This window comes from Corylus avellana, chromosome 10 (assembly GCF_965113065.1).
Source record: "Corylus avellana chromosome 10, dhCorAvel1.hap1.2, whole genome shotgun sequence".
In the NCBI taxonomy this organism is placed as follows: Eukaryota; Viridiplantae; Streptophyta; class Magnoliopsida; order Fagales; family Betulaceae; genus Corylus; species Corylus avellana.
Window position 1 is genome coordinate 15,988,711 of NC_142499.1, and position 72,089 is coordinate 16,060,799.

At 36.9% G+C, this 72,089-nt stretch overlaps 4 protein-coding genes and 1 pseudogene across 11 annotated transcripts in view; 3 read left to right on the forward strand and 2 right to left on the reverse strand.

The window, feature by feature from the left end:
* The first annotated feature begins 8,178 nt into the window (after window positions 1-8,178).
* LOC148583406 (putative CoA ligase CCL10) lies at window positions 8,179-29,257 on the forward strand. 2 transcript variants are annotated; one of them, XM_088510975.1, is made up of 7 exons: window positions 8,179-9,351; window positions 10,452-10,641; window positions 12,262-12,407; window positions 12,624-12,691; window positions 12,797-12,899; window positions 14,676-14,791; window positions 29,195-29,257. In XM_088510975.1, exons 1-6 carry the CDS (start codon window positions 8,347-8,349, stop codon window positions 14,787-14,789), a joined length of 1,626 nt encoding a protein of 541 aa, XP_088367101.1. In that variant the 5' UTR covers window positions 8,179-8,346; the 3' UTR covers window positions 14,790-14,791; window positions 29,195-29,257. The 2 variants fall into 2 exon arrangements, with proteins under 2 accessions (XP_088367101.1, XP_088367100.1); XM_088510974.1 differs by lacking the exon at window positions 29,195-29,257 and having other exon boundaries at window positions 14,676-15,209.
* Window positions 29,258-30,033: 776 nt separating this feature from the next.
* Window positions 30,034-34,009, forward strand: LOC132191323 (putative CoA ligase CCL10). 2 transcript variants are annotated; one of them, XM_088510972.1, is made up of 6 exons: window positions 30,034-31,190; window positions 31,770-31,959; window positions 32,447-32,592; window positions 32,710-32,777; window positions 32,885-32,987; window positions 33,304-34,009. In XM_088510972.1, the coding sequence occupies exons 1-6, from the start codon at window positions 30,183-30,185 to the stop codon at window positions 33,415-33,417; spliced, it is 1,629 nt and encodes a 542-aa protein (XP_088367098.1). In that variant the 5' UTR covers window positions 30,034-30,182; the 3' UTR covers window positions 33,418-34,009. The 2 variants fall into 2 exon arrangements, with proteins under 2 accessions (XP_088367098.1, XP_088367099.1); XM_088510973.1 differs by lacking the exons at window positions 32,710-32,777; window positions 33,304-34,009 and having other exon boundaries at window positions 32,885-32,981.
* A 103-nt stretch (window positions 34,010-34,112) lies between these two features.
* On the reverse strand, window positions 34,113-39,845 carry LOC132191321 (uncharacterized). 5 transcript variants are annotated; one of them, XM_088511328.1, is made up of 5 exons: window positions 39,669-39,845; window positions 39,044-39,172; window positions 36,085-38,390; window positions 35,199-35,255; window positions 34,113-34,957 (listed from the first exon to the last, which is right to left on the reverse strand). In XM_088511328.1, exon 3 carries the CDS (start codon window positions 38,350-38,352, stop codon window positions 36,394-36,396), a length of 1,959 nt encoding a protein of 652 aa, XP_088367454.1. In that variant the 5' UTR covers window positions 38,353-38,390; window positions 39,044-39,172; window positions 39,669-39,845; the 3' UTR covers window positions 34,113-34,957; window positions 35,199-35,255; window positions 36,085-36,393. The 5 variants fall into 5 exon arrangements, with proteins under 5 accessions (XP_088367454.1, XP_059462258.2, XP_059462257.2 ...); XM_059606275.2 differs by having other exon boundaries at window positions 34,113-35,255; window positions 39,044-39,169; XM_059606274.2 differs by having other exon boundaries at window positions 34,113-35,255.
* Window positions 39,846-58,429: 18,584 nt separating this feature from the next.
* LOC148583407 (putative CoA ligase CCL10) lies at window positions 58,430-63,525 on the forward strand (annotated as a pseudogene). The gene is made up of 7 exons (XR_015909311.1): window positions 58,430-59,455; window positions 59,518-59,695; window positions 59,997-60,142; window positions 60,371-60,392; window positions 60,974-61,019; window positions 61,127-61,229; window positions 63,359-63,525. The product of XR_015909311.1 is annotated as a putative CoA ligase CCL10 (transcript).
* Window positions 63,526-68,213: 4,688 nt separating this feature from the next.
* Window positions 68,214-72,089, reverse strand: part of LOC148583408 (uncharacterized) — a 5,390-nt gene continuing 1,514 nt past the window's right edge. The window contains exons 2-6 of the mRNA XM_088511404.1: window positions 69,894-71,676; window positions 68,971-69,772; window positions 68,597-68,734; window positions 68,455-68,515; window positions 68,214-68,333 (exon numbers count right to left, since the gene is read on the reverse strand). Coding sequence (XP_088367530.1) covers window positions 68,214-68,333; window positions 68,455-68,515; window positions 68,597-68,734; window positions 68,971-69,772; window positions 69,894-71,676 — 2,904 coding nt within the window. The remainder of the gene's footprint in view (window positions 68,334-68,454; window positions 68,516-68,596; window positions 68,735-68,970; window positions 69,773-69,893; window positions 71,677-72,089) is intronic.

Sequence of the window (72,089 nt, forward strand, 5' to 3'; positions counted from 1 at the left end):
GCTGGTAGCTAAGGACTTTGATCAGCAAAGTGGAATAGACTATATAGAGACTTTTAGTCCAGTTATCAAACCCTCAACCATAAGAGTTGTCCTCACCCTAGCAGTCCATTTTGACTGGGTCATTAGGCAACTTGATGTCTCCAATGTCTTTTTGCAGGGTCATCTAAGTGAGGATGTTTATGTGGAACAACCTCTAGGGTTTATAGACAAGTCACATCCTAATAAGGTATGCAAACTACACAAGGCTATCTATGGCCTAAAGCAAGCACCAAGAGCTTGGTATACTAGGCTGTCTACTTTTCTGCTTGAGCTAGTCTTTCGAGTCTCTCTGGTTGATACATCTTTATTTATCTATCTCCAAGGTCAGATTCAGATTTACATGTTGGTTTATGTGGATGATATTATCATCACTGGCACTCATCCTAATGTAATCATTGTTATTATTGTTAAGCTACAATCTGAATTCCACTGAAAGACCTAGGCCCTTTAAGCTACTTTCTTGGTATACAGGTTACTAGAGATGCATTTGGTCTAGACATCTGTCAAACCAAGACCAACATGGGTGGAGCAAAACCCTCAAAATCTCCCTACACCTCTGGATCAAAACTCTCCAGATTAGATGGTGAGACATTATTTGATCCTACACCTTATAGAGAAGTAGTTAGGGGCACTACAGTACTGCACACTTACTAGACCAGAAATAGCCTATTCAGTCAACCAATTGTGTCAGCATATACATGCACCCTCCTCCACTCACTGGACTCCTGCCAACCGAGGACTGAGATATCTCCAAGGCACTCATGATCATGGACTTTACTACACCAAGAGTAATCTCCATCTAAACGCATTTTGTGACTCTGATTGGGCAGGTCTAGAACTGGGTTTGTTATATTCTTGGGAGAGTGTCTAATAGCCTGGAGTGCCAAGAAGCAGGTTGTGGTTTCCAGGTCAAGCACTGAAGCTGAATACCGCTCAATTTCCATCGCCACTGTAGAATTGTTTTGGATTCGTATGTTGTTTAAAGAACTCAGAATTTGTGACATAGTACCTCTAGTCTTGTGGTGTGATAATCTTGGAGCATTAGCCTTGGCATCCAATCCTGTGTTCCATGCAAGAACTAAACACATTGAGGTAGACTATCACTTTGTTAGAGAGAAGGTTCTCAATGGGGATATTTCGATTAAGTTTATCTCCACTCATGATCAAGTTGCTGATGTCTTTACTAAAGGTTTGCCCTCAGCTAGATTTCGTATTCTTAAAAACAACTTGTTGGTGGTTTCTCCCCCCATCAACTTCTGCGGCGGGGGGGGGGGGGGGGTGTTGTTAAAGCATGTCAAGCTCTCATGAGATCGAGTGCAGGACTAGTGTGCTCGAGCACAGTATTGAGGGCACTAACTTAGAAACATGGAGATAAACAAGTCCAAGTGTGCTCGAGCACAGGCTCGAGAGCAGCATCGAGCACAGTTCCAAGCTGAAAGTCGAGAATGAAGTCTGGCTACGCTCGAGCTCAGATAGGCGCACAAACCAATCTCGCAACTGCAGGAAAGCTGAAATTCAATATGGAAAGATTCTCTATATCTCTCAACCTCTTATGACAACATGTAAAGTAACTTTGGGAGTACCAACTGGCTGTGATCAGATCTTTTGTAGAAGGAAAGAAGCTCAACCATTGGAAGACTTGGAGACCAAGCAAGTCAACTAGAAGATCTCATTTTCCTTAGTGTAAATTGATTATAATTATGATTTTGTTTTATTAGGTTTAGCCGTGTCCTATGTCTAGTCGTAGTAATATATATACCACATCTATGTAGTTGTAATTTTATCAACTTTGAATATACCTTTTACAAAGTTTTTCAGAAACCACCATGCTTCCTCTCCAAAGCTACGAATACGTGATCACCGATAGCCCGAACACGTGAAGCATCGGCATGAAACGCAGAAACACATTCTTCGGCTAGCCGTGTCGGTCCTGGTCTGCTGTCACCATCAACGACGTTGCAATGAAGTTCTTATGCGTTAGAATCACTCCCTTGCTCGTCCCGGTCGTGCCTTGTGGAAAGATGTTATGGAGGAAATTGCGAAGAATTTCCCTCAAGTTTCGATTATTCAGGTATTTGGTTGCGTTTTTCAACATGTGATATACTTAATTCACTTTTAAAAAAATTTTTATAATTAAAAGATGAATTCAGCATCCCATGTTAGTATATTCTCTTCAAAACAAAACTTTTCAACTTTTCAATACAAAAAATTTTAATATTATATATATCACATCAGTTACAGTATTGGAGGAAAATGAGTCCAAACTATTTAACAAAAAAGGGGTATATTTCTGGAGTTTCCGAGGCATAAATAATTATGTATATTGGTAGTAGTGTGGAAAATTTCATCTTGATGTGTGATAAGTGCCAAAATATTTATATTTTAGCCATTAATTTACACTTGTTAATTTCTTAGTCTTGTTATGTTGTGCTTTTTTTTCTTTTTTTTTTTTGTGTGTGTGTGTGTGTTTTCTGTGTTTTTGTAGGTCATGGAAGAAAATAAAGCATTTCCGAAAAAGTTTTAAGCATAAAGGGCAAATTGGGAAGACTTAGAAGATATGGTTAAGCTTAACCAATCATAATAGATGACCTATATGATGTGGTTAAGTTTAATCAAATAAAAGAAATGATTAAATCGGAATTTCTCTAATTGGATTCAAAATCAGATTGGATTCAAATTTGGATTCTGCACATTGCTCAGTATTTTGACCATAACTTTCAGCTCAAGTATCCGATTCAGGTGATTCCAGCGGCATTCGAACTTCTGCTATTCCAAAATCATCTCGTAATGAAAGAACGCAAATCTGGATGAATCATATTCCAATTTGTACTAGGAGTACTTCCTAATTGGATTAGGAGGCAGCTGGACTCCAAATTTTCGAGGATTACTAGAGCTTCTAGGACTCTCATAAGCCCTATAAATGACTTCTAAGCCTCACAACTCAAGACACCATTAAATAGACAATTTGAAGGGGAAAAATTGGAGGCTCTTCAATCTTAAGTTTTTGGGTTTATTATTTTCCTTTCTATTTTATTTTATGAAGATGTTTAACATCAAACTCATGTGTAACTAAACTCCTTAGTAGGGCTAGATTGAAGCCCTAATTATGTTTTTTAATATATCAATATTGGTTCCTTTGTGATAATCATATTGTGATGCTTAATTTGATTAATTCCTATTTTATCAAATTCCTCATATGTGTGTGATTTGCCATTATATGCATGTCGTATGGATTACTATTTAAGTCATTTTGAATAATCGAGTTCTGTGCTTAATAGAGTGACAAAAGAATCTCCTCACGGGTTCTTGGGTTAATCAACATGGGGAACTGGGAGTATACATCTATGCCCTAGGTTGCATGTGTTTGTCGATTTCTATAAATTTATGCTTTCTTAAAGAACAACTTAGTATACACCCACGCTAAATCCTTTAAAAAAGAAAAGTGTTAGGTATACACCCATGCCTAATTCGTTGCTTAGGTAAATCCGTACCTTAAGGAGTATACACCCATGCCCTTAGGTTGGCAAACTTTAAGTATTCATAATATGATTGAAACATTGACATATTGTTATATTATTGAGCATGATTAGTAGTAGATATCAAAACCCTACCTTTTCATTTATTTTTATAGTATCAATTTCGTGACAAAGTTGATATTTTAATAAATTCTAAACAAAATCAACAATCCCGTGGGAACGATCTCGTACTTGCATCCTATACTACTGTTTTTATCTTGTGCACTTGCGAATTAAAACGTACCAATTATTATCTATTAATTTAGGTAGTATTTGGCACAACAAGTTTTTGGTGAAGTGTTTTGAGCTTGTTTCGGGAGACAAATCTTCTTGATCCGAATGGAAGAGAGAATGAGATATCCTTTGAGAATGCTTCCAAACACAAGGTTAGAAGCCCACTTAGCAAACTAATGTGCCATAAAATTGGCACAACGAGAAACTTTCCAAGCCTTCCAACTTCGAAAAGAAGAAAAAAATCATCCACAACACTAGAAAAGTTTCAATCTTTAAACACCAAGGGGTTATTCATGGCTGTGATCACCATGAGAGCGCCACCTTCAAGAACCAAGTCTAAGCATCCATAATAACAGGAAGTTGAGAGGCTAACAAGGCAGCATGAGTTTCCCCTAAGATAACATCAACCGAAGATAACGTTTTGTAGTTGCTGCAAAGATACAACCATGAGAATCAGAGAGCACAGTTGCTGCCACAGAAAAATCTTTTTCTAACAGCCACATAAAAATTGGCCTTCATACTTCCAACGGGAGGAGGAGACCAATTAGAGTTTGAGAAAGAGGAATGCCAAGCTGAGCGGTGAGCTCTATACGAAGTGAAAATATGCTTGATTGAATTGTTTATCTCAGGTTATTGAGCTTTATGAATGATTTGATTCCTTGAAAACCAAATGTGGTCCATAACCACGGCTGCCAAAATTTGAAATCTCCATACATCTTCATTTGGAATGGATAGAAAATTATAAGGCTTGATTGAAGCCTTGATCCAGTGAGTGATCGGCAAGATGCTGAAAGAAGAAGTATCAATAGGCCATTGGATGTTCCTCCAAAGAATCCTAGCAAAAGAACAACCAAGGAAAATATGTTGCACAGTCTCGTCAGGACCTTTACAAAAAGGACAAATCCAAGCATCAGGATCCTCAGAGTGGATAAATCTACCTACATTAGCTCATACGGGGAGCATATACCAAGTAATCTTCCATAGAAGATGTTTCAAGCGATGCTGTAATTTCAAGCCCCAAAGGCTAGTCCAATCTTTAGGAGAAAAAGGAGGGGGTCTACTGGAACTTTCCAGAGCTACCACCTCATGAGTTGAGCTAACCGAAAAAACACCATTGGGAGAAGGAACCCAAGTCCATCGATCCTGAGAAGGAACTTGAGATAAATGTAAGTTCTTAATCTACAAAACCGTGTTAGAATCAAAAAGATCATGAAGCACGAGGGAGTTCCGCGTTCTCGGGTTTATTAGGTCAGAAACTGTGTATTTTGGAAGATCAACCAGATTCGGGTTAGGAGAGGGTTTAAAGCTAGGGAGGGCTGGTATCCAAGGAGAGTTCCAAACATGGATATCAACGTCATTAGAGATGATCCAACAAGCCCCTTTCTCTATCACATCTCTATTCTTTAGAATGATTTTCCATAACCAAGAAGAAGAATGATTAGAAGGCAAGGCAAGGAAGGAATGGCCATTTTTGAGATACTTACCCTGCAAAGCTTTAACCCACAACAAAGGTTGATTAGGAACAATCTTCTAAACAAGTTTGGCTAAGAGGGCCTTGTTGTGTAATTCCAAAGAGCTAAGCCACCAGCAAATTTAGGTTGACAAATATTGCCCCAAGCAAGAAAATAAAGGTTATTTGTTTTGGGGGAAACCCCACCAAAATTTTCTAATGGAAGAATTGATGGATTGGCAAAAAGATTTGGGAAGCAGGAAAAGAGACATAATATAAGTGGGGATGACATTGGCAACAGATTTGATAAGTGTGGTCCTAGCAGCTTGGGAAAGAAGCTTGGCTTTCCATCCAGTAATATGAGATAAAATCTTCTCTTTAAGATCATTAAAAGCCACTTTCTTGTTTTTGTGAATGAAAAGGGTAATCCCTAGGTATTTGGCCTTAGAAGGGATCGTAGAGAGGTTGAGGATAACTTTGATGGCAGAAATGATAAAAGCCCATTCCATGGAGTCAAAAGCTTTCTCCATATCCAATTTTAAAGCTAAAAGACCACCATTGCCCTTTTTCTGGATCTACCTTGAAGGAGGGCAGATTGGGTAGGGGAGATGAATTTGTGGAGAAGAGGTTTAAATCTGTTGGCAAGAATTTTGGATATGATCTTGTAGTTAAAATTAGTGAGGCTAATAGGTCTAAAATGATTAACCTGAGAGAGATTATCAATTTTAAGAATGAGGGCTAAATGGGTGCGATTGAATTCCTTAAGCAAAAAACCTCCTCTGAAAAAAGATTGCACAGAGGCAATGACATTATCTTCAACAATAGGCCAATATGTTTTGTAAAAGAGCCCTGTCATTCCATCAGGACCAGGTGATTTGTTAGGGCCCAATTGTGAAATAGCTTGAAAATTTTCAGCTTCATTAGGAGTAGTACACAACAAATCATTATCAGCATCAGAGATAACACTATGCACCAAACCATCAAGCTTAGAATCCAAAAAGGGGTCAATAGAGGAGAAAATATTGCTAAAATGATCAACGATCATATTACCAATACCTTCTCTTCTATTACAAATAGTTCTGTCAGCAGCTTTCAGAAAAGTTATGGAATTATACCTTCTCCGATTGGTGGTAGAAGCATGGAAAAAATTAGTTTTGAAGTCCTTGCATGTGAGCCATTGCTCTCTAGATTTATGTTTCCAAAGTACTTCTTCTCTATGAAGTTGTTCCTGAAGAGCATCTTGAAGGAAGATTTCTTTGGCAAAATTTTCAGGCGAATAGAGAGAGCATTGAATCTTGTCAATATTAGAAAGTAAACCCTTGATTTTGGTTTGAATTTTCCCAAAATGCTCAAAATTCCAATCTTTAGGGGCCACTTTGGTGTTCTTCCATCTTCTACTAAGAGAAAAAGCAGGGGAACCACTAACATCAGACAACCAAGCATTAGGCACAATAGAATGGCTTGTGATATCTCTGGTCCAGAACGCTTCAAATTTAAAGGGCTTGGGGAGATTTTGGTTTGAGCCAATAGTGGAAAGCAGGATGGGGCAATGATCCGATTGAGAAGCAGGCAGGTAATATTGCCATAGCCCTGACAATGATTACCCCATGTAATAGTGCCACAGCCTTGACAATGATTACTCCATGTAATAGTGCCACAGCCTTGACGATGATTACTCGATGTCAATCGATTATTGTTAAAACCTAAATCAACCAACGCATTTGAATGAACGAAATCAGCAAAGTCATTATGGGAAGAGGACCCAATCAATCTGCCCCCACTTTTTTCAGATTGGGAGAGGATGGAGTTAAAATCACGTAACAATAGCCACGGACCTCCAAACGAATTGCCCACCATCGATAAAGAATCCCAAAAAGAGCTACGCCTTTGCAGTGTATGGGGAGCATAAATGCAAGAAATCATCCATGGACAAAAGGGAGGATCAGAATAGATCAAACAAGTAAGATAATGAGGGTCCAAGTGGATTGGTTCAACTTCAACACCCTGTTACAAGGCAATAATCAGTCCCCCTTTTAGACCCACAGCAGGAACCTGAACCAAAAAGGGGAAACCCAAGCAATTAAGAGCAAGTTGAACGCGATCTGGAGGACCTTTAGTTCAGACAAAAAAATTAGGCCATGCTGGTGAAGCCTGCTCAACACTCGAAGAGTACGAATTGTCGGGGCTCGAGCCAAACCCCAGCAATTCCAAGTCAACAGCTTCATGGGAGATTGGGGAAAGGGAAAGATCCACCTCCTTGGTCATAAGCAATAGAGAAGAAATGAAGAGAGGGAGGCTTGAAAAGAGGATAAAAATTGCAGAATCATTGCACGAATAAATCAGCAAATGATCAAGAAACAAGATACAAAAGTGAGATAAGAGAACTCTTACCAGGGACGAAAGAAAGCCCTCACAGAGACGGGGGAATGACCTCACTAAGGAGGGAGAATGACCTCACAGAGGAGGGAGAAAGCCTCACAGAGGAGGTGGGAGGCCTGGTGGAAACCCCGCCTCATGCATTTTTTTTTTTTTTTTTTTTTTTTTTTTTTTTGGATTTGACACCATTAAAACTCAACCAAACATAATCTCAATTATTTTTTTTCTTGATATTTGCAATTTTAAATTTAGTTCAGAAGAATAGAAAAAAATCTCAAAATTTTATATTCATATCTTATCTATCATGCATGCAGGGATATGGTATAATAGAAACGTGTGGAACCATTTCAATAGAAGATCCAATGGAAGAATTTCCGCTCTCTAGATCAACTGGAACACTTTTTTCAGGAGTTGAATCCCAGATAGTCAGCACAGATACATTCAAGCCTCTTCTACCTAATCAATTGGGAGAAATATGGGTTCGAGGACGCAACATGATGCAAGGTAGACTTTTCATTTAGTCATTGTTTCCCTCTTATGATAGAATAGTATTTAGACCCAGACTTCACCTAAAGGGTACAAAGAGTGATCTACCACACGGTGGCCTACTGCCTACGTGTCATAACATAATCCTCTTATGTTGGATGTCATATTATCCTCCTGTACTCACTTTCTTCGTACTGACTCCAATCTCCGACATTTTCCCACTCCCCAAACACAAACACCCCATTCATGGCAAAATCCTTCAATCCCAAGACCCAAACCTACTCATCTCCACGACCACCCATCCACTTCCCTGCCAACCCCAACCTCTCCCTCACCTCCTTCCTCTTCCAAAGCACCTCCTCTTTCCCTCACACCGTCGCTCTGATTGACTCCGACACCGATGAAACGCTCACCTTCCACCAGCTCAAACTCCACGTCTCCAAGCTCGCGCAATCTTTGCTCCAGCTCAGTATCGGCAAACACGACGTCGTACTCATCGTCGCCCCCAACTCAATCCACTTCCCGGTATGCTTCCTTGCTGTAGTCGCCCTCGGCGCCGTCGTTTCAACCTGTAATCCTTCTTACACCATTCCCGAACTCTCTAAGCAAGTCTCAGACTGTAACCCCAAGCTCATCATCACCGTTCCTGAACTCTGGCACAAAATCGAAGAATTTAATTTACCTTCCATAATGTTAAGTTCCTCAAACTCTATGAAGATAGAGTCAAATTTGAAAATTTGGTACTACTCTGAATTGATAAAATCGAACCGGGTTTTTGATTTATCGGCTAAGAATGTCAGACAAAGCGACATAGCCGCCCTTCTGTACTCATCAGGCACGACCGGGACGAGCAAGGGAGTGATTCTAACGCATAAGAACTTCATTGCGACGTCATTGATGGTGACAGCAGACCAGGACAGACACGGCGAGCCGAGGAATGTGTTTCTGTGTTTCGTGCCGATGTTTCACGTGTTCGGGCTCTCGGGGATCACGTATTCGCAGCTTCGGAGAGGGAACATGGTGGTTTCGATGGGGAAGTTTGAGCTCCACAAGGTGTTGAGGGCGGTGGAGATGTACAAGGTGAGTTATCTGTACGTTGTTCCGCCGGTGATGATTTTGCTGGCGAAGCATAGTGCGGTGAAGAAATACGACTTGTCGTCGTTGAAGCAGATTGGTTCTGGTGCGGCGCCTTTGGGGAAAGATGTTATGGAGGAGATTGCCAGGAATTTCCCTCAGGTTTCGATTATTCAGGTAATTGGTTGCGTTCTTTCAACATTTGTTTTTTTCTCAGCTATGTGATATACTCAATTCACTTTTAAATTTTTTTTTATTTTTTATTTTTTATTTTTATTTTATTTTTATTTTTTTTTATAATTAAAAGATGAATTCAGCATCCCATGTCACTATATTCTCTTCAAACTAATGATTAATTTGTAACGTATATATATTCCACTTTTGCTTAAAAAAAAAAAAAAAAAAAAAAAAGCCTTAAAAACTCTTATTTTATAATTGGGTAAAGTCCACTTAACCTCCTCAAACTACCACTCCAATAACAATTTACCTTCCAAAATATCAAAACAATGACAATGTACCCCCTAATGCTAGCAAAATGATGAAATTATCTATATAGAATTTTCAATAAGACAAAAATACCCTTAAAAATTTGAAAAAAAAAATTAAATTTTAGTATTTTTGTTTTTATTTTAGTAAGGGTAATATCGTCATTTTGTTAAAATTGGGGGTACATTGTCATTGTTTTGATAGTTTGGGGGGTAAATTATTGCAATTGATAGTTTTGGAGTAGATTGTCATTGGGGTGGTAGTTTGAGGGGGTTAAGTGGTTTACCCTTTATAATTTTTGGGTTTTACCTATATTGTTTGTTAAAGACTTTCCTCCCACTTCAATACTATTCACTTCATTTTTTTTTTTTTTCAAAAAATTTAACTTCAAAATATTCTCATTTTATTTACTTTTTATATCATATCATTCATTTTTTATTAATGTTTAAATAAAAAATTTACTATAAAACAAAACTTTTCAATACAAACAATTTTAATATTATATATTACATCAGCTACAATATCGGAGGAAAATGAGGAGTCGGAACGTATTTAGCAACATTCTTTCCAATTCTTCACAACTTTTCTCTTTTTTAGTTGATTTGATATTATTAACACTCAACTTAATTCAAAATTTTTCAATTTTATTCAAAATTTTGTATTCTTCAAACAATCCAAACATAAGCTCAATTATTTTTTTTTCCTCATATTTACAATTTGAATTCAGTTCAGTAGAATAAAAAAAAAAAATTTAAAAATTTATATTCATGTCCTATTTGTCATGCATGCAGGGATATGGTATGACAGAAACATGTGGAACCATTTCAATAGAAGATCCAATGGAAGGACCTCCACTCTCTGGATCAACTGGAACACTTGTTTCAGGAGTTGAATCCCAGATAGTCGGCACAGAAACATTGAAGCCTCTTCCACCTAATCAAATTGGAGAAATATGGGTTCGAGGACCCAACATGATGCAAGGTAGACTTTTCGTCTCATGTCTCCGATTTAGTTTCCCACTTTGGTAGAACATGTCTTCATTATGGAAGTCGTATTTAGACCCAGACAACACCTAACTAAAGGGGACAAAGAGTGACCTGCCACACAACAACCAACCAAAATCAAATAAACCAAAAACAAAGAAATCACAAGATTTTGGTTACCAAGCTAAAACCTTGAAAAAATGTTTAAAATTTCCGGTTAATTTCGGTTATTGGTTAAGTTTGGTCGGTTACAGTGATTTTTTTTCAATTGGGGGGAAAACACCAAAGGGGGAAAAATTGTGCCCTTTTTCTTCCTTGCCATCTCCTTCCTCCTTGGAGGTTGAAGAACAACCTTGATCATTGCAGTGTCAAATACAGCTTTGACATTCTAAACAATTAACGAGGCCGTAGTGGGAGACGAGAGAGATCGAGGTAGGTGTGAGAGAGAGAGTGGTTTGAGAGGCTGCCGGCAGGACAGGGAGAGAGAAGCAAGAGGCGGGAGAGGCGTGACGTGGTTTTGTGTTCCAATTAATTTTTTTCAAAAATGAAACGACGTCGTTTTACTCCAACTTTCGGTTTGATTAACCAAAAAAAAAAAAAAAAAATTTGTTATACCAATTAACCGAATCAAACCGACTTTTGTATAAAAAATTCATACCGATTTTCAACTCATAAAAATCGGTAGGCAGTCGATAATTGGTAAGCATTTAATTTGCCCACCCCTAGAAATAATGGCTTTAGTACATAGCAAACCCTTTTGTCACACCCGAATTCCAAAAAGGTGACCACTTAATGCAGAGAATTTTTTCTTTTTGTTTTTGAATGATTTAACTTTTCATTAATATAACAATCAAATAGGGCAAAATGTTTTCTACAATGCCAAAGATACAATTTTGAATCTTCACAATCCAAATATTATCTGTAGGTCATTGGTCTATAATTTGCTCCCAAAAAAAGGGAAAAATCAGTATGTGCATACATAAAGAATAAATTAAGATAATCTTTAAAAATCTCACTAATTTGTGAAATACCTCCTTGATAAAAAGTTCTCTTTGGAAACTGCTAAAATAAGATGTTTCTGAAATTTTTTAATTTAAAAGTTTTCATAATAAAATTTCTTCTTCTTTGATAACTCTTAAATAAAAATGACTCTAATTGTAATGCTTTCATGGTAAAAACTCTCTTTTTTGTCATAAAAAAATAACTCTGAATTATAATGCTTTTATAGAAAAATCTCTTTCTCTGTGAAATTTCGTAAACAAATAAACTATATGTTAAACACATTTTTAGTATACATGGTTTAAAGACTTTATTTTTTACCCACTTCGGTTTTAAATGGTAGCTTTCTTATGATTAAAAAGGGAGATAATACTTTTGTTCAACTTTCATCCACAAATTTAACAAAAATCCATGTGGCCAAAGGATGAGACCACACGTGGCCATACGCTCATTAAAAATTAAAAATTGTATCAACATTTTTTTTTAATTAAAAAAAAAAAAAAAACAAGATAGCTTCCTTAGTCTTGAAAACAATCTTAAATCACTTAGTTTATTATTCCTTGTCTTATAGATTCCATATTGCAAGTATGACTCATGTAGGGTCTAAAAATCCTTTCAGGTTACCATAACAATCCAGAAGCCACAAAGCTAACTATAGATGGACAAGGATGGGTACACACAGGAGATCTTGGATACTTCAATGAAGAGGGACAATTATTTGTTGTAGATCGAATTAAAGAGCTCATCAAGTGTTATGGTTTCCAGGTTTCTTCGCCATGCTAACCATTTATTATGGAGAAGTTTAAGATTCTTGTTTCATCCATATTTCTATGAATAATCCATCATCATTACATACAACTCTTTCTACTATCGTCTAATTTCCAGTGTTCTAGATTCCATTGAAATCATGGCAAAACTTTGTTGATTCTTCAACTTGTGTGGAGGAATCCAGCCTCACAAATGAGCATGAATGTTTGTTAGGTGGCACCGGCAGAGCTTGAAGGGCTGCTGCTTTCTCATAATGTGATATTAGATGCTGTTGTGATACCGTAAGTAGGAGAATCATAGAATCCTTTTTCCCCTGCTGCTATTGCCTTTATCTTTGAAATTAACACTTCATCAAATCAAAGTTATATCTTAATTTCTATTTGTAGATTCCCCGACACTAAAGCTGGTGAGGTCCCAATTGCATATGTAGTTCGCTCCCCAAACAGCTCGCTAACAGAAGAAGATGTCCAGAAATTTATTGCCAAGCAGGTAAGGATGGGGGGCCTGAAAAGCATAAGTTTTTAGACAAGGAAATAGTAGTCTTTATAAGTGAGATGCTGAACACCATTATAGTAGTCTCTTTTGGATTGAGAAATGCTATAGCATTTATCTCAATCTTTTTTTATTTTCTTCATCCTTTTATTTTTATTTTTTAAAAAATAATTATTAGATCTATAGAATCTACCTAAATGAAGGTGTGAGTCCTACAGAACTAATAGTTGATTGTTTTATTTTATTTAAAAAAAAAAAATGTATGGAGAAAGATGGAAGAAGAATGAAAGAATACTATGTAGCAGTTCTCTTTTGGATTATGGATGCGTAATTGTGTGTCCTCTTTTTGCCTATATATATATATGGTTTTTGAATGTGTTAAATAAAGGTATTAAAGAGCTTTATTTAAAGCACATTGAGGAGCTTCTTCTATATGAATAACTTCTTACATAATTGTGAGAGCACTCTTTGCAAGTCTAAGAGCTATTTCGTTCGTTTCTCGTCGAATATGAGAGACTCTACTTTATATAAGAGATTGCAGTACAATTCGAGCATCGTCAATTACTTGGCCATAGCGACACCAATTTTGCCCCTCTTTTCGTAAAGCCTGCATTACTTGTATCGCATCTCCTTCCAGTTCCACCTTATTTCACCTCATCTCTTTAGCAAAAATAATAACCCATAAAGCAGCAACATATTCAGCTATAATTAGGTCAATAATATTACCTTTTGATGATTGCAAGGTAGCCAGCACCTCTCCCACATAATCATGTACAATCACTCCTGTGCCCATATTCTTATTATGTATGACTACTGCGGCATCCCAAATGACCTTAACAATTCCTTCAGAAGGAGTTGTCCAACAATGGCAAACCATTATTTCTTCATCTTCAATTTTATGTTGGATGGCTTGTGCATCTGTATATTCTTGGATGGTCTCAAGGGCCTTCTGAACAAGTTGGTTAGGATGGTCAAACCCCCCCCTCCCCCCCCACCCCCCTGGACCACATAATTTCTTCTTACCCACAAGTTTCAAGCGACCACCGCCATTGACTCCAATTCATCCTTATCCAACTTTTTTTCGCATAATATCTACAAAGAGCATAAACTCTAGATATCTCACCACATTTTTGAATCTTTTGACAACATACACTCCATGAGGTGATATTCCCTAAGACTAGCCTCAACCACTAGGCCAACCCCTTGGGGTTTTTTCAAAATGAGTGTTATCCTCCGCTGAGTGAAGAAGGATTATAACCATACTATTGGAGGGGGGGAGGTGTTATCCTCCGCTGAGTGAGGAATGGTTATAACCATACTTTGGGAGGGGGGGGGGGGGACCCATTGATAAATTATGGTGTGCCTAAATATGAGTATTGGCACACAGGTGCCAATGTGGCCTGATTTTGGAGGAATGTCCTCCTTTCATCAAATCTATGTCACATCTTGGTAATGCGAGTGTGTATTCACTTGTGTATATTTCCTTAAAGTAATGCGAGTGTGTATTCACTTGTGTATATTTCCTTAAAGTAATGCGAGTGTGTATTCACTTGTGTATATTTCCTCTTTTTTTAAAAATTTTTTTATTTATTATTATTATAATTTTTCTTAGATATTTTGTAGTTATTATGTACTATACACAGATGTGTTTGCATGGTGATAAAGCACTTTCATCATAGAGCGAAAACTATGGGTTTTTTAGTGACTTTTTTTATTTTTAAATTATAATTTTGAAGTTTAAAAGTTTTTTATAAGTTTCTTTTGCCTGTACAGGTTGCGCCATACAAAAGATTAAGGGCAGTAACTTTTGTGAAGAGTGTTCCAAAGTCAGCTTCAGGAAAGATTTTGCGAAGAGTGCTCATTGAGAAAGTCCGATCCAACATATAAAGGTACCAAGCTCTCATAAAGCTCCTGTCCCCCTCCAAGCCTTAACCAAGGCAAGCCTATCTTGTCTTTAACAAATGACTAGATCGACAAGGTGAATTATATTAATAAATAATCATGTGTGTATATATATATATATCATTTAGGGGTGTAAATGAGCCGAGCTTGTTTGGGCTCAGCTTATTTAAATTTTACTCGACCTCGAGCTCGAGCCGAGCTTAAGAACGAGCCAAAAAATCGAGCTCGAGCTCATAATAAGTGAAGCCGCGCCGAGCCAGTTCACGAGCTGACTCTTATATTTAATTTATTAATTAATTTTTTTATTATAAGTTTAAACTTCAAGTACTCTTAAACGGCTCAAGAAGTCAATTTGCATATGAGCATTTGCTTAGTCTGGCTAGCGGAGTATGGAGCCCGAGTCAATACAGTAAGGCACTTGGTTTGGAAGAGAGAGGATATGCATCATTTTATAATAAAAGGATGCAATTAGAAAAAAAAAAAAAAAAAAAAAAAAAAAATTATCAATTTTTAATATTAATATGATGAATTATGTGAATAACTACCAATTCGAGCCTTATACGAGCTGCTCACGAACTTAGCCGAGTCGAGTCGAGTTAGCTTCGTTTAATATTCAATCCAGGATTTGTGTTCACGAAACGCTTCATTTAATATTCGAGTCGAGCACGAGCCGAGCCCGAGTTCGCTTGCGAGCGACTTGCTCTCTTAACAGCCCTATATAAACTAGAGAAGAAAATCAAGGATTTGCGTTGTTTTTTAGATGATGTGAAGTAGTTTACGTCGTTTTATTCACTTTTTTTTTTTTAATCAAATTTGGAAAAACAAGTAATCAAAATATCAAAAAGGGGTGGATTCGAAAAATAATAGTGCAAATAAACAAACCAAAGTAGGAAATTGGCCAAATAAATGGCTCGATCCTCTCAAAGGGACTGTGCGCATAAAGCAGTTATAAAAGCAAAAGGAGCACATGAAGATTGACGAACCTCAAGAGATCCAAACCCATCTTCCCCTTAGCACTGAACAACACCTTCCATCCAAAGGAAGTCGATGCAGGAAAGACACTAGAACCGAAGAGAAGGGAGTATTGACTCCGGAAGCACTAGTCAAATAGTAGTGACGGCGGTGAAGAAGGTGGAGGAGCGGCTGGAGGAGCCAATTGAACGAGGTAGGTACTTATACTCTTCCAAGCTTAATCTATATCTAGTGACATGCATTTAATTGGTCTGTTTAAGAAACCATCACTACAAGAAAGTTGACTTTTAGGGGCAACATTTAGTGGACGCTAAAAGTGCAAAAGTGGACTCTGTTGATCAACAACGTCAATGTGTCGATGCTCAACTGATGCTCATCAGTGTCGACTTCCAAAGTTGACACTGATGATAACCCAACAACGTCCACAAATGTTGACGCTAATAATATTTCTGATGGACGCTAAAGATTAGTTAGAATTGAAACTAAAGTGGACGCTATTGGTAAACCAACTTGTGGACGTTGATGTTTTGTGGATGTTGTTGGTCTACCAATAGCATCCACACAAAGGTGGACTCTGATGGTCCACCATCAGCGTCTACACCAAAGTGGACACTAATGGTGGACCATCCACTTTGTCGCCCCTAATCCTTTAACAAGTAAAACAAATAAAACAATTTCTCTAGATGAATATGCAAAAGAAAATGAAATATATTTGAAATTTGTGGAATAATTCCACCTAATGTATTCATTTCAATCTATAAAAAATACAAGTTATATGATAATCACGAAGTTACAAGATAATAAAATTCTAGAAAACATCTGTTGAGATAAAATCTCATTGTTGTAATCTTCATCCTTAGCGGGTGATGTAGCTGTTACTTTAACCAAACTTGATAAACTTTGGAATGCTTAGGGAGATTGGTTGGATTCTTTATGATGCTATTGCGCAGTATCCTAGTGGATGAGGCAACTGCTCATGTTAAACAGGAAGGATACATTAACGGCCCCCTATAAGCCCATGAAAGGAATAAAAAAGATTTGTAAATAAATTTTTCTGACATTATACTCAATTACACTAAATTCAATAATAATATCAAGAAAAAGGTAAAAAATAGTATGTAAAGTGGTAATGATGGAACACCATGATGATACTTACACCACACAGAGGCACAAAAGTAGTACCAGCATGAGGCCCTGCTAAAGTGATAAAATTCTTAACCAATTTCAAAAATTAAAAAATAATTTTCAATTCTTTGTACCCATACATATATGAAGTAAAAATGCTAACAGAAGACTAAAAGTGGTATTATATAGATGATATGCATAAAACAATGAAAGAACCATAGAGGATAACTTCTATAAAGGAGCTGGTATTTGTGCCCACCAATCAGCCATTGACACCTTAGCATATTAGAAAAATCTTAAGTTTAAGAAATAAACATTGCCACACCAGATTATACAAAATATAAAAAGAAAAATAATTAAAAAACCAATTAATTAATTAATTAATTTTTTTTTTTTAAAAAAAAAAAAAAAGAAAAAAAAAAGAGAAAAACAAAGGCGTGGTTGGCTGGCCACCCCACCCCTACTTGGGGTGACCGACAGCCACCTAAAGGGAGGTAGAGGTGGCTTACCGCCGCCCAATAGGCCATGGGTGGTTGTGCCAGCCACCCCCAACCCATCTGGGGTGGTCAGTAAGCCACCACATGGGCGGAGGTGGCCCGTGCGGCCACTTCCAACAGATCTGGGGTGGCCGACGAGCCACCCCATGGGTAAAGAATTGATGCAGTATGACTTAGTGGGCTGCAGCGAAGAACATCAATAAGGAACGTGCTAGATAATTCTAGACCTTGAGTCTATCAATGGTCTGAGAATTCTTCTCAAAATATAGAGTCTATCTACGATTTCAAGAAAAAATATGAAGAAAACTCACTTATGAGTAATTCTTATTCAACAAAACTCAATAAACAACATAATCTGATTTTCTATGGAGGCTATAAGCATATATTTATAGCCAAAAACTCTAAACCTAATAAAATATGATAGAAATACCCCACAAACTATAAACCTAATAAAATAACGAAATAAAGACTCCCAAAACCCTAACCCTAATAAAATAACAACATAAAATCGGCTAGAAAAAAATAAAATGTAGAAAAATAACATAAGCCTCCCGTGTGCGCTTGAGCGAAGTTACAGGTGCGATTGAGCGCAGAGCCCAGTACTAGGGGGTGTGCAAATAGGATCTGATCTACATCATTCTCCCCAAGTTGGAGAGAATTCATACTCAAATTCGGCTGGTTCTTTCTAGGGTCTTTCGAATGCCCAATCAACTCATTCTACTTGCCTTTCCTCAAGATCAAGACGAGGCAACACCCCAAAATAAACGTGATACTTCTCATTATCGAAATACCTTGATGGTTGTCATGAAAGCCCCATACCATTTGGCAATACTTTATATTTGCCGTTCTTCTTTCGTTCCTTCTCCCTTCTACATGCCATGAAGATACTGAAGAATAGATTAGTCGTAGTTGCCCTTGTGAATAAATAATTCTCCTCAACCGCATAGAACTCACCACAATCATTATTAGGAGAATTTAAAATACTTTCAACTCCAAGGAAATCATCATAATCAACCCCTTCATCATTATAATTAGGCATTTCACCTGGAAAGTCTTCATCAATCTCTTCATAATTGGCAATGTTACTCATGAGCTCTTCCTCTTCCAATTGATCATCTTTGGGGTAGAGGCTGCCAAACATGGGAGAAAAACCATCTTCTTTGTACTCTTCCTTTTGGTCATCTTCTTCAGGGTAGAGGCCGCCAAACATGGGAGAAAACCCATCCTCTTCGTACTCATCCTCTAGGTCGGATGCCAAATGTCTTTCAGTCGGCTATTCCTCATTGACATCGTCATCATAGGTTGGTGGGAAATCCCAACTCACAAATTCTTGCGAAGAATCTGTAACATCTTAATGTCTAAACTCTTCATCAATGAATTCGGATTCTTGAAACTCTTCATCCACAGATTATTTTTCCTCCTCCACAGAATATGGATTCCATTTATGGATTTGTGGTTGGCAAGTAGGGGTTCAATTGACCTGTCATGGACTCTTTGCCTGACTCCATGTTTCCTTAAATACCTTTTTTTGGTAGGAATTTTCTATTTTCTTTGTCACAGCAATAGACCCTTGGTATAACTATGGGGCAAGAAAGTGACTCGCATATATTTCAATAGTTTCCCCCAACTATTGATCTTTAATTTGCCTTGCCGCATCCTAGTTTTCTTTAGTTTTTGCCACCACGCACCAACTCTCCCCTGGAATGTGTGTACCACCAAAGAGACTCGTTGTTCATTGGGTACCCCGTTGAATTCAAAAACCTCTTCAACAACCAACACCCAATCTAGAAATTCATCGGGTTCTAGATCTCCGTCGAATTCTGAAATATTAAGTTCGAATCTACTCACACGCTGATTGGCATGAGCTTGCGGAAGGTGCTGATGTTCGTGCATTCGGCGCTCCGCAAACGGGTTTCTAGAACCGTTCCCATGTTAACCACACAAGTTGGATAATTGGGTAGTGAGGTCTTCAATTTGATCCCTCATAACCCTAAATCGATCCTCTGTGTGTTGCCAACGTTCAGCGATAGATTTACCTTGGGCCTCCGCGAATCACGGTCTTGGTTGGCGACGACAACCGTTCGGCCCACCACTCGTGTTCCGCAAGCAAATTGCCGGTTGCTCTTTACGTGCTATCTCCGTGCGCTCGTGCACCTCGTTCATGTTTGTAAAGTGGTTGCTCGCCCCCATTCATGGAAAGTAATTGAGCTCTAATACCAACTGATGCATTGTGACTTAGTGAGCTGCAGCAAAGAACATCAATAAGGAACGAGATAGATAATTCTAGACCTTGAGTCTATCAATGATTTGTGAATTCTTCTCAAAATATAGAGCATATCTATGATTTCAAGGAAAAATATGAAAAAAATTTACCTATGAGTAATATTTATTCTACAAAACTCAATAAACAACATAAACTGATTTTCTATGGAGGCTATAAGCATATATTAATAGCCCAAAACCTTAAACCTAATAAAATATGACATAAATACCCTCAAACCCTAAACCTAATAAAATAACGAAATAAAGACCCCCAAAACCCTAACCCTAATAAAACAACAACATAAAGTTGGCTAGAAAATAATAAATTGCGAAAAAATAACATAAGCCTCTCATGTGCGCTCGAGCACAGTTACAAGTGTGATCGAGCGCAGGTGGGCGCTCGATCGCAAGATCGATTGCAGTACCAGGGGGTGTGCAAATGGGATCTGATCTGCATCAAGAATGCAGGCAATGTACTTTAGTACCCCCTCCAAAATGGTAGATTGATAATAAAAAAAAATCTAAAACAAACAAGACAAGCTGTCATCAGTAGGCATCTCCTGAAACAACAAACTCCGAAACAAGTGCTTAATCCTACAAAGGGGCAGCTCATCTCCCTAAAAAATACCCCATATTCCTATCATACCATGACCACCACAAAAGCCACAAGGGAAAATCATTGCAAAGCTTTCTATCCCCACAATGCGCAAGCTTCCACCTCCAAGAATAAAGTATAAAGTAAACCAATTTCTATATTTATCATCATAACCTATTTAATAAATAAATAAAAAAAACAAAAGTAAATACTAGTGACAACATTCAACATGCAACAGGGAAAGAAGCAAACAATTATGCCATTTAGCCATTCTTCTTATACGTACATACAACACTAATCCATAGTAAATCCTCTTAATTAAACAATCCATTGTAAGAATTTATTTGTATGCCACGGTCCAAATACAAATTTAACTTTATGAGATGTCGTTGATCACCAAATATCCATCCACCTTAACCCAAACAAAATGCAATAACTCAAAAAAGGGCTCCACAAAGAAACCTGGTTGAAACAATAGAGAACACTATAGTTCAACTCTTTTAATTTTTCTATTCCAAGTCTCTATATAATCTTTTTTAATGTAAGACAAACCATTAAAAAGAGGTCAAGAGGGATATTTATGAACAATTTGTTATAACTAATGAGGCATTGTCTATTACTTCAAAAATTAAATCTCTGTGCTCATTATTTAGAAGTAACACAATACTCCAACCGAATGACATTAACTTAGTCCTAGTCAAACAGAGATGGCCTTACACGTTGGATGGGGCATTAGAATGGTAATGTGACGGGAAGTTACTGCCTTCCCTATTAGATGAGCGTCAGAACGGGTAAGTAACAAGACATACAGAGTTGCTCTCGACCTTCTCCGTTTGATGTCCTATTGAATGACCGTCATGACGGGTTTTCAGCTCTACTTTATTTTGCTCTTTGCATCTTAACGATAATTAACTCCCGTTATGACGAGAAGTTTTCAAAATGTTAGATCTACAATATTTTGCTCTTCCAGTCAGGACATGAGTTAGCATCTATGATATATATATATATATATATATATATATATATATATATATATATATTCTCAATTTCCCCTTCTCTTCTTATCAAAAAGGCTTCCTTCTTTTTCATTTGGCTCAGTGAAAGCCCCGAGGGTATCTTTAATGTTAATAAACTCATTAGCCTTATCAATGAACTATTGCAAACTAGCTGAAATCTTTAGAGCCAGTTCAACCATGAAAGTTCTCTAAGCTCTCACTCCACTCATAGGGGGTTGAAAGGACAATGTTCTCCTTTGGATCATCTACGGTCACCTTTTTATTATTGAATCATAATATGTAATCTTTGAAGGACTCTGGCTCACTCTACTTCAATTTCAACAAGTATGTTGATGGTCGTCTAGTTTGCCCTGTTATAAACTGGGTTAAGAACAACCTTCCTAGGTCACCAAAATTGCCTATTGACTTAGGGGGAGGTTTTCAAACCAACTATAGGCACTAAATTTGAAAGTAAGGGAAAAGCTCAGAGTTCACATGGAGGATCAAATGTGCCTAATAAGTCTCGATGTGCTCGGTAGGATCTTTACTCTTGTCGCCCATCTAGATTTGCAAGACCTTCAACTTCTCCTAGGGGAACTTCAATAGTGCATCAATGAATAGAAGATTGGTGTTTTGCAAGATACTTTTCATGGCAAACTATTTTCCTTTCATTTTATGGGCCATCTCATCATACTTGGTTGGTAGCTCCTTGATAGTAGCATTCAAGTTGTTCCTTTCTTCATTGTTCATATGATGTGAACTTTGCTTTGGATTTCGGTCATCACGGTGCAATATTCTACTGTTTTGATCATTCTTGTTAAATATATTGTGAATATATTGGAGCATAAGCATGAGAGAGAGAAGAGAGAAAGCTGAAGGAAACAATGGACAACATTGTACCGATAATGATTGATATAGATATATTATATGATATGCTTACATAACTCTCTATATATAGAGAGAGAAGAAGTAGTGGGCAAGAAAGCCTAAACTAAACCCTAAAACATATAATGCAACATAATAAACTAGAATAATGTAAAATATTCTAACATCCCCCCACAAACTCAAGGTGTAAGCTTGAGTTTGGGAAAAGGAAAGGGAAACAAAAATGATTTTTTTTTTTTTTGGTTCCACCGAAAAAGTCACCGGAGTGATGGCCAGAGTTGGGTGGCCGGTGGCGGTCGACGGAGGGCGGCGACAGCAGCTGGCTGCTGGTGGCTGATGGAGGCAGCTAGGCCCAAAATGTTGGGCTTGAACTTGGATGAGAGCCTTATAGGCTATATTAAATTGGGCCGGTTTCATTGGGCCAAAATAGGCCAAAACCCATGGACCATTGAAGATGGTTTGACCCGAAAATGAATTGAACCGAGTCTAACCCAATGAACCACATTGACTATTTGGACCTGGTTGTAAGAATTGACCTGGTTGGACCGGTTTAGAACCCGATGACCCGGTTAGAAACCGGTTTTGGATCGGGTCAGAGATGCCTTGGATGGATCTGATTCGGGTTGAAAAACCTAATGGACCGAACCGGATTTGCGAACTACTGGGTTGGGTTGAGGCCAATGACGAGCTGGCCGGTTTAATTGGGCTAAAATGGCCGAAACCTGTGGAACGTTGAATGGGTCCGTCTAGCTCGAATGAGATGATCCAGTTCTAACCCGTTGAAATCGGGTCGAAAAAAACTTGGATCTGGATTTTTTTTTTTTTTTTGGATCTGACACGTGGCAAAGGGCTAGGCTGATGTGGTGGGCTCTCTAGAGGACATATGGCAACTGAGGAGAGGAGAAAGCTTTTGGCGCGTGTGGTGCATGCATGATAGGGGCCAACGGCGCCTTGGCATGTGAAGCCCACATGCAGTCACTTTGATTGGCGCGTGGCAGCGCGTCGGAGCTCCGATGGTGACAACCAAGGCTGTTCTGGAATCGCTAGAAGAAGCTCCGTCGAGTGGAGGTCCTACCGTTGGAATTGGACGACAGTGGTGGAAGGGATGTCAACCCGGTCCGGTTTCCTTTTTTTTGCCAAAACCGGGGACCAGAACTGGGATACCCAGTTCTTGGTTTTGGGAAACTAGAACTATTAACCAGGGTCCCGGCTACCAGCCGGTCCGATTTGTATCCGGTCCGGTAATCGGTTTTTTATATATATACTTAATTACCTAAAGTGCATATATATATTTAATTTTTCGAAACCGAAACCAGAACCGGGTCCCCAGTTTCCCAGTTCCAGTTCTGGTTTCGGCTCCCCGGTAATTTTTGACACCCCTAGGTGGTGGCCTATGGCGAAAGCGGCAGAGGCAGGTCTTTGGAACAGTCCAGCGACCTTACTGATTGAGCCAACATGGCGGCGTGTGGACAAAAAGGCAGCAGCTTAGGGCGGCGCTTGTGGGAGCGTGACAGGGAATTTGGCGGAGATCTCGACGAAACTAGACTCGTCTGGCCCTGATCTGTCGATTGGCACTGTCACTGATGTGATTGGTGCTTTGTGGAGGCACCTAACAAAATGGACAGATTCTCAGGCGTTTCTTCTTGACTCGTGGACTGCTGCAGCGGCGCATGGACAGAGTGACAGAACCTTCTGGACACTCGTGACAGTGCGTGGAAGCTTGAACGGCGTCAATCTTAGCGGATCTGGACTTTTCGGCATCTAATCTGTCCTCTAGCACTGGAACCGAGGCCAAGGGTCGATTGCGGTGGCGCGTAGACAACAGGAATTGAGGTCGTCGGATGGAGCGCCGGAAACGTCAATGACATTTATTGGAGGTCACAAAAAAGTGGCTCTCATACCATGTTAAATAGCTCTGATACCAAGTTGAATATATTAGATTTCATACCATGTTAAATATATTGTGAATATATTGGAGCGGAAGCATGAAAGAGAGAAGTGAGATAGCGGAAGGAAACAATGGTCTACATTGTATTGATAATGATTGGTATAGATATATTATATGATATGCTTACATAGATCTCTATATATAGTGAGAGAAGAAGTAGTGGGCAAGAAACCATAGACTAAACCCTAGAACATATAAGGCAACATAATAAACTAGAATAATATAAAATATTCTAACAATTCCCATGTTCTTCTCCTCCTCCTTGGTTTTAGTTTGTTGGCTCTTCATGTTGGGAGAGTTCTTTATCTCTCGGGTTATGTTGGCATGCCACATGATTTCTTGGCTTTCCCTCACCAAGGCCTCCATAGTTTGAGCCATCTGCAACATTTTCTCCTCAAGTTAGGTGATGCGCTTGTTCAGATCATTTGAGCTTCCAACTCCTACACTGGGGATCCTCCCTCTAGGAGGCACTCTACCAGAAGCTCCTCATCCGAGGGCCTCTCTACTTGGGGCTTCTCCTCTTGTAGCTCCTCCATCGGGAGCTCCTCCTCCTTGGTGGGTGGTTTCTACTTCATTATGTCTAACATTTATTTATGTCGGATTTTGTCTTTAGAGAAGAATAGTCATTCTCCATAGGTGATGCGATATTGTTGGAATAGTTTTTTGGTGTCGGATACACTTGCAAAATCGAAAAGATGTAAGCACAAGAGATTGCCAGTAGATGACGTTGGTTGGAGGGAAATAGCTCCGATACTTAAGCTAATGAAGAATTTCTTAAAGGAATGCGAATGCATTACGTTAGAGTTTTAAGCTTAGGGCCAAACATCCTATTTAATTTGTTCGAGCTCCCCATTTCAATTTGTTCATTGAACAAATATCTCGGCCAAATCCTGGGTTGATTCCCACTCTTTCCTAGGTTTCGGGATATGATATTGTGGGATCACATATGGCGCACTATTTGGTAGTCATGGCCATTAGGATGGATACTCTGCTGCATGTTGCATGTGGAACCAGGTCTTATTAATGGGCTGTGGATATTTTATGTTGCTCGTGGGCCACTTGACTCATGTGAGCCCAAATCAAAATAATTATTGTTGGAGCATCTTCAAGTCTAAGAATTTGCTACCCAGCGACGTTCTTGATGGCTACACCATGAAGGACCTCCTGTACAACGATGAAGTTCTTGCAAAACAAAAACAAGATCAAAGGGTCTTCAGTTGAGGCTGAAGACTATCTGATACTTAAATTAGCATCCTTATTTTTTGTTAAAAAAGATAATGAAAATTCACCTCTAATTATCCGTGAACCCATGTGTGTTGCAGTGGCGGATGCCCCCCTAAAAATTTTTTTAAAAAAAAATTTTAAGGTAATATATATATATATTTTTTTTTTAAGTTTTGTTATTCTAGCCCATACTCCTCCTTCTCTCGCCCCACCTAATACGAATTTCTATATCTGCCACTACTTTTGAGTGAGGCATGCGAGAAATGAGAATGAGAGAGGGTCTTCAAAGGGAGAGATATGGGAGAGAGAGGCGTGCATGTGAGAGGAAGAGAGATTATGAGAGAGAGAGAGGTGTGCGAGAAAGACAATGAGGGTCTCTTGGTGTTTCCCCGGTGGGAGAGGCATGTGTGAGGAGGAAGAAGAAAAAAGAGACCCATTTTCTTTCCTGTTTCCTCCTTTTATCCAAAGATGCAAAAACAGTGGACATGTCATTAGGTGAGTGGGTAAGGGCATATGGTAAGAGAGATTTTCTCCCAAACAATTATGTTTAGAGTTTCAAATTATACCTATCTAAATGCATGCTTTGGGCTTCAAAATCATCATTAGTATTTTGTTTTAATCAAATTACTGGAAAAGAGTTTATCTTTTTCCTCATAAATTCAAGATTATGAGTGGTTTAACTGCATGTTGAGCCCTTTATCCTTACAGCTTTCAACTGTGTCAATTAGTATCACAGTAAAAATCTAATCAACTTGCTTCTCTTGTTATCGAGAATTAGAAACCTATTCATGGGAAGATGATTTTTTCGTATTTTTATTATTATTATTTTTTAATTCAAAAAGGAGAATGAATTTGCCGATGAAAAGAAGGAGACTAGCATGAATAAGCCATAAGATATCCGTTAAATAGAACATTGGAAAAGACTCAGAAGCATATAAAGACGAAATAATGACTCAGGAAAAAATATATAAAGATGAAATAATGGTGAATGTGACTTAATTATAACAAGTAATTGGTGGCTAGAAATAAAGGAAGCATCTAGAGATTTATGGGAAATTTGAAATCTATTGAAAATTTAAGAATAATGAATCATTATTGGGTGAAAATTTTTAAATAAGATTAATTATCATGTAAGGAGAAATTATTGATCAACGTATGAATGGTTGAAGCTAACCATCCTCTTGATGAGATGACTCTTTCCTGTGGAAATTCAAAGATCAACGTACGTAGTATATCCTCTTGTTGGATATACCACGTAGGTACGTACGTACATACCTAATTTGCAAGAGAGTATGTAGAAAAAAATTGAGAATAAAAAAAGCTAATTAAAAAATAAAAGAATAAGAAAGGCATGAACTTCTTCTACTTTTACCCGAAGAAAATGATAACATGCACCATCCAAATAAATTAAAAATCTCATGACCATGATCGTATCCAGCATCATCCTAGCTAGCCAAACGTGATTATAGATAGCCATTAATAACATTACCCTAGCAAACATGATTATCTATAGCAAGTCAACAGGCCATAAGTTATACAGACATTATTATTCGTCTTTGACGTAAATTGCTTTTCGTCTGAAAATATTTTCAGCAAATAATATATTTTATTGTTTGTTGTTTGGCAAGTACGAAAAAAAAAAATTATAAATAAAAAGAGTGTCAAATATTGCAGATTTGAGCCCTTTATTTTGTATTTGTTAATCCTTTAGCCATATTACAATCTAACGTTTTGTTTTAGTTCTATGATTTTAGTGTTTTACAGTTACTAAAGGAAAAACTGCGAATTTAAGGTGAAAAATGCAAAGTTAGGAAGAAAGCCACTAAGGAAGAGGGATCGAGTGCACAACCATACGCTCGAGCGCAGCCCAGCAGGGTTGCGCTTGAGTGCACCTGCGCCCATGGACAAGCCACCAACGCTCAAGAGCTGGCACCGCATGAGGGAAAACGCATGCACGAGTGCGCTCAAGCGCACCAGCCATGCGATCGAGCGCACTTACCAGCTTCAGCTTAGCGTCGTTTTTTAGGGCAAAACCCCTAGAAAAACCCTAGAAAACCCTATAGAAAGCAAGAGAAATCATAGAAAATGTGGCTGGAGGCAGAAGACGAAAATTTCGCACCAAAACTCCCTTTAGCTTAGTTTTTCCTTTATGTTTAGGATTTATTTTCCATAGTTAATTATGTGTAGCTAATTTCTCAACTAAAGTTGATGATGAAGCCTCACTGATGAAGAGCAATTATATTTTCTTATAAGTTGATATTTTTCGAATATATGGGTTTTGATATTTTAATTGTTATACTTTAATTCAATTAGTGAGATGATTCTTGGATATGAATTCAATCATGTTTTTCTCATGATTTAAGATAGTTTCTATTAATTGATTTGCTTGGGTTTTCATTTATCAAAATATTGGATATCCATTGTGTTTAGTTCTACGGATACATTTGATGATTTGGTTTAAATTGGATATCCTTTGTGATTTGTTTCACGGATACATTCGATGATTTAATTTAAATTAGATATCTTTTGTAATTTGTGCCAAGAACAGATTCATTGGATGATTTAATTAATTCTTTGAAGCAAAAGAGAATATACATAAGGTTTTTATGTTGAGAATTTTGGATATATTGACAATCATCAGAATATGTTGCTATGATTTGGTGGATGTGGATTCTACAACCTTGAAAACGATTCGTGCACTTGCGAATACAATAAAATTTCACAACAATATATATTCTTTTTTTTTCATTCAATTATATTAAACTTTAAATTACGAAAATGTCCCGATTAGGTCCCGGCCGTGTCCTAACTGAGTCTTGACAGTATCTCGACTGAGTCCTAGTGGTGCCCTAATCGGGTCCTAGTCAGTCTTGGCAATGTCCCGATCAAGTCCCAACGAGTCTCAGCAGGGTCCTAGTCCAGTCCCGACAGGGTGCTAGTCGAGTCCCAGCGGGGTGCCAGTCAGATCTTAGTGAGGTTCCGGTCAGGTCCCAGTGCAGTCTAGGTCCAATCCCGATGGGGTTCCGATCAGGTCTTAGTGGGGTATTGGTCGGGTCCCGGCGCAGTCTCGGTCGTGTCCCAGACGAAGTCCGGTCAAGTCCTGGTTGGGTCTCGATCATGTCTCAAGGGAGTCTCGGCCAGGTCTCAGCAATGTCCCAGTCGGGTCTTGACGACGTTCTAACTGGATGAGTCAATTTGAGAATGAGATGATCAAACTCAGAAAATGGTTTACGGTTTTCAAAAATAGAAACCATTTCCTAAAAATTAAAGAGGCTTTTTCAGTCAAACCAAAAATATTTTCCGTTGATAATTATTTTTCGTTGTCACACTACACCCGAAAATACGAAAAACATTTTTTGAAAATCATTTTACGCCAAAACAAACAGAACTTAAGTATAGCAATTAGAGAGTCCCTTCTATCAAGATGTGGTGCAAAACCTTATTTTACAACCTTCAATAGAAATTTGATATATCAGGTAAAACACCAAATAAATACCATAAAGAATAGATATGAAAATACCCTATTTTTAATTCAAATAAATACCGTAAACTTTTTTATTCATTCTAACCCAACACCCACCACCTACGACCGAACCCCCACCCACCTTCAAGTCCCTGACACCAGAGTTATTAGGTATTTTATCTATGAAGTATTTTGTTAAGAGAAGAAAAATCATTTGGTGTGAAGGGTTATGTTATTTTTTTATGTTTCAAATTTAAATGTCTGCTTCCTATTAATTTGATGGTGCAAAACACCTAATTTATATCATGACCAGAAATAATTTTGGAGTTTCCGAATGGTAAAGAATTATTATGCATTATTGGTAGTAGCGTGTAGCAAGAAAGCTCCATCTTGATGTGAAGTGCTTCATGTCTTATTCTGGCAGGGTTATGGTATGACAGAAGCTTTTGGAATCATTGCAACAGAAGATCCAATGGAGGAATCGCCACTCTCTGGATCAACTGGAATACTTGATTCTGGAGTTGAATCCCAGATAGTCAGCACAGAACAGATACATTAAAGCCTCTTCCACCCAATCAACTGGGAGAAATATGGGTTGGAGGACTTACTATGATGCAAGGTAGAGTTTTGATTCCATGTCTCCCATTTATTTTCCCACTTTTGATGGGAAATATCTTCCTTTCTCAATCCATAAATGACAATTCTTTTAGGCTCTGCATGGTAAAAATTTCTTCTTCTTTGATAACTCTAAATTGTAATGCTTCCATAGTAAAAACTCTCTTTTTTTTTTGTGTGATATAAAATAACTCTGAATTATAATGCTTTCATAGAAAAATCTCTTTCAATTTTCGGTGGAATTTCATAAATAAATAAATTATAGGGTTAAACACATTTTTAGTACATGTGGTTTAAAGACTTTATTTTTTACCCACCTCGGTTTCATATTGTATATATCAATCATAGATGATACCTTTCTTACCATGTGGGCAAAGATGCATGAGATGACTCATGGCCATATGCTCATTAAAAATTAAAAATATTAAAAAATTTAAAGACAAGATAACTTCCTTAATCTTGAAAACAATCTTATACCACTTAATTAGTTTATTATTCCTTGTCTTATAGCTTCCATATTGCTAGTATGACTCATGTAGGGTCTAAAAATCTTTTCAGGTTATCATAACAATCCAGAAGCCACAAAGCTAATTATTGATGTACATGGATCCATGGGTACGCACAGGAGATCTTGGATATTTCAATGAAAAGGGACAATTATTTTAACGACGGTTTAACGCCAAATTCTAATCGAGCGGTAGATTCCCCGACACTAATTATTCTCCTGCACACACTTTCTTTGTTATTGACTCCAATCTCCCACATTTTCCCACTCCCCAAACACAAACACCCCATTCATGGCAAAATCCTTCAATCCCAAGACCCAAACCTACTCATCTCCACGACCGCCCATCCACCTCCCTACCAACCCCAACCTCTCCCTCACCTCCTTCCTCTTCCAAAGCACCTCCTCTTTCCCTTACACCGTCGCTCTCATTGACTCCGACACCGATGAAACACTAACCTTCCACCAGCTCAAACTCCACGTCTCCAAGCTCGCGCAATCTTTGCTCCAGCTCAGCATCGACAAACACGACGTCGTACTCATCGTCGCCCCCAACTCAATCCACTTCCCAGTATGCTTCCTCGCCGTCGTCGCCCTCGGCGCCGTCGTTTCAACCTGTAATCCTTCTTACACCATTCCCGAACTCTCTAAGCAAGTCTCTGACTGTAACCCAAAGCTCATCATCACCGTTCCTGAGCTCTGGCACAAAATCAAAGAATTTAATTTACCTTCCATAATGTTAAGTTCCTCAAACTCTATGAAGCTAAAGTCAAATTCGAAGATTTGGTACTACTCTGAATTGATAAAATCGAACCGGCTTTTTGATTTATCGGCTAAGAATGTCAGACAGAGCGACATAGCCGCCCTTCTGTACTCATCAGGCACCACCGGGACGAGCAAGGGAGTGATTCTAACGCATAAGAACTTCATTGCGACGTCGTTGATGGTGACAGCAGACCAGGACCGACACGGCGAGCCGAGGAATGTGTTTCTGTGTTTCGTGCCGATGTTTCACGCGTTCGGGCTCTCGGTGATCACGTATTCGCAGCTTCGGAGAGGGAACATGGTGGTTTCGATGGGGAAGTTTGAGCTCCACAAGGTGTTGGGGGCGGTGGAGAAGTACAAGGTGACTTATTTGTACGTTGTTCCGCCGGTGATGATTTTGCTGGCGAAGCATATAACTGCGGTGAAGAAATACGACTTGTCGTCGTTAATGCGGATTGCTTCGGGTTCTGCACCTTTGGGGAAAGATGTTATGGAGGAGATTGCGAGGAATTTCCCTGGGGTTTGGATTACTCAGGTAATTTATTTTTTTAAAACGGAAATACAAAGTTATAGGTACAAACAAAAATTTTTATCGTCAGGTGTTATCTATGACTTCAATCTTTCAGTAACTCAGCTATAAATATAGTTAAATAGCAAATCTACTTCAAGAAGACTAAATCTAAAACATGGGTAGTCAAAGTTCCTAAAAAAATTTATTTGAACCAGTCGTGAGAGATATGCCGAAATTTCTGATCTAGTCTAAAAAAAACTCAAAAAAAAAAAAATGAAAGGTAGAGAGGATAGGAGCGGGGAGTAGAAGGAGAAGGGGAGATCCCACTCTCAAAACTGTTTTATGAGGAGTTAACCTTGTGTGTTACTTGAGTAATGATGTTCTTCGATTACACAGTAAAACTTTTATAAATTGATGTGGCACAACATGATTGGATATAAGATAAATTTAAATTTTGAGAAATTCAATCATTTTGTATCACATCAGTTTATAAAAACGTGTTTATAAGCTTAGCATTTTCTGTGCATTATTGGTAGTATTGTTTTGCAAGAAAGCTTCATCTTGATGTGACGTGCTTCATGTCTTATTCTGGCATGTATGCAGGGATATGGTATGACAGAAACATGTGGAACCATTTCAACAGAAGATCCAATGGAACAATCTCCACTCTCTGGATCAACTGGAACACTTGCTTCAGGAATTGAAGGCCAGATAGTCTGCACAGAAACATTGAAGCCTCTTCCCCCTAATCAATTGGGAGAAATATGGGTTCGAGGACCTAACATGATGCAAGGTAGAAACTTTTAAATTTTCATAATAATTTTTTTTTGATAACTCTTAAATAAAAATATCACTAAATTGCAATGCTTTCATATATAGTAGAAACTCTCTTTCTTGTGATATAAAATAACTGAATTATAATGCTTTCATTGCTAAATCTCTTTCTATGTGGAATTTCGCAAATAAATAAACTTTAGGGTTAAACGCATTTTTAGTACATGTAATTTAAAGACTTTATTTTAAACCACTTCGGTTTCATATCGTATCCTAAATGGTAAAGATGGTACTTCTGTTCAACTTCCATCCATAGAATTAACAAAAATCCATGTGGCCAAAAGATGAGATGACACATGGCCATTTGCTCATTAAAAAAAAAAAAAAAACAAGATAACGTAATCTTGAAAATAATCTTATATCACTTAGTTTATTATTATATATTCCTTGTCTTATAGCTTCCATATTGCTAGTATGGCTCATGTAGGGTCTAAAAATCCTTTCAGGGTATCTTAACAATCCAGAAGCCACAAAGCTAACTATAGATGGACAAGGATGGGTACACACAGGAGATCTTGGATATTTCAATGAAGAGGGACAATTATTTGTTGTCGACCGAATAAAAGATCTCATCAAGTGTTATGCTTTCCAGGTTACTTGTTTCTTCTATATTTCTATGAAATCATGGCAAAACTCTGTTGATTTCTTCTACTTATGTGGAGGAATATTCATTATTCCAGCCTCACAAATGAGCATGAATGTTTTTTAGGTGGCACCGGCAGAGCTTGAAGGGCTGCTGCTTTCTCATGATGAAATATTAGATGCTGTTGTGATACCGTAAGTAGGAGAATCATAGAGAATCCTTTTTCCCCTGCTGCTATTGCCTTTATCTTTGAAATTAACACTGCATCAAATCAAAGTTATATCTTAATTTCTATTTGTAGATTCCCCGACACTAAAGCTGGTGAGGTCCCAATTGCATATGTTGTTCGCTCACCAAACAGCTCGCTAACAGAAGATGATGTCCAGAAATTTATTGCCAAGCAGGTAAGGATGGGGTGGGGGGCCTGAAAAATGCTACAGCTAGCATTTATCTCAATCTTTTTTTCATATATCTTCACCATTTTATTTTTTTTATTTTTTTAAAAAAATTAATAATTGGATATGTAGAATCCACTAAATGAAGGTGTGGGCCCTACTTTTTATTTCCTATTTTTTTATTATTTTTCTTAGAGGTGTGTTTGCATGGTGATAAAGCACTTCCATCATATAGAGTGAATACTATGGGTCATTTTGTGACTTTTTTTTGGCAATTATAATTTCAAAGTAAAAAAGTTTTGATGAGTTTATTTTCCCTCTACAGGTTGCGCCGTACAAAAGATTAAGGGCAGTAACTTTTGTGAAGAGTATTCCAAAGTCAGTTTCAGGAAAGATTTTGCGAAGAGTGCTCATGGAGAAAGTCCAATCCAATATATAAAGGTACCAAGCTTCTCATAAAGCTCCTGCCCCCCTTCAAGCCTTAACCAAGGCAGTTGGTACTCACAGACTCACAGTACTCTTCCAATTAAGCTTAATGTTTATGCAATGACATGTAAAGGTACCAAGCTTCTCATAAAGCTCCTGCCCCCCTTCAAGCCTTAACCAAGGCAGTTGGTACTCACAGACTCACAGTACTCTTCCAATTAAGCTTAATGTTTATGCAATGACATGTATTTAGTTGGTATGTTTAAGCAATCATGGAGAGGTTCAGAATGTACCGTCAACCGTGGGCTCTTATTGTTTTATTGTATATAATTGGAACAAAAAAAGATTAAATTCACTTTACCCGATTTTTCAATTCGAACTCCAATGCTTAAAAATTGACAATGTACCCCTAATGTTTCAAAAATTTTCAATTCAGACCCTTCGTTACAAATTAACATCTAATTGGACGGAAATCATCTTACATGCATCTTGCGTGGAATTTTAATGCCCTCTATTTTAATTTTGCCCTCATTAAAACCTATGAAATTACGTAATTATCCTTAATTTCAAAGATTTTAATGAAGGTAATTACGATTATAATTTAAAATCTCAAATCACCCAATAATATTATCAAATTATAATTTCTCATAAAATCAAGGCTTATGATATAATAATCTCAAACCAATTTTCATACCTATAATATTCATGTGATCTCATAAATTCCTCATGAATAAATATCATTACCTAATATGAATATTACAATAATCTTTATCATCAAAGTAATCTCTTTAAATGAGGGTTTTAAAATATGGAGCGATACAAAGGCTAGGCTGTTGTTCCATGTCCATAGCATGTTTCTGCACTGTAACATCTTTTGTAAAGATAACAAACCTCCTTTCCAGAACCAACTTGCCGCCAACTTGCCAACTCTGCAGAGTGAATTGAGATTTCCGACTGCCTCAAGCGTTAGACATCTAACCTTTTTCTTTCTTTTTTCTTTTTTTTTTTAATTTGTTTTTTAAATTGAAGAAGGGAGATATTAAAGAGAAATTCAAATTTGAGGTGTTAACACTAAATTTAGGATGATAAAATTCATTTTAGGTGATACCATCCCTAAATGGTTAACCTTCCACCCCTAGATTTTAATTTTAAATCCAAAAATAAATTGAGGCATTAGAAACTAAATATTAACTCATAAAAATTTTACAAAAACAAAAATAACAAAATCTAGCAGGACTAGGAAGAGAGATTTTTCTACAAATTTTTTTTTTTTTTAATAAAACCACGTTTGACTTTGACAAACACTTGTCTGACTCTTGGCAGCCTGATAGCAAGACTCCTGCAGATTTGCACTTTCTTCTCCTTGATTCATATAACCGCCGCTTCTCCTTTTTTGTTGCATCCTGCTTATGTGACCTCTGAGTTCCAAGGGCAATGCGCCACTGTCGAGGTAATAAGGATGGATCTCTATGTGGGACAACAAATCACCACACAGACATCCACTCTAATTCATCACCAGTTACAATGTTCGAACATCCGATTACCGTCAATTTCTTTCGACCAGTCAATGTTATGAAATGTTAGATCGAATAGTCAAGAATGCTTATGAGAATTGCTTGGGAATCCATTGATAGTTACTTTGCCATCCAATCAATTTAATTAGAGATGCAGCCACAACTTAAGGGTATATTTGTTATCTAAAAAATAAATCTGCCTAAGATGACTATCAATTCGAATGAGAAGAGAAGAAATCAAGATAATTTATCATTGTTGTGCTCAAGATTGTTGAGATACCTTAATGGGATTTTCTGGCGCTTTAGATGAGCGGCGATTCTTTTGCCTAACAAAAATCTGCAATAAAAGAAGAACATGTAAATTAAAGTGGCCCACTACTGCTCAATCATGACATTTATGTTGATGAACTACAACACATCTCATGTCTACATGACATTTTCTTTCAGAACTTGTAAGAAGTAACAAAAAGAACAACTCCTCTACTCATAAGGCGCATGAAACTTTAAAACTGATTGCAATCATTATTCAAAAAAAAAAAAAAAAAATTATCATATTCACATCCATTACCAAATGAAAAAACTCTTAAAAAGTAGCTCTACAAAATATCAAATACACACACTCAGCCAAAAAAAAAAAAAAAACCCACCTCTATCAGCAATGGTTAACCAAACAGCTAGTTATGGGAATAGGATGTATTCAATGGATAACTTGTGCCACCACCAATTGTTCCAATGTGGAGACAAACGAAGAGGGGATTGGTCAGGACTGTGGATTCTTAGTTTAATAAACAGCAGGTTACAGGCAATGAGGGCTTTAAGGCGGAACCAGCCCAAACGTTAATGAGCTTAAAAAGTGCTTTTAATACTTAAAAAATTCTTTCAAGCAAAAAAAATGTTAGTTTGGTAAAAAGCTTTTTTTTTTTTTTTTTTTCTCAAAACTGCGTTGTAGGGGAAGCTTGAAACTGAGGTTTTTTCTACAAAGCTCTTTTAGGCTTTTTCTATAGACAAAAGCTTTATTTCCCAACACAATCCCAAATAGGTTCTAAGTAGCGTTTCTAATCCTAAAAATTATATGGATTAAGAAACTTATACACATGAAAGTACTTTAATGAAATACATTACCAAAGCTATCAAGGAGACAATACCGGAGTTCAGAAATACATTACCATATTCCAGATTAGCAGCTTAAGTCTCTCATGAATCTTTGCCTTCCATAACTTATCCCGAGCTTTGGAGTCAAGAGGAACATTAGGTGAGGGACTCTCTTGGAGGACATTGTACACCGATTTAACCGTAAAATTACTGACCGGAATCCAGAAGATCATTATCATCAGTGGAACTTCGAGAAACATGAGTATTGAAAATATTTCCCACCCAGCTTTGGCCAAAGAGATGAGTAATCTTCTTTTCATCCCAAGAACTGAGGTTGGGAAGCAGTAGAGCTGAGGATTAATCTTCCTCTCTCTCTCTCAAGTCTACGGATGGTCTTCGAGAAGAAGTGGTCTAACAATGGCATTATATGTTTGTCTATCAGGGATTACTCCCTCAAGCATCATCTCATCATGCAATTCAATCACCTCCTCTGGACCGCGATACTTACTGAAATGGGTGACAAGAGTTGTGTACGTTATGATATCAGGAACAATTCCACGCAGAACCATCATCTTCATAAGGTCTTTTGCTTGTTCAAAACACCCAAACTTGCACAAGAAGTTGATTAATGTATTGTAAGTAACTCTGTTTTCAAAAATCCCCACCTTTCTCATTTCCGAAAACAATGTAAAAGCCTCATCAGTCTTCCCACAGAGGCAATAGCCATTTATCAAAGTATTATAGGTTATGACATCAAGTACACCCATCCTCTGTAAAATATCTATCAAAAGTTTCGCAACATCCATTGATGCCTTTTTGCATAATCCATTTATAACAGAATTGTATATTACCAAGTTTGATTTTTCTTCCACCTTTATCATTCCATCATAAACCTGAACTGCACCGTCTACATTCCCTTCCTTGCAGTACCCATCAATCAAGCTACCATAGGTAACAAGGTCAGGCATTAAACCGTGAACAAACATACTGCCCAACAGTTGCTTGGCTCCTGCTAAATTATTGTTTCTGAACATATAATTGATGAGAATGTTGTGAATAAAAGCATCTGCAATGAGGTTCTTTTCAATAATCTGGTTATTAAGTTTAAGAGCTTCAGTCACATATCCATTTCTGCAAAGCCCCTTCGCAAGGATTGAGTAGGTAAATTGATCAGGGCATATACGCTTATCAATCATGTCAGACAATAGAAAAGAAGCTCCCTCCATATCTCCTTCCTTATAGAGCCAATGGATGACTGTATTGTAAACAACAGTATTAGGAATCAAGCCCCTCTCCACCATTTCATTACACAACTTAAAAGCCTCATCCAAACTCCCTCCTCTTGCATACCCATCTATCAAAGTTGCGTAGGTCCTCTCATTGGACTCAATACCCATCTTAGTCATTACATTAAGCACTTCTTCCGCCAATGCTACACTCCCAACCTTGCAAAACCCATTTATGACACAATTGTAAGTTACTGAATTGGGTTGTACACACCCCCCTGACATCACTCCCATCTTCCTCACAAGCTTCAAGGAAAGTTCCAAGTCACCCATCTTACAAGCTCCATCTATGATCATGTTAAAAGTAACAATATTGGGCCAAATTTTGTTCTTCAACATCCGGTAGAATGCTGAGATTGCCTCAAGTAATCTACATTCCTTACAAAGAGCATGAACAACCAAATTGAAAGTATTCACATTTTCAATATACCCATATGAAATAATTTCCTTATACAACTTCCAAAATCTATCAATCTCATTCAACTTCAAAAGGTGACCCAAAAAGTTATTCCAAGCATGAATTGTAACCCAAACACCCTCCATTCTCAGCTTCTTGATGACTTCATAAGCACCATCAGTGGCCCCAAACTGAGTGCAAGCCCTTACCAATGCATCAAACACTGCCGGACTTGGATCACATCCTTCATAACTATTAATCAACCCTTCCAAAATCTCCAACGGAGGGACACCACTTTCACACATTAAGTTCCGCATAATAGCCAAGGCATCATCAAATCTCCTTGAGTTGACCAACAATTGAATTACAGTGCAACAAGATTCCAATGAGTGTGAAAATCTCTTCTTCTCTCCAACCCAATTGTAAAAATCTAAAGCTAAATGTGACGAGTTCCGAAATTTGTGAATGACACGGCATACTAATGAATTAGTAAGGCTCGGAGACATTTGTTCCAAGAGTTTCCATCTCCTCTGCTTTAAATTAACACAAATTGCTCTAAAGAAAATCTCCTCGGTACTTGGATTTGAGAAGTGCTTACCAACGTGAAAAGCTCTGCTTATGAGAGTACCTCTTTTGGGTAAACAGAAACTTAGAAACATAGAATGCCTAAAACCCGGTTCATCCAATGGCCTAATACCTGCAATAATGATCAACGCAATGGAAAATCAAATTACTGTAGCGTATAATTCAATATCCTTTCTACTTATCAAAAAAAAAAAAATCGATATCCTTTCTCCTCCTTTGGAATTATGAGCAACACTCCCCACCCCCCCCCCCCCCAAAAAAAAAAAAAAAGTTTGCACAAAAACATAGAACGTTTAAAACCCAGGTCCCAAATGGCCTAGTCTTCTTATCTTATCTTATATCTTTATTGAAGTTTTATCTTTTAAATCAATTCATTTTTGTGCTGACTTATGTTTATATATAGTGTTTTATCTACCTTCAGAGTGGTTTAACGAATTGAATGAATGACCAAATCTATCTTATGTACGAATTGAATGAATGACCAAATCTTTCTTAATCTTTCTTATGTTTCTGTATAGTGTTCTTAAGTCTACTTTAATAATGAACGAACGTATTCAACAAACCCGCAGATATAAGACCATTCAGAGAAAAGAACACTAACTGAGAAAAGAGAAGTTCATGATAAAGATATGACCTTCCCATAAATAGTTTCAAACCAAAAGCCATATAATTTACACGTGTGACAGTGTAATATACAGATATAAGACCATTCAGAGAAAAGAACACTAACTGAGAAAAGAGAAAAGTTCATGATAAAGATATGACCTTCCCATAAATAATAAGCCAACAATCTTTGGTGCTGTTGTGTTTTGCCACTTCTTCAAGAACGTGAACCTTCGGATCTGAGGCCATTTTTCAGTCAAGTTTTACTTTAGCTAGGCCCATGTTTGGCTGCTGAGTACCACATTTTGTGCAATAAAAATGTTAATACAAGTAATTTTTTCCAAAATTATGTTTTTCCTGAATAACATAAAACCAAATACACATATAACTACGCAATCAGTTTTAAGTGAACAAACCCATCCCAGAGTCGACTCCAATTCCGGCTTGCAACTACAAAAGATTCCATTTTCCGCCGGGCAAGTGCCGGAAACAGCATGAAACCATAAACAACAAAACACCCGACAGACTAAAAGGCAGTTTGCTGCATACCCACCAACCACAAAAGACACCATTTTCCACCGGCCAAGTGCCGGAAACAGCATGAAACCATAAACAACAAAACACCCGACAGACTAAAAGGCAGTTTGCTGCATACCCACCACAGGAACTTGCACAAAAATAAGTACTTTACTCTTCTTCTAGACAATTGAACACAAGAAATTTGGTTTTGAAAAGAAAAACGAGAGGAAATTTTGGACAAATTAACAAATACCCATGAACGATTTACCTGAATAGAGTCAAGTCTAAGAAGCAAATCCATGACTTTGTGACAAAGCGCGTCAAAATCGCTCTCTCTCTCACTCCGTGTTCTTTGTGAAATACTAAGGAAAGAAGAAAGAAAGAAGAGAGAAGGATATGTTGCGAGTGACGGCAAAGAGAGAAGAAAGTGAAAGAAAAAGAAAAAACCCTACCACCGTCTCGCGGAATAGGTATTCAGTAGGAAAATGAAGAGATATTACTAGAAATTGAAGAAATTAGAATGAAATAATTATTCTAATTCTTACCCGGGGTGGCTGCAGATAGAGTTGACAATTTTGACACGACCTGTGAGTCTGACACGAATTTAACATATATTGAGTTTGGGCTTATCGGGTTCGGTTCTTAATCAGGTCACTCGATTAAGACCCGATTAACAATCATGTCTGGCAGGTCAACTCAGCGGGTCAACGGGATGACCCACCAGACCCGTTTAAAAAAAAAAAAAAAAATCTAAAAAATCCTAAAAACTAAAGCCCCTAAGTTCCTAACCCACCCCTTCCCCACCCCCCCCCCCCCCCCCCCCCAAACCCGCATTTTGGACTGGAGAGGCCTCCAGTTAATGGCCAGGAGAACCTAGGGCCATCCTCATGCCATGGGCCACCCCCAAAGGCCATATAAAAAAACTGAAAAAAAAAAATATATATATATATATATATATATATATATATATATATAGTTTTTATTTATTTTTAAAATAAAAAATAATATTTTAATAGGTGGGACACGTAGCATGAGGATGGCCCTAGGAGAATCCTGCCATTAACTAGAAAAGGACTAGAGAGGATCTGGATCCCCCAAACCCATGCCGCACCTCTCTCTCTCTCTCTCTTTCTCTCTAAAATTCTCTTCTCGTCTTCCGCGCCTCTCTCTCTCTCTGTACTCTCTGTCTTCGAGTCTCCGTCTCCAGTATCACGATTAACACCTTCACGGTATGTCTCTCTCTCTTCCTCTGATTTTGTTTTTCATTTTCTGTAGTATTTTACTTTTCATTCTCTCACAGTCTTCTGTTCCGCTCATTTGTCTCACGATTCACAGATAGATCCAAAGTGGAAAAGAATAATTTATTTTGCTACCTTTAGTTTTGTCTATTTGAATCAATTACTCCGAGTTAATTTTGGAGTTCTTCTGTGCTATTTGTGAAGTATTGGTTGGTTGGGAAACAGTTGCTTTGTCTTGCCATAATTTTTTGTATCAATTAGGTTTCTCAAATCTAATTGACATTTTTATGTGAAGGCAGCATTCATCTGGGTCGTTATTTTTTCAATCTTATGATTTCCACTTTGCTTGTATGATTGAATGCTAGAATAATCTTAATAGCTTTCATAAATCTATTTTGAAATTTTTTTCTTCAACATTTCGTTTTCTTTATAACCAAATGGAGAATGTTTGGCTGCAGTGCCTAGGAGTTTTGGTTTGTGATAGAATTTTCTATGTGGTTCCCTATTTTGGCACTTAACATGGATCTTGGTAACCCAGTCATTAATCTGAAGATGAAATTCTCAAACCTTAAAATGTTTAGGGAAGTTGTTAGGGTGTATAACCTTAAGAGGGGGAAGGACATTAGATTTTTAAAAAAAAATGAAAGCAACAGTTGCATAGCGGTATGTAGAGATGCCAAATGTAAGTACCGTGTATATGCAAGAAAGATGCTTGATGAAGACTCATTTAAAGTTATATCTTTACAGGCTAAACACATTTGTGTTCATAAATACAGAAATACAACAGTCAACTCAAGTTGGATAGCCAACAAGCTAATTGAGAAGTTTAGGGTTCAGCCCGACATGCCTTTGGGTGTAATCCCATATGAAGTGAAGGATAAATTGAGTGTGGATGTAAATCCAAGCATGATGTATAGAGCTAGGAAGGCCAAAAATAAGATATATGGTAAGCTTGAGGATCAATATGGGAGTCTATGAGACTATTGTGAAACCTCGAGGCATACTAACAGTGGAAGTTGTGTGTTGATGAAAGTGGACAGACCAAACCCAAATCTGGCTCCAAAATTTTGAAGAATGTATGTTTCTCTGGCAGCCATGAAGGCTTTTTAGAGGGTTGTAGGCCTGTCATGGGGGTAGATGGGTACTTTCTAAAATGACCATTCAAGGGCCAACTCCTTTCTGTAGTTAGGAACAATAATATGTACCAAATTGCTTTTGCGGTTGTTGAAGCTGAGACCAAAGACAGTTGGATGTGGTTCCTTGAAACCCTAGTGTCTGATCTTGGTACCCATGATAGGCATGCTAGGCCTACATTCATTTCAAATCGTTAGAAGGTAAATTTTTTGTCACACTTAAAGGATTAATTCAATTTGTTTGATTATTATACGTACTTAAGGTATTATTATTATTTTGCAGGGTCTTATGCCAGCTTTTGCAGCTGTTATGCCAGTGGCTGATCACAGGATATGTGTTAGGTATTTATATACCAACTTTATAGACATTGGGGGGCATCAAGGATTGGCACTAAAGGATCAATTATGGGCTGCAGCATCTTCATACAAGGAGTATGATTTCAATGGTCATATGGATGAGTTGAAGAAAATGAATAAAGATGCCAACAAATATTTGAACAAAATTGACCCAACTACTTGGTCTAGGGCACGGTTTAGTGACTACCTAAAGTGTGACCTGCTAGTGAACAACATCTGTGATTGTTTCAACTCATACATTCTGAAGGCTCATGACAATCCCATTTTGACTATGTTGGAGATGATAAGGAAGAAGTTGATGAGGCCATATCAAAATAAGAGGGAAGGGATAGAGAAATTGAACGGGAAGTTATGCCCTTAGATTGCTGCAAAATTGGAAGCAATTGGGTTAGATGCAATGGGTTGCATTGCTCAGTATGCTAGTGATTTGATGTTTGAAATTACTTGTCTGGAAAACAAACAGTTTGTGGTAGACCTTAGTAGAAGGAGGTGTGATCGCAGGCAGTGGGAACTTACTAAAATCCCATGTCCCCATGCAATGGCTGCTATACTTTCCGATTGTGGGGAACCTGAGGATTATGTTGATGAATGTTTTACTATAGAGACTTAGAAGAATGCATATGCTCTAGTTATATACCCAATGCCTAGTGAGGAACTGTAACGACCCCGATGGGCAAGTCAATTAACTAGTAATTGATTTCATGGTTCGTCTCGTAACCCTATTCCTTATGGGACAAGACTCAGGGATTTTAACCTCTCATAGACGAGAGACCTTGCTCTGATACCAATTGAAAAACGCTTAATGACTCCAAAACCTCAATTTATGCAGAATTAACAGATATCAATCAATATGCAAACAATTCAAGCACCAAAAATGTGTAAAGCAATAAAGTAATCAGATACAAATATTTTGGTGACGAAGAGGAAACCTTTTAAAAAACAATCTAAAAGTAAAACCTCTTTGGAGCAGCCAAACCCAGGAAATCACTATCAAAAGATTATCCAGGCATTACAGACACTAGGAACAGTTACAACCCTTTGCAAGACCTTGACTCTGTAAGATCGATAAGCCTACAACTCGTCTCCTTGCTCACAAAATTCTTCAAAGTGATTCTCCTTTACCGGACCCTTTCGATAGACTTCTCAATCAAGCACCACGAAACTAACAATAATCCTTTAAGAGGAGTAATCAGGCTCACACAGATTTTCTCTCTAAGCACAGCCTCTCACGAAACCTAGGGTAGAATTCCGTACATCTCTCTCTCTCTATAAAGATGTATATAAACCCCCGACAATACCCTAGACATGACACACTAAAAATCATGTTTTGGGGTGTAAAACTTACGGGGTGTCCGGACAGGTTAATGGGATGTTCGGTCAAGGCCTTGCGGAGTAGAAACTGAGTTTCTGGAACTGCTGTCCAAACATGGGAAAGGCCTGTCCGGACAAGGCATGCAATGGGTGAAACCTGCATTCTGGAAATGCTATCCAGCCTTGATCAACAGCTCCGATCGATGGGCGTTTGTGGTCCGATTGAGCTGAAACTTTGTAGGGATGTTCATGACACGTGAATCCTCATTGTGAACGGTGGAGATTGGATTCTAAGTATTCTATACTAGTATTTGAGCTCCGTGGACAGCAGCCTCTGTATTTTGGAACCGAATTAAGCCAACAAGATACTAAAAGACTTATTTTTGGGGAAAAAAGATTTCACATGTTTTGAGAAAAAAATTTATGAGCACATTAGCATGTTTTTTGTGAGGCATGATGTTTAAACATAAGCATGTTCCTTTTGAGATTGGTGGATGATCTATTGATGAATAACTTTGGCTTGTAAGATATATATATATATATATAATAAAAATAAAAAAACAAAAGAGAAGGAAAAAGAAAAGAAAGATCATGTTGAGTTTTTCGCTGAGTAACCGGAACTCTTGTCTCATTAAGCATTGATTATTCGCGTCAAAAGGTATGAAGTTCAGTGTTGATTTAAGAAATGGCTAGTCTGGCTTCATAGCCTTTTTGACTTAAGTTAATAAGCTCTTAGGGATGTTCTACATCTAGTGCCTTAAAGCCACTTGGCTTGGGAGTTATTGGGCTAACACTTGTTACATTGGTCAATTAGAAAGCTTAAGGGAGTTAGACATTGCAGAGCCTGTAAAAAAAATAAATACATATCTTGCCTTGGTTGTTTCATATGTTAGGGATTCTTACAAATTTTATGGAACTTGTCTTGAGTTTAAGTTGAAAGCTTCATGTTTATATGCTAAATTTCACTTTGCACTTTTCAAAATATATGATGTCTAATTTGTCCATTTATGAGTAATTGATTATGGATTTCATTTTGATTGTGATGATAGTGTTTGTCTGTTTAAGCTTGCTCATAAATAAGAACCATGGTTTGTGTGAAAATTCTTTTTTAATGACAACATAGTGCTTCAATGTTTGTGGGTATCATTCTTGTTAAACCCTCACGAGACTTCACTTGTCCTCTAGGGATGCCTAGGGGTTTAAAATGCTTGTTGTATATGCTAAATGCAACCATCTCTCCCGCGAAAGAGGATTTTTTTTTTTTTTCATTTTTTTTTTCTGTTTTGTTTTGCTAAAGGACTAGCAAAAGTTAATTTTGGGGGTGTTTGATATGTGCCAAATATTCCATATTTGGACCCTTTAATTTACTTTTGTTATTCCTTTAGTTGTGGTATTATATGATATTCTGGGTTAGTTTTGTGTCTTTAGTGTTTGTAGGTTGCTATGGGAAAACTGCGGGATTTATATGAAAATTTGCACACTTTGGAGAAACAGCTAACGGACCTGCGATCGAGCGCATACGTGCCCAGTCCAAAGCTCATCGCACCACGCATGTGTGCACCGCATAGGAGAAGTGATGCTCAAGTGCGCTCGAGCACACTAAGTGTGCAATCGGGCGCACCTGTCCGATCTGGCGCCCGATCTGGCAGTAGTTTTAAGTCTGAATTCAACTTGTAAAACCCTAGTTTTAAGTCTATAAATAGATAATTATTAGATGAGTTTAGGGAGGCTGCGAATTTCGAGATTTCAGAGGAGAAAGAAGAGAGTTTTAGGGTTTTATAGCTTTTAGATCTCAACTTTGTGATTCCATATTTGTAAGTACTCAATTTTCCATTATGAATTCAATTAATCTTGTTTTGTCTTTCAATAACATGAGAGGTTAAACCTTCAACTAAGGTTGAAGATGAATCCTCACTTATGATTAGTACATCATTCCTTGTATGTAATGTTTCCTAATTTAATGATTTAATTGCCCTATTGTTTTACTTTAACGCAATGTAATAGAATAATTATTGGATATCTTTTGTGATTCAACTCATTCAAGGATACACTTGATGATTTAAGATTATTCAATACAATTGATTGGTCGATTTTCTTTGTTAAAAATTGGATTTCGCTTATGATTTATTCTCTGGATATAATTGATATTTTGAAAAAAATGGGATATTTTCTTGTGATTTACGGATACAGTTAATGATTTAATGATTTATTGGATTTCTTTTGTGATTTGAGTTATGTATGGACACATGAGATGTTTGGATTAATTCTTTGATGCATGAGTAAAACAAATCTAAGATTCACATGTGAGAACTTTGGAAAATATTATAGATCATGGAATTATGTTGCTATGAATTTGTGAGTGCAGATTCTGAAACCCTAGTGTTTCGTCATTAGATTACATTCAAATTAAATTGCTTATGCTTTTGATTTTTCATTCAAATAATAATCTTTCAAAATTTGAAACTAGGTTAGGGTTCAATTAATTTAGATTTAAAATTACTTTCAAAAATACAATTCTCTGTGGGATCGACCTCGCACTTGCAATCCATTAACTAAAATTGATTCATACACTTGCGAGTTAATATAAATTGACACAACAAGCACCCTAATGAATATGATGCTCATTGGCTAACACCCCCCTCCCCCACCCAAAAAGAAAAAAAGAAAAAAAAAAAAAAAAAGAAGGAAACACACCACTGTGTACCTCTACACCGTGAACCTGAGCCGTGGAAGAAGGAGCAATGGGTGGTGGCTGATTCTTTGGCCACCAGTGAGCTCTAGGGAAGGCACTTGGCACCAGTTCACTCTACCGTCAGCGGCGGTTTGCCGCATACAGTGACGAGCGGTCCGTCACCGACCATCCATAAGGATTAACAGCGGCAGCTGACCAGCTGATATGGGAGGATCTGCGGCGGTGGCCAAACGTTTTGGGCCTAGCGTTTGTAAGGATGCCGCTCCAGGCAAAGAACGCTCAATCTCCACTATTGCTCGCATAAGGCTCTGCCGGAACTCTATCTCCACTATTTGCTCGCGGTGGCTCTTAGCCGGGGTCACCCATAAAGGACGACGGCAACAGCCCTACACAACCGCCTGTCGTCTGGCCGGAGCACCGGTTTCAAGTAGCCCAACCGATTTTAATAAAAATTTGGGCATAAGTGGGTTTAGAACTTGGGTCCTCAAGGTATAAAGGGTCTAAGGCTACTTTCAAGACCATTAAGCTATGCAATTTAATATTTTTTCATATTACAATTGTATTTGTCATGTTCAGTATTAAAATTATTATTTCTTTAATGCATGGACTTAAGATTAAATCTATTATTTTTATTTATATTATTTAAATATAAATTGCTCGACGCCTAAACCTGAGAATAATTAACTAAGCCACATATGTTGGTGAATTTTTATGGCACACTCCAAAATTGCAATGTCTAGGAAAGTTCTAGCTAGGAAAGTCTTAGGATTTAAGTGTGCCATTGTGCGCCCCCTCACTTACTGGGGAACTTTTTCGATTATAATTTGGAAAATATTGTTTACTCACTTCCATGTTGGTTTGGTCTTTATTCTTGGGAACTTTATTTAGGCATCTATACAGTTATTAGATGTTAGTGAAGTCGTGATTATCATAATAATTTTTGGAGAGCCACAATATCCTGATTTTATAATGATAATTGCATCAAGATTATATATGTGAACTTCATTAAAGAAAATTAACATCATGTTGTAATTAATTCATAAATTTAATTATTAATCCCTACAGGGACGTTTTTATTTTTATGACTTAATTAGAATAAGATAGTAAATTTAACATTGAAAATAAAATTTCTCTTAGGCCCACAGGTATGGAAAATTTTATTTATTAATATTAAATTTATTAGTCCTATTAATAAAGAGTAAATTTTATGCGTGATGTAACTTTTACCCACAGGGAGGTTGAAATTTACTATTAAAATTAGCATTAGTTAATTTAAATAAAGTTATTTCATAGAATTTAAGTATATTATTTTCCTTGGTCATTTTATGTATTTTTATTGCTTTAATTATTAGTATTTTATGTTTCAATAATTCCTAGTGGTAATTTTTCCTAACTGAAACGAAAATGTGCTTTTTACTTTGGGGTGTTTGGAGACTGAATTGACGCTTCTTATGGACAAATCACCTTCTCCCACGTAATCAAGTGCGCCCATGATATTATTAAATATGAACGGTGGGAGCGATTTAATCGCCTAAGGTTGATGTTCATGAAATCTCATGTCAGCAAAAGTTAGGGTTTAAATCCTAAATGTTTTGGGCCAAAGATTTTATAAAGGTCATTGAGGAACATTTAGTGAGTTCCAATAAGGTTTTAGCCAGCACTCTAATATAAAATTTTTAAAGCGAAACCTTTTAAAGTTTCAGAAGTGTGCCTAAGCACATTATGAAAATGAAGGATATAAAAGCTCAAATTAAGTCCCTAAAGTTGAGTTTTTGAGTCATTTTGGTCAATTTTATTTTGAATTCTCTCATCTAAATATGATATTTTTCAAATATCTTGTGGCACACATAAGGATAACTGATCAATAAAGGAACCTCTAATCATGTGTGTTCAAGAAGATGAGAAACTAAAACATGAGAATCCAGAAGTTACTTATGTTAAAGGAAAGACCTTGATAGGCAATCATGTTCAATAGTTAATGAATGAGAACAAGGTGCCAACAAAATGTTATGGCAATTAAGATACTTGTTTTTCTTACAATAAGGAAAATTATGGGCATATAAAGAATGATTGCATAAAGTATCAAAAATGACTTGAAATAAAGGTAATCTCACATATCTACTGTGTCATGAATCTATTTTATTGACTCTCTAAAAATACGGTGTGGATTGAATTTGGTTTAGCGATCCATGTTGTCAACACAATGCAGTGATTTCTAAATTGATAATACATGTTTACAATCGGAGGTTGTTGGGATCTATAGATTAATTAATTTTAAAATTCAGTTATGTTTTTTAACCTTAATTATGTTTTATATATTCCACAATTTTTAGAAATTTAGTTTCTATTTTAGTTTATTAAATTAAGTTTGAACCTTTTTTTTTTTTTTGGTGGAATATTAAATTGATGGTCTATTTAAAATTGATCTAGATCCCAATTTTTTGAAAATTAATCCTTGCATATAAATGTTGACATAAAGTAGAGTCTTGTGAATGAGAAAATCCTCTATGTTATGCCATTGGAGATTGGAATACATCTCTATGAAGAGTAAAAGGTTGATAAATGATAGAGTTTTTAAAACTCTTGAATTTTACTATCTTTGGTATTTATGTGGACCGCATTAAGGAAAAACAGACCAATTATACTACTAAAGGTGCCAACAAAAGTTTTTTTTTTTCGAGATTTTTGAGATCATGTATACTGACAAGTGTAAACCTTTTCCATACTTCTTGCCTAAATGGTCAGAGATATCATATCTCTTCTAGTAATGACCACATAAGGTTTATATATCTCTATCTTCTAAATCATAAGGTTGGACCATTAAACGCTTTCAGTACCTATAAGGTAGAAGTAGAGAAACAAAACAAAAGGAAGTCAAGATTGTAAGATTTGATAGAGGCAGAGAGTATTATGATAGGTACACGAAAAAGGGGACATGAAAGATAATATTAATATTCTATTCTCCTAATAGAGTGAAGCCTTGAAAACCGCTGTGTATACATTTAACTCGATTTCATTCAAGGTTGTCCCTAAGACACCTAAATTAAGGAATGAATGGAACCAAGTTCAAATTGTTTACACATATGGGGTTGTCCTGCTAAAGTGAGGATTTATAATCCACTCCTAAGGAAATTAGATTCAAGGACAACTAGCAGAATTTAATAGGCTATGCAGTAAACTCCAAGGAGTTTAGTTTTTACTGTCCTTCATTCAATCCTAGAATTGTTGAGTCTAGAAATGCAAAATTTCTAGAGGATGCTAAACTTAGTGGGAGTGCTTATCCTCAAATGATTGAATTAGAGGAAGCACGAGAGTTGACTAAAGCTCCTTCATATGAAGGTGTTTGATTGTGCTTAGGGAAAATCAAATTGATTATCTTGAACCACAACCACTATCAGAACAGCCAACTCATGAGGAACAAGTTCAGAATGAACCTACTCAGACTTTGCCAAATGTAAAGGAAGTAGGATTAAGAAGATCCTCTAGAATAAGGTGACCAACAATCCCTAATGATTATGTTGTATACTTCCAGGAGTCTAATTTTATGTCGGGCCTAAGGACGATCTAAAAATTGTTTTCACAAAGCCATGAGTGGAGATATCTTCACATTATATTTCAATGCCATGAAGGAGGAGATGAAATCCTTGGCTAATTCAAGTCTGCGATCTTGTTGACTTACCAAAGACAGTTATAGCCATAGGCTGCAAATAGGTTTACAAAACCTAAATGGATGCTTCCGGGTAATGTTGAACGATATAAAGTTGGACTTGTAGCCAATGATCTTACTCAAAAGAAAGACATTGATTATCATGATATGAGTGGCTCATTTTGATTTAGAGCTATATCAAAATGATGTGAAAAACAATTTTCCTGAATGAATATCTTAAGGAGGAGGTTTACATAAGACAACCTAAGGGTTGTATTGATAACAGTCAGAAAGCTTGCAAATTAATCCCAATTTTTTGATTTGTGGTGGATATCAAAACCCTAACCTCTTTATTACCTTTTTAGCTTTTCAAACATTGCAACCCTGTGACAATTTTGCAATATTAATTGGAAAAATATATTTTAGAAAAAATCAACAATCCTCGTGGGATGATCTCATATTTGCCCAACTATACTACTAGTTAATTTTGTGCATTTGTGAGTTAAAACATGCTAAGTATGTGCATATTAATTTAGGTAGGTATTTGGTATAACAACAGGCATTATAGTTGAGACTTTTTTTTGTTAAAGGTCTCAAGATTGTCGATTTTATAGTTAGACCCATAAAGATCTTGTAAGTTAATTATACTACAATTCTGTTTTCTAAGAATAAACTGAGTAGAAGCAGAAATATGTATATCGACATAAAGTATCACTATGAAAGAGAACATTAAGTGACATGAAGTGTCCATTGAGCATATCAGTACTGAATTGATGATTGCGGATCCTATGACTAAAGGTTTACCGGTAAAGCTATTTAAAAGTCATGTGGAGCATATGAGGCTCATTGATTTAGTTCTTTCTTTTAGTCTATAGACATCAAATTATTGTTATAAAGTTTTTGTGCACATTTATTGTTGGAAATAATTTTAATGGTGCACAAATTCTCATTGATATAAAATAATTACAATTTGAAATTAACAATAAAATAAAAGAGATGAAAAATAGAGTATAGAAAGATCTCACAATATGCTATAGAATCATGCATGAGCGTTGTCTTTAAAGGTTGATTCGTGCCTCCCGGAGTATATAACTCGGTGCGATCAGATCCTTTTATACGTAACTTCCCAGGATTAGACTATAGCGTCTACCTTCGTTAATAACACACTTACAAATAACGAAGAGTAATAGAACAACCCTTTGATAATTTCGCCAAATAAAACGGGAAAGTAATAAGTAAAAATCCAAACAACAATAGTTTTTCTTCTTTCTCAAAAAGAATAGAAAACCAACTTTATACAAAAGGTGGCTTTTGATTGTTAAGAAGAATATGCTTTTGTATCCACGTACTAGTGAGATTTTGTTATATATATATATAAAAGTGAATGCTGGTGTTTTTTTTTCCTATAAAACATTGAAGAAAATCTAATGACCAAACGGTCAAAACGTCAAAACCATAAAACATTTGTTAATGACGGTCAAAACAATTTGTTAAAGGCTAACGGTCAAAAAGGGTCAAAATCAATATATTAAATTCATTTGATTTTTTCTCGTAAAACTCTTGTATTTGACTTAACAACAAATGGTAATAATCATTTAAAGAAGACTGAAAAGGAAATCATGTTTGTAACACACACATATTATAACATTTATTACCTTATTCATGGGATAAAAATAAAGTTGGATCTGAATAGCTTATGAGAAGTTTGTTCATAAAGTTGGCCATATTATAGAACCGAACCGTATAAAGAATTTATATGTCATAAGGGCCACGTAGGAGAATGTAAGAAAATCCTATGAAGTATGACATTTATGCCACATTTATTTACGATTATATTTATTATAATTTTGGTTACGATATTCACGTAATTTATTCTAGCAAAAGATATTATGGAATTCAAAAGGATGTTATGAAATTTATTTTATTGAGTGATTTTGCTCATTGATAATAATTAATAACAAAGGTCCTTGACCTACCTATAGAAAGCCATGTGTATTTCATCATTTTACAAGGTACTCACTTCCAGACATAGATCAGAAGAACCTCTTTCTCTATATTTTTCTGTTGTCAGGCTCTTTAATTGTTCAAGAAATGTGTTCTTCATTACGCTTGAGCAAAGCAATAGCCGAAGGTATTTATATAATTAAATTATTTTACTGCTAATTTATATTGTTAATTAGCATTTTAATTTATTTATTGTTTATAGAGATCTCCAAGAGATTTGCCTTTGATGCTTGATAATGCCATGCTATGAACAATTTCCCTCTTCACCAATCAGGGTCCCTGGAAGGAAACCTCAAATTTCCACCAGTCATTCTTCTTCTGCAGAAGAATCGACAGCTGCAAGCTCTACATCTTAGAAAAAAAAAAATAATAATAAAAAAAGAAAAATTAACTAAATAGGTTTATTCTCTCCTTATTTAATCTAAGGTTTCTTGTTCATTACTCTAAGCATCTCTATAAATGTAGTGCCCCAGAATTTTCAAAGCTATTTAAATAGATTATTTCGATAATGATGTTATTTTAATATCCATTGTAGCTAAGGATTTTAATTCTTGGAAAATTTATGAGAGTGGTAATTAGAGAATGGTAATTGGTGAAATAATAGGATAGTAAATGGTAGGTATAAGGATGGTAGAATAAGAAGGTAGAATAGTATAGGTAGAATAGTATAGGGTTGGTAGAATAGTATAGGGTTGGTGAAATAGTATAGGGTTGGTGGAATAGTATAGGGTTGGTGAAATAGTATTTGATTTTCTCCTATAAATAGAGCTCTTCTCCTTCACAATTTTCACCACTCATCTCCTCTCCCATCTCTTGCATATATTCTTCCTTCTTCCGCTTTTTACTCGGTCTTTCTCCTTTCTAAGAGTGTTTACTCAGAACAGAGAGAGAAAGGGCGAGACCAAGCGCTACAAGAAAGAAAGAACACAAGAGATAGCGGACTTTAGAAAGTAGTTTCAAAAGATATACTAGTGGTGTTAATCATATTGGAGCAACTGGATTCCTTCATACCACTTTTAGCTTCAGTCTAGAGGTAAGTAAATTCACTACCCCTTCTAAAATTACTTCATGTCATGCTATTTATTCATTCTTTAGTAAATTGTAAATGATTATTTTATTTATGTATTATGAAGTTATGTTGCATGCATGAAGGATTTCTAAAAGAATTATCTAGAAAGTTTCTATTTATTTAAACGCTTTCTAAATACAACAAGTTTATATTTGAAAAGGTTTTCAATTTGAGAAAAGAAAGTTGAGAAATGATGATGATTATAAGAAAGAAAAATGATGACAAACCCTCCTACATGTTGCCCTAAGATGCATCAAAAGAAGTACAAAGAAAAGTACAAGAGATGAGATAAATGTTTATGAAATGAGGGCACATGTATGGAGGAGAGTATTTTGGCCCCAAGATAAGTAAATATGAGAGTTCGGTACCGATACTCGGATGGAGGCGAAACCACTGAAGGAGGCTATGCCAGAAGGTGGTATTCCATCAACATGACCGTTGAGTGCACCAAGAAAAGAGTTAATTAACGGTCGGGCATGGCTGAGGCCACAGTTCAGTGCCATGGTCACAAGGACCCGCAACCCTCGTGCACAGGGGTAATAGTGTACATGGGCCCTATTATGAGAAAATGATACTATATTTTCAACGATGATATGCTATGATGATTTACAAAGATTATTTATAATGATGCATTATGATGATGATTTATAAAGATGATTTACAACGATGATCTATTACTAGATGTAATAGTATGTATATGTTACGGGAGATGCAACCGTACATACAGATATTATTATGGCTAGAATTATATTTATTTGCGAAAACGATTTTCAAAACTGAGAACAAGGAGTAAAACTATTTATGGTTGTGGATTTTACTTGCTGGGCCCCCTTTGGGCTCATTCAGTTTTATTTCTTGTTTTCAGGTAGAAATGATGCTGGAATAGGAGGCCGGAATGGGGTGGGAATAATTATTAATTTTCAAAGTCTTTTCATATAAGTTATTGTAATGATATGATATTCCGCAACTAAAATCTAATGTTTTCTAATTCCGCTTGTAATAAAATCTTTTGAAAAAAATGTTTTACGCATTTATTGTATCTTTTAAAATCAAGTACTCTGATAGACCTTATAGATCTTTGCAAGAATTTTGTTGAAAAAGAAGAAAAGTAGCAAACTCGGCCTTAACAAGCTGGGGATGTTACAATAAATAGCGACAATTGTATTGTTTTTTTTTTTTTGAAACATATCATACTCATTCATTGATAAAAGTTGTGAACCTAAAGCTCTTACAAACAGAGCGAAAAGCTCTGAAGTAAATCATAACCGAAGCTAAAGATACAGTCATCAACAACAGACCAAATCAACCAAAACACAGCATCCGCTAACCTATGACTAAATATCAGGTTTAAAAGTCAGATCTGCATCAAACAGACTCCATCTAATGCCTAGGTAGCACTTATTCCTCGGCCTTGAGAGCAAAACCCCCAAGCCGATACTTATTCCTCGGCCTTGAGAGCAAAACCCCCAAGCCGATACTCATCCTCCTCGACTCGAAAGCCAGGATAAAGTTCACATCCACAACCCAAGGGTTTGGACTAGTAATAACGGGCAGCAACCGGGCGCAACAAAGCAAGAGGAGAGAGCCTTATTACAAGCATAAATAAAACCATACAGGGAAATAAAGGGAACAATAAAACTAATGCAGGAAAAGAAATTACAGCAAAGAAAACCAAATACAGGGAAACTCAAAAGAAATACAAAACAGAAAAACAACAATACAGGGAAATAAACGCGAAAAACACTCAAAGCGGGTCATGGCAGCCGGAGGAGGCCGATCGCGAGCTGGCCGGAAACCGCCGCGGAATGTGGCACAAAAAGCTTGGCGTGGGAGGGGCGCGTGAAAAGACCCGACAGCGGTGAGCAGCGAAGCAGACGCGGAGGAGATCGGCGGCACACACAAACAAACAGGGAGGGGGAGAGTTTGAGTGAAAACCCCCAAAAACAGTACCCACCGAGAGAGAACACAAGCACGATAGAACAGAAAACACCAAAGACAGAAACAAGCCTAAAACAAAAACCGGGAAGCAAAGAAGGGAGGAGGGATGCAGGCAACGGGCATCCCCCTCTCCTGAGGCGGCGGCACTCTGAAGGGGGGCTTAGGGTTTCACAAGGCTTAGGGTTTCTCTCTTACGAATGCTCTTGATTACATTCAAACATACGCGACAATTGTATTGTAACATAGTTAATATGTTATAATCTTTTGGTAGAACTCATCATTAAAAATTCGCTTGCAAGAAGTGAAGGGTGTGCAAAAATTTATATACATATGATTAAGATTAAACCTAACTCATATAGGACACAAAAATTGTAACATAATAAACACTTCATTATATTTAAGATATAATCCTAATGGTCAATGTCAATCTCTTTCTCTCTAAGCGTTCGCTTTTTTTTTTTTTTTTTTTTTTTTAATTTTTTTTTAAAATATAATACAATTAATGAACCATGAAAAAGTGAATTATGCAGGGCATGTGAAACAATGTAGTGGGCAAACAAAAGGCTAGGACCAAAGGGAGAGTGAAATGAATGGACCCTCTGAACAAGTTAGTTTTTTTTTTTTTTTTCTAATACAAGTTAGTTAAAATGTCTAATTGAAAATTGTAGGACCAAGGATATTAAAAATCTGAAAAGATTGGACAAAGTTTTCAAACACCTCACTCTATCAGAAGAAAAAAAAAGGTTGCCGGGTAGTACTGGTCCATGTGCTCAGCTGAATTATTGAGTTACATATATAGGGTGGCATGTCAAAATCTTTGGAGGAGATGGAAAGTCTCCAAACAAATTTAAAAGCACTTGGACCCCATTCTAAAGGTTTTTGTGATGAATTTATTTACCAGTCTCTTTGGCAAATCATTCTATTTTTTGTTTTTCTCAAATAGTAAGAAGATTTGATTGATCCGATATAAACGTGAAATGTGTTTCGAATTTGGGTTAAATGCTCTTTTGCCCCTTAGGGTTTCAACAACTTTTTTTTAATAATGCAATATTCATTAATGCAGTAAATGTGAGTTTGAGATTGCGATTTCGTAAGAATAATTCGAATTTTTAAAAGATATCGTAAAACGTAAGGTGTTTGGCATTGTGATTTAAAAAGCACTTAATTTAAAATAGGAAAAAAAAAATCTGCTATTTCAATAAGTAGGCTAGAGAGTGCTTATTTGAAAAAGTACAAATTTAAACCAAAGTCACGATTTCGCATAACAAATATTTGATAAAAAATAATTTTTAACATGTTTTACCAAACATCTTTACGATTTTAAAAAACAGTCACTTTAAAAACGTAATTTTTAAAATCATAATTATTAAAATCACAATCTCAAACCTAAGTATAGTTGGAGATAATTCATAATAGAGAGTAGTTTAGCTTTTGGGGCTGAGCATCAGTTGGGTTGGCTGCCAACACTTCTGTTGCGCATTGGGCTGCCGATAGTGACCTCTCTGTACCATATAGGCCTGCGCTAAAAAGACCAATAGATAACAATTTCTGAGTCCGTAAGCCATGCCAGAAAACGTCGATACATACTAAACTTTTATTATACTCTCATCCCACTGAGTATAATCGGCACAGTCATATCAATCAGTGAAATGAGAGTTGAGTATTTATAATTAATTCTTGAAACTCTCAAAATTCTTTCGTGTCAATTGAATCCCAAACAACCTCATTATAAAAATTGAAAGTTTCTATCTATGATTGTAATTAAGTTGAGTTGAATTGAGTATTAAATGTTTAAGTTTGATTTTTTTTTTTTTTAAATGAGTTGTGCTTGAACTCATCATGGAACTAATTCATAAGCATATTAGAGAGCCGTGTCTTAATGTGAGTTTAGATGAGTTACTGAGGGCTTGTTTGAGATTGCGTTTCAGGGGCCTAAAAGTGTGTTTAACACTCAAAAAGTCCGTTTGAAAAAAAAAAGTATTCATTTGGTAAAAAAATTAAAAGCGCTTTTAAGGATCTAAAAAACCTAAAAATAACCAAATCGCACTTTTGGCAAAAATTTAAAAATGAAGCTTTTGCCAAAAAACATTTTTCGACTTAAAAACTATATTTGTCAAATGCAATCCCAAATAGGCTATGAGAACTCCGTCATCAAGAAATTGATGGTTTAAAAGATTTACAAAATGTGCCGTCAATGAGACGTCATGACGTAAGGACTTGCAGAGCTCCGTCAACATTTCTTGATGCCTTAAAATATACTATTGAGAGACAATAAACTTGAGAGGCGTTCTAATGGGTCAATAATGCATCCTGATGCCTCTACCTGATTTGCATGAGTTTGAAGGTTTCAACATGCAATTTTTAAGGTTTTTCAACCTTAATCTTTATAAGAATAATCAAGCACTATTTTTGGGAGCTGAAGCCATTAGAGCCATCCTAATATTGAGTGCTTCACCTCATTGTTCCATTGTATGCCAAGAGATATCTTTGTTGTGAACTTCCGTTGATTAATCTCTTGTAATAGATTTGTTCAAAACCACATGTTTCGCCATTATCAAACTGATATCTAATCAGAGTTCCAATTAAGGAGATAAGATAGACTAATTGTCCAAGGATTTTGGGAGAACTATTGTAGTAATGTGCAAGTGAGTCGCTTGTTCAGTACAATAAAGAGTTATCTATAAAGGTTTTGTGAGTATGATCTTAGAGTAGTGATAGAAGTTACGCCTGGCGTGCATCAACAGTGATGCACGCCAGGCATAATTTTTTTTTTTTTTTTTTTTTTTTTTTTAAAAAAAAAAATTAAAATAATAAAATAATAATAAAAACAAATTTTATGCCTGGCGTGCATCACTGTTGATGCACGCCAAGCATAACTTCTATCACTACTCATGATCTTATTATAAACTTCTCATTCTTCTATAGTAAAACTAGTTTCCTTGATTTAGCTGCCCTGAAATATTTTACTTTGCAAGAGTTCTTAAAATAGTTTCATTTTGTCAACAAAAATTGTTGTGTTGACGTGTGATTGCATATTATCATTGTGGTGGTTTGATATTTGATGTTGCAGAAATTTTAATTTAATATTTATTGTTGTACATTGCCTATTCACCCCATCTAGGTGAGTCACGTGAGTGCTTGGGGTCTAAACTTGGTTTCCAAGTACATCTACATACTATAAATGAGATATGCTAGAATCTAATAAAACTTTTATATTTTGTTCATTAAAATTTTAAGTAGCAAAGTGTCATTTGTCATCAACTTGGACCATATGTCATTTTACATCAACTTGACAAATGACACCTTGCCACCTAGAATTTTGATGGGCAAAATGTAAAAATTTTATTAGATTCTAGCATTTCTCTATACACATTTAGGGTTGTCAAAGCTGAGGCTAGGCTGGTTTCTGTAGGTTAAATATCCTTGTAGAAATGAAAAATGCTATGTGTTTTTTTATTGTTCTTCTAGTCTTAAGTAGGTATTATTTTCTAAAAATCGGGTGAGATAAATAAATGTCAAAATTTTTTTTTTTTCTACAAAATAATATCCGTCTAAAGTGAAGAAAATAACTGCTTTCCTCGATAGTAATAAAGACGTCCCCCACGGCCACTTCAATTTCGGACGTTTCCCACTCTTTCTCACTCCCCAAACACCCATCCATGGCAAAATCCTTCCATCCCAAGACACAAACCTACTCATCTCCACGACCGCCCATCCACCTCCCCGCCAACCCCAACCTCTCCCTCACCTCCTTCCTCTTCCAAAGCACCTCCTCTTTTCCTCACACCGTCGCTCTCATTGACTCCGACACCGGTGAAACGCTGACCTTCCACCAGCTCAAAATCCACGTCTCCAAGCTCGCGCAATCTTTGCACCAGCTCAGCATCGACAAACACGACGTCGTACTCATCGTCGCCCCCAACTCAATCCACTTCCCGGTATGCTTCCTCGCTGTAGTTGGCCTCGGCGCCGTCGTTTCAACCTGTAATCCTTCTTACACCATTTCCGAACTCTCCAAGCAAGTCTCGGACTGTAACCCAAAGCTCGTCATCACCGTTCCTGAGCTCTGGCACAAAATCGTAGAATTTAATTTACCTTCCATAATGCTAAGTTCCTCAAACTCTATGAAGATAAAGTCAAATTCCAAAATTTGGTACTTCTCTGAATTGATAAAATCGAACCGGGTTTTTGATTTATAGGCTAAGAATGTCAGACAGAGCGATGTAGCCGCCCTTCTGTACTCATCCGGCACGACTGGGACAAGCAAGGGGGTGATTCTAACGCATAAGAACTTCATCGCTACGTCGCTTATGATGACAGCCGATCAGGACCGACACGGCGAGCCGAGGAACATGTTTTTGTGTTTCATGCCGATGTTTCACACGTACGGGCTGTCAGTGATCACGTATTCGCAGCTTTGGAGGGGGAACACGGTGGTTTCGATGGGGAAGTTTGAACTTGAGGAGGTGTTGGGGGCGGTGGAGAAATACAGGATGACCCATCTATTCATTGTTCCGCCGGTGATGCTTTTGCTGGCGAATCAACACAGTGTGGTGAAGAAGCATGATTTGTCGTCGTTGAAGTAGATTGTGTATGGTGGAGCACCTCTGGGGAAAGAGGTGACGGAGGAGTGTGCAAAGAATATCCCTCATGCTGAGATTTGTCAGGTAATTGCTCTGTTTTGCTCTGTTTTGACTTGGAAGTGCTTGATGTCGTCGTATTCTGGCAGGGATATGGTATGACAGAAACTTGTGGTTTCGTTTCATTGGAACAATCTCCCCTCTCTGGATCAACTGGAACACTTGTTTCAGGAGTTGAATCCCAGATAGTTTGCACAGATACATTAAAATCTCTTCCACCTAATCAATTGGTAGAAATTTGGGTTCGAGGACCTAATATCATGCAAGGTAAGAGTTTTTGTTTGATGTCTCTGATTTAGTCTCAGTTTGTTTCCACGTATTGAAAACATTTTCAACGAAATTATTTTATGTATTTTCGGCAAAAAATGGTTGGCAACTTCAGACAACCTCCAACGGAAGTCCGGCGAACTCTATCAGACTAGCAGTGGTCTAGCGATTTGAGTAGGAGAAACTTAAACTCAAAAGGAGGCTTAGTTTCGCTCTTTTCTGATATAATTTTATATCATTCAGTTTATTCTTCCTTATCTTATAGCTTTCATATTTGCAAGTATGAAAATCCTTTCATCAGGTTATCTCAACAATCCAGAAGCCACAAAGCTAACTATAGATGGAAAAGGATGGGTACACACAGAAGATCTTGGATACTTCAATGAAGAGGGACAATTATTTGTTGTAGATCGAATTAAAGAGCTCATCAAGTGTTATGCTTTCCAGGTTACTCGGCATTTTTGTTAATTAGTTGTAATATTACGCAGATGAATATAGCCTTGCTATTTGCTAACCATTTATTGTGGAGAATATTTATATTCTTGTTTCTTCTATATTTCTACTATCATCTAATTTCCAGTGTTGGGATTCCATTGAAATGATGGCAAAACTTTGTTGATTCTTCTACTCCTGTGGAGGAATCCAGTCTCAAACATGAGTATGAATGTTTTTTAGGTGGCACCTGCAGAGCTCAGTGGCGGACCCACGTATGGGCCAGTGGTGGCCACGGCCCCCCAAGAGAAATTACAAAAAAAATTTTTGAGCACAAGTTTAGGCTGTTATACGCCCCCACAATTCAACAAAGAATTTTGTTTTTTAAAAAACTTTGAACACTTGTTTGGAGCACCGAGCACACGATCAGCTACAAAGGGGCCCCTCCAAGTATTAAAAAAAAAAAATTTATTGCTGGTCTGCAGTAGCCCCAAAAGTTATTAAAAAAAAAAAAATTTCTTTTCCCTCTTTCTCAAGACTCACGCACTCGCCTCTCGGCCTCTGTCCTCTGAGTTCTCTCCCTTTCTCCTCTGAGTTCTAGACACTTTTTTGTATTTTTATCTTTTTGATATAGTGCCGACATGTTATATTTATAATATATCAATTTGAGCATATATTTATGAACTTTTATAGGATTTTTTTTGTGATGCATATACTGTGTGAATTACCAAATTTTCAGTGTGAACAAAATTTTTAGGACAAAAAAAAAAAATTTAGGATGCGAAATTTTTTTTTACGGCCCCAACATTCTTAAATATCTGGCTCCGCCACTGGCAGAGCTTGAAGGGCTGCTGCTTTCTCATAGTGAAATATTAGATGCTGCTGTGTTACCGTAAGTTTGAATACCATACTTTTTTCCATGCTTTATGAGCAGTCATACAAGGCTCCTTCTATTGCCTAATTTCGATTATGTTAATCTTTGGTAATTTCGATTTGTAGATTCCCCGACAGTAAAGCTGGTGAGGTCCCAATTGCTTATGTTGTTCGCTCGCCAAACAGCTTGCTAACAGAAGAAGATGTTCTGCAATTTATTGCCAAGCAGGTAAGGGGATCTGCAGACTGCAATGCATCATTCTTTAGACAAGAAAGAAAAACACCCCAAAGAAGGCATCTTTCTATGGTTATTTTGATCTTAGAGAACTCAAGGTTGCAGTATCTTTTTGGGTTATATTCCTGTCCAGGGAAATGCAATCATCTCTAGTCAATGGCTTACCAAACGAATGTTCCTGCATGTTTGATCATTTAGTGAGATGCTCAACACCATACCAAATGATTTTATACAGATACAATACTCTGTTGATATTTGGATTGAATGCTAGCTGCATGCTTCTTTAAGGCCATTATTGAAACATCTTGGATTTACAGAACCATAATTGAGTGTTCCCACAGGTGTGTGTTTGCATGGTGATAAAGCATTGCCATCATAGAGTCAATGCTCTGGTTCAAATTATACCATGTGCCAAAGAAACAAAATGGAGTCACTTGTTGATAGGTACCCAAGATTGATTGCATTGTTACGTGAGATGGGATTTGAGTAGCTCCTTTTGAGGAGGAGAGACCACAATTTTAAACTTTTAGAGCACTCCCACTAGACTCCCTATAAAGGAATATGTCCAAAAAATCGCAAAAAATGTCCTACAGCAGACTCCTTAAATGAGCCTCAACCATAAGGATCGCTAAAGTGGAACTCAAAGTATAGGGTTCCACTATTGCAATCCTTATAATTATTAAAATAAAAAAAAACGTTTCTCTCTCTTCTCTACTCTCTCCTCTCTCCTCTCATATATATAATATAATTAAAAAAATAAATATTTTAATGACAAAGGGAATGATTAATGAAAGCTATTGGAGTGTATTTTGACATAGGAAAGCAAAAAGTAATTTGGGTCTTTAAATGTAGGAAAAATGACGAGGAAGCTGCTGAGAATGCTCTGGAGCATTCCCATCAGACTCCCTATAAGGAGGTCTGTTCCCTATATTTGGAAAATATGTCCAAAAAATCGCAAAAAAGGTCCCACAGCAGATTTCCTATATGGTTCCTTAAACCATCAGCTGCTACAGTTGAACCCAATGTTTTGGGTTCAACTGTAGCGATCCATATGATTATTATATTGATAAAACTGATGCTCTCTCTCTCCTCTCTCCTCTCTTCGTCTTCCCCTTTTTTCCCCCAGCATTTTCTTTTCTTCTTTTCCGTTCAAGCAAACGCAGAAGGAGAAGAGAGGCCTTCCCTGACCCACTTTGCAAGCTTAATCTCAAGAGACCTTTGATTTTGTCAAGTCATTTCCAATGGCCAGCAACAACATCAAAGAAGGTGGAGGATTTCTTGAGGTTTCAGAGGAGAAAAGAAGGAATGAACATGGTGAATCAAAGGAGAAATTGCAAATCGCAAATCAGAGACTGAAACCATCAAATCTTACTGCTTCAACTTCGGTCTGAGAGATGATCTGAACCCCATCCTTGTTCACGATCAGATTTCCATCCATAAACGTACCGCTCCGAGTCCTCAAACTTGATGCTAATCGGAGAAGAAATCATAGACGCAAATCGGAGAAGAAATAGAAGCCACAAACTTGAACCATTTGAGAAGAGAAGGGCAAAATCACAGGGAAGAAGAAATGGCTACTGCCGGAAGAAAGAAGAAGAAAATATGAGGGAGAGAGAGAAAGTATAAATTATAGGAATAAAATATAAAAAAAGTAAAATAAAAAAAAAAAAATTAATGGTATAGGGAAGCATTTAAGGAATCTATTGGGGTGTAAATTGACATAGGAAAGCAAAAAGTAGTTTGGATCCTTAAACTTAGGGAATATGATCGGGTAGCTGCTGGGAATACCACAATTTGACTAATTCTTTTTCTGGCTTTCTTCGGTAATAAAATGGCCTTTAAATAGGCTACAATTGATAACCCGATCACACCTAAAAGATAACATTCAAATAAACCTAATCTTAATTAATTGAAAGTCTATTCTAATTCAACTACTAATCTAATATAATGCAATCCTAATCATATAATTTTTTTTTTTTTTTTCTAATGCTGTTTCTGCTTCTACTTATGATGCGTAATTGCAATGCATAATAGTTGCCTGAATGAATGCATGCATGGTATTCACTTGCTGAATAGGCTCGGACATTTCCAGAAATTTTGATCAGTTACTTTTACCTCTACAGGTGGCGCCATACAAAAGATTACGAGCAGTAACTTTTGTAAAAAGTGTTCCAAAGACAGCTTCAGGAAAGATTTCAAGAAGAGAGCTCATAGAGAAACTCCGATCCAAAATATAAGATACCAAGCTTCTATTATTCCTACTAAGCTCAGAAAGGTCATCCCCCGTCCCCTTCATTTATTTATTTGTTCTTTTGAGCAAATAAGGCAGACCGGAGAAACCAATTGAATCTATTATATGTGAGCATTACAATAGTAGCATCTGTCCGTTGGAAGCTGATAAAATATATAAATATATTAAATATAATATAAAGAGAGAGAAGAGAAAGAGCGGAAATATGTAATAGACTACATTGTATTGAGACTAATTAATTGAAGAGTATTATAGATTCCTCTATTTATAAAGAGGCTAAGCTTCTATTATTCCTACTAAGCTCAGAAAGGTCATCCCCCGTCCCCTTCATTTATTTATTTGTTCTTTTGAGCAAATAAGGCAGACCGGAGAAACCAATTGAATCTATTATATGTGAGCATTACAATAGTAGCATCTGTCCGTTGGAAGCTGATAAAATATATAAATATATTAAATATAATATAAAGAGAGAGAAGAGAAAGAGCGGAAATATGTAATAGACTACATTGTATTGAGACTAATTAATTGAAGAGTATTATAGATTCCTCTATTTATAAAGAGGCTAAGCTTCTATTATTCCTACTAAGCTCAGAAAGGTCATCCCCCGTCCCCTTCATTTATTTATTTGTTCTTTTGAGCAAATAAGGCAGACCGGAGAAACCAATTGAATCTATTATATGTGAGCATTACAATAGTAGCATTTGTCCGTTGGAAGCTGATAAAATATATAAATATATTAAATATAATATAAAGAGAGAGAAGAGAGAGAGCAGAAGTATGTAATAGACTACATTGTATTGAGACTAATTAATTGAAGAGTATTATAGATTCCTCTATTTATAAAGAGGCAATGAGTGATACGCAAGTAACCTAGTAGACTAAGGAAATGTAAACCTAGTAGGCTAAGGAAACCTTAGAATCAATAAGGAAGTAAATAACCCTAGAATAATAAATAACCCTAACATAATATTCTTAATATTAGTATACAATCCCATGAAACATTGAGGAGGAAATCATGGGATTGTTGCCTTGTTTGGATATGCTTGATCTGATTAGATTTTGTCCTCTAACACTCTCCTGCAAACTGATGGTAGGAACTTCCTTCAGTTTGATAAACAAAAAGTAATTGTGCAATTTGTCAATTGAATCTTGCCATAAACCATCGAGGGTGGACGGATCTCGCCGTAAAAACACCAAGGGGCGGTCGGGTCTCACCGTAAAACACCATTGGGCAGACAGATCTCGTTGCAAATTACCAAAGGACGGTCGGATCATGCCGCAAATACCAAGGACCGGTCAAATCACGCCGCAGAACCACTAATGGATGTCAGATTTTCACCACAAACTACCAAAAACCTGAAACTAGGATGAGTAGTGACCAAGAAGAGAAGAGCCAACATGGCTTGAATGAGCCCAGGTTTTGGTTGTTACCTAGGCTAAAGACATGAAAAAGGTCTGGATTTTAGGTATTACCACAAGGCCAAGACATTGGGCCAACAATGGGCCATATTGAAACGGACAAACTATGGGTTGAAGGGACCCTTGGGTTTTAGATATTACCTCAAGGTCAATTTTTTTTTTTTTTTTTTTTGCATAATTTGCAATAAATTCTCTCGATAGAGGAAAGGATGCCGGCACAAAGTAGTCTAGGAATGTCCGATGGAGGAAAGGACGCTGGCACAAGGTAGTCTGGGAACGTCCGATGGAGGTGCGACAAAGCTGCTCGGTGTTGACAGGGATGAGTCGGAGAGGATAGTGGCAGCTGGGCTAGGCCGTGGCAGCTGGGCTGTGAGCAGAAGATCAGCGCCGGAAAAACTCCATAGGACCCTTTGGATCAAACACTAGCGTAAGCCGGTTGCTCTGATACCATGATAAAATATATAAATATATTAAATATAATATAAAGAGAGAGAAGAGCGAGAGCGGAAGTCTGTAATAGACTACATTGTATTGAGACTAATTAATTGAAGAGTATTATAGATGTCTCTATTTATAAAGATGCTATGAGTGATAGACAAGTAACCTAGTAGACTATAGAAAAATAAACCTAGTAGGCTAAGAAAACCTTAGAATCAATAAGGAAGTAAATAACCCTAGAATAATAAATAACCATAACATAATATTCTTAACATTAATATACAATCCCATAAAACATTGAGGAGGAAATCATGGGATTGTTGCCTTGTTTGGATATGTTTGATCTGATTAGATTTTGTCTTCTAACAGAAGCTATATAGGGTCATGTCCCTTCAAGTGTTAGAAAAGGTCACGCTTGTCTTTAACAAATGAATTATATGAATTGAGATTCATGTATTTATATGAAAAAATTTCCTACCAATTGCAAACACTGAAATTAAGATCAAATATGCAATGTAGAGCATATATATAACATTCAAAATTTCGGGTTAAGATGACATAAACGTCCTCACCTTTTTCCTAGTTGGTACTTCCGACTTAGCTAATCAATACACTTTTGATAGCTGAGAACATGTTTAGAATTGTGTTAGGAAATATAATTTTTAAAACAAAAAATAAATTTTTAGAAATTTAATATATATATATATATATATATATATATATATATAGATTTTCTCAAAAGTGCATTGACCATTTTTTGAGTAAAAAAGTCAAAAATGTTTTTGGAGTTTTTGATCAAATATATCAACCTTTTTTTTTTTTAGTACAGTTTTTTACGTATTAAAAGTATATTCTAAGCTCGAATTAAATGACTATTTTCTTTTCTTTTCTTTTCCTTTTTGCTTTTTTTCTAATTGATAATTATTGAACTTGTAGTTACAGGTCTATTAATGGGGGTCCCTCGAAATGGACTTGACACCGTGGGCCAGGGAGGAGCCCCTTCTAATTGAAAGGGTTTGGGCTTATATTTAAATCTCAATGGGTGCTGGACTGTGTCCAAGACGGCTTATGTTTTTTAAAAACTATGAACTGTTAACTCTCAAGTCTCATCTCTCTCTTATATTTCTTAAAGTATATATGGCGTGCGTTCTCATAACATTTGGTGCATAAAGATTGATTTTTAGGTTGGAAAATATACCACATAAGTTTTGAGAGATTGATGAATAGAATTACTTATGTTAACACTTCTCTCTCCCCCTACGCTACCCACACCATCAATGCCGTCATTCCTTTTTGTCCTCGTGCAAATTGAAATTCATGGCACTTATCTGTTTGAATTGCAAGTAGTTTAGGCGGGTACTATGAGAGATACAATTATCGTTCTTGATCCGAAAGGAAGAGAAAATTGAGGATCTTAAACAATAAAAAACCGAAAAAGAGGTGGGCTTCCTAACGATAGACCCAAATCTAAAACAACAATGCAGAAATACAAACAAACGGTAGGAAATGAGACAAACAAGTGACTCGATCTTCTCAATATGGCCGCATAAAGCAGTTACATAAACAAAATAGGTATAGACTAAGGCGAACCAATTCAAACCCACACTTGAAAACAACAACAATCACTAGAATGAGGCTAAAACGGTAAAAACACTGTCAAAGTCCAAATCAAGAATTGCATGAGAGAGGCACCAACATAGATCCTGCTACAAAGGTCTTACAAGCAAATGAACAAACTGTGTTTATGGGCTAAGACATGCTTACAAGCAAATGAAGAAAGCTACACTCGATTCGGTGCTATATACGACCACATCCAAAAATACACGTATATTGTTTTGATATGATAATCCACCAATTATTTAAATTCAAAATTTAATTATTTAATTAATATTTTAATACTAAAAAAATAAATAAATAAATGACGTAAAAAAGGTTTTAAGTCAAAACTTTTTCACTATGATAAATAAATGACGTAAAAAAAGGGTTTACGTCAAAACATTTCACTATGATACGATTTAAATCACTAATTACTTTAAGGCTGAAGCTTGGGAGGAGCACTTTTTTCTGGCAACCATTGCTCTTATTTTAAAATTTTAAGCCACTAAAAAATAGTTAATTACCTTTTCAATACCTCTGTTTCACATTTTTATTTTTTTCTCGATTAGGTTTTAATTCGTATCACACATGTTAGATGGTACTTGACTTATAGGTAACTACTAGTTTAGTACCTATATCACCGTTCTATCAACTAAACTAGCGGACTGCAATTGGGGTAGTCGTTTCGACCACCCCTGCGGCCGGTCTAGAGGTGGTTCGACCACCTTCATAGCCTCTAGGGGTGGTTCGACCACCTGTTTTTGGCCATTGGGGTAGCCGAACCACCCCCATGGGCCTTAAGAGTGGTTCAGCCACCCCTTACGACCCCCAATACTATCTCATAGTTGCCCGTTAGTTTGATTGACAAAATAGTGACAGAGATATTAAATTTGTATTTATCCATAAGTCAGATATCATCTATGATACTAATTGAAACTTAAGTGAAGAAAATAAAAATATAAAAATTTAAGTATTAAAAAAGTAATTAATCTTAAAAAAAAAAAGAAAAAAAATTAATCCTTTGGTTTTTTTTTTGGCCGTTAACTGAGTGATTTTAAACTGATTGCTCTCATCAATACAGAAAAAGAAAATTGAATAATATTTACAGAGTGTATAGCAGAAGGGCAAGGGAATAATAATTGTCGACAAGAAAAAGCTGGTGAATGTCGGGCGAAGAATAACTGAAATGAAGAGTTTTTTTTTTTTGATGAATAAGGAATTTCATTCAAGAACAACCAATTCAAACTACAAAGATATTCCAATTACAAGCCTTCTCAAAAGGCCAAAACCTTAGCCACGCAGGGCTTCACACTTGCTCCAAGCAAGCCAAAAGCATACAACAAACAATATGGCAAAACCAGCACTACCAAAAGAAAATCCAAAGCAGGGCTGCTCTACAAAGAATCAACAAACAGAAACCAAATCTGCAGAAAACCACGCAGGGTCTAAAATCAAAAAAATACTAATCAAACAACTTCAAAGACACTACTCAACACCAATAGCAATACTAAAAACCTCTCCAAAAGGAGACCAGCCTTCAAGAAGAAGAGCAAGGCAGAAAAATAGAATATCAAGTCTGCACAGAAACTATAACAGCAAGTCAGCATGCAGATTCCACAAAGAAGCTAAATCCAGGTTCTCTCTAGTTCTTGGAAACTTTCCCTTCCCAGCAATTCTTGACCTCACCTCCCAAATTATCTTCTTCAAAAGCTGCTCCTCAGTGTTAGGTTGACCAGAATGCATTAGCTCATTCCTAGTGCACCATAAATTGTAGATGACAGAGCCTAGAACCAATCTGCAAAGAAAACCTTTAAGAGACTTATTCATCCACTCTTGAATTCCTTTCTGCAGAAACTCATCCCAAATAACTGGAACATTGTCCACTCCACATCGAGCCATACAAAATTTCCAGATTCTATAGCTAAAACTTCATTCAAAGAACAAATGCCCCCTACTTTCAACTTGATTATGACAAAGCAGACACTTAATATCACCTTGAAACCCCCATTTAAGCAACCTTTCACCTGTTACAAGTCTATCTTGTATAGCAAGCCACAAAATGAAAGCATGCTTGGGAATGGCATATGAGAACCAACCAATTTCCACCAGGCAATTTCCTCTTTCTTCTCTCTCAGCAACTCCCAAGTTTCTGAACTAACAAATATCCCCTTCCTAGATGCAGTCCACACAGGCTTATCATAAGGAGCAAACCTAATCTCAGGAAGCCTAGCTTGGATTTCAACCAGAGCATCAGATCTGGCTGGTCTCCAATGCCATTCTCCATTAAGAATTATAGAAGAGAGTTTAGCCTCCACATTGCTTCTAGCATCATAAATAGCCCTATGCCCATAAACCTCATATAGAATACCTGAAGGATGCCATGAATCCAACCAAAGGTGAATATTCTCCCCATTTCCAACTTCAAACTTCAAAATCCTTTTAGCTATACTCCTCAACTTCAATATCTTTCTCCAACTCCAAGAACAGGTTTGAGGAAAGCCAACACTCCAGAAACTCCTCCCTTTCAACAAATTTTCTCTCACCCAGGCCACCCAAATAGAACCTGATCTAGCAAAAAGACTCCATACATGTTTAAGCATAGCAGATTGGTTCCAAGTCTCCAACTGTTTCAAGCCCAAACCTCCTTCCTTCTTAGGATAACATAGCTCTTGCCAAGAAACCTTAGCCTTTGCAGACCCTTCACTCTTCCCATTCCACAAAAACCTATTGAATTTCTGTTCAATAGCCTTAATGACCTTCTTTGGCAAAATAAAGATACTAGTCCAGTAAACTTGCAAACTGTAAAGCACGGAAGATAATAATTGGAGCCTCCCTGCATAGGATAAGTTCTTAGAAAGCCATGAGTCAATGCGCCCAGCAATCCTATCCAACAAAGCCCCACAATCAGCAGCAGAAAGTCTAGTAGAAATGAGAGGTACCCCAAGGTACCTAACAGGAAGGATGGCCCTCATTCATTCCCAACTCTCCTAACAACATATGCTTTACTCTATCTGAAATCCCAGAGCAAAAGAAAGAACTCTTAGTAGGATTTGCTTTCAAACCAGATAGTTCTTCAAACTCAAGTAGAGCAGCTTTTACAATAGTAATAGCATTCAAATTTGCTGCAGAAAAAATAAGAAGATCATCTGCAAAACATAAGTGAGTAAGTTTCAACTTCACACACTTGGGATGAAACTGAAAACCTGATCCAACCCCAGTATGCTCAGCCATAATCCTTGAAAACACCTCCATGGCTAAAACAAACAAGTAAGGAGACAAAGGATCCCCCTGCCTAAGCCCCTTCCTGCCTTCAAAATAGCCAACCAACGTGCCATTTAAACAAATGGAAAACCTAGGAGAGGTGATACACTCCTTAATCCAACTTAAAAACTTCAAAGGAAACCCAAAGCAATGAAGACAATGTAACATGAAGTTCCAATTGACAGAGTCATATGCCTTCATAAGATCAATTTTCAAAGTACAACGAGGATCCCCTTTACCCTTGTGATAATTTTTCACAATCTCCTGAGCCAATAAGACATTTTCTGATATGCTTCTTGAAGGAATGAAAGCTGATTGATTCAGGCTAACCAAATCACTCAACAAAGGGAGCATCCTATTAGAAATGATTTTAGTGATGCACTTATAAATCACATTACAACAAGCTATAGGTCTGAAATCCCCAATAGTAGATGGATTCACCTTCTTAGGTACCAAAGTTAAAATGGTAGCATTTACCTCCTTAAGCAACCTGCCACAAGCAAAAAACCCCTTAATAGCTGCCACCACCCCTTCTCCAACAATAGACCAAGAGGCCTTAAAGAATTCTGTAGAGAACCCATCAGGACCAGGGGCCTTGTTGGCTGGCATGTGGAATAAAGTTTCCTTTATTTCTTCTGCAGTAACCTCCTTCTCCAAAATAGCAGCCTTATTACTAGGAATGGCAGTAGAAATAAGCTGTCTAATCCTGGCTGCTTTCTCATCAGTGAATTGCAACTGATCTGACCCTAACAACTTCTTATAAAACTGGATAGCCACCTGCTTGATCTGTTCCACATCCTCCACTCTATTACCCTGCTCATCCCACAAATGAGTGACAGTGTTCTTAGCATTCTGAACCTTAAGAGACCGATGAAAGAAACTGTTATTCTGATCTCCTAGCTGCAGCCACTTATTTCTAGCTTTTTGCTTTAACAAAGACTCCTCAGCTTTTGTAAGAGAAACATAAGCATGAAGACATTCTCTCTCTTTAAGCAAGCAATCAGCTCTCCCAAAATTAGCAATGACATCCTTTTGAGCCATATCTAAGTTCTCACGAGCCTCCATAACTTTCTGTTTTAGATTCCCAAAGCAAGACAAGTTCTGAACTTTGAGAACAGCTTTCACAGATTTGAGCTTAGCATACAGTTTATACATAGAGACCACATCCACCTGAATATTCCAACCCTCCAAAACCCATTTCAAAAAATCTTGATGCTCCAGCCAAAAATTGAAAAACTTAAAAGGCTTTGGACCAAAACTCTGCATACTACCCACTGAAATAATAGCAGGGGAATGGTCAGAAACTCCCCCTGAGTGAAATTCCACAATGGTTTTTCCAAAATCATTCAACCAAAACTCATTAGCCAATACTCTATCAAGTTTCCTGGCCACAAAACGAGGCTCCTCACTTTTATTAGTCCAAGTATAAAAATAGCCACTGAAATTAATATCCAAGACCTCCAAATCATTCAAACACTACCCAAACTCAATTTCATAAGAGTTTAACTTGTCAGATCCCCACTTTTCTGCCAAGGTCTTAACAACATTAAAATCACCACAAATCATCCAAGGATTAAGACCTACTCTAGCTTTCAAAGAAACTAAATCAGTCCACAGCAGCTTCCTATTTACACCATTATTATCCCCATATATAAAAGAATGAAACCAACAGAGATTATGATTTAGGGATTTAATTACACAGTTTATACTTTGATCATTCCTATTGAGAACAGTTACTTCAAAATTAGAGTGCTTCCAACAAATCCAAATCCTTCCCAAAAATGCTGATCATAGTTATACACATAATCCCAATCAGGAACAATGCATGATCTAACTTTATCAGCTTTAGGAAACTTAACCCTAGTTTCAATCAAACACATAAGGCTAAT

Coding starts and splice junctions, on each gene's coding strand:
- LOC132191321 (XM_088511327.1), bottom strand. CDS start 38,352: ATGTTTCTAAGTTTCTGTTTACCCAAAAGAGGTACTCTCATAAGCAGA.
- LOC132191323 (XM_088510972.1), top strand. CDS start 30,183: ATGGCAAAATCCTTCAATCCCAAGACCCAAACCTACTCATCTCCACGA. Junction 31,191..31,769: donor CTGGGGTTTGGATTACTCAG/GTAATTTATTTT, acceptor GCATGTATGCAG/GGATATGGTATGACAGAAAC. Junction 31,960..32,446: donor AGGACCTAACATGATGCAAG/GTAGAAACTTTT, acceptor AAATCCTTTCAG/GGTATCTTAACAATCCAGAA.
- LOC148583406 (XM_088510975.1), top strand. CDS start 8,347: ATGGCAAAATCCTTCAATCCCAAGACCCAAACCTACTCATCTCCACGA. Junction 10,642..12,261: donor AGGACCCAACATGATGCAAG/GTAGACTTTTCG, acceptor AAATCCTTTCAG/GTTACCATAACAATCCAGAA. Junction 12,408..12,623: donor TCAAGTGTTATGGTTTCCAG/GTTTCTTCGCCA, acceptor AATGTTTGTTAG/GTGGCACCGGCAGAGCTTGA.